Here is a 58,309-nt window from a genome sequence, read left to right on the forward strand (position 1 = left end):
AAATTAAACACTTTTTAATTAAGAAAAGTATCCCTGTAACTCCCTAAGGATATTTTATGAAAGAAAAAAAATACCCCACCCACCTCAGAAGTTCAGCACACATTAGATACTCAGTAGTTTGCATAATTTGTCATAAATTGTCACTACAGCAAACCGTTCAAGATTAGAGACTCCAGTTAGAAATGCTGTTTAAATTTTGTTTAACTTACATTTTACTGTTGCTACATAAAACCAGTATGAGCATATACTCTCAGAATTACACACCACCAGCCTTGTAAGCTCCTGTAAGTTGTATTTACCAACCCTAGTCCATAGAAATGTGTGTATATGCTCATACAAACTTATGTAGCTTATTCTAAAAGTTTTAAACAACGATTTTTTATTAATAGCAAAGCAGAGATCCTTATAGAACATCTCATGCTGTTAAGAATAAAATCACATGTTAATGTTTCCAATATGTTTTCTAGGATGATGTCTTAGCATGTGACTACTGGAGTGGTAGTTCAGTTTTTTACTACCTTTACACTTGTCTTACAAAGTATTTTCTTATATGGTCATGAATCCTCTCATGGACAAATATCTTTCAGGTACATGAAAACTTTAACAATGTAATGCTAACTTTGTTGTGGTAAACTACAAATGAAAAAAATAGAATTTACAAAAAAAGAACTTTATATGTAAAAATTGTGCTAAATGTTCTGTGCCTGCTGTTTATATGAACTTACTCTAGAGACATCTGTAATGGACAAGACAAGACAAGAAAGACACGTCTCAATGCCAAAAGTTTTTAGAAAGCCTTCACTGTACAAAGGCCATAAGAAGAAATCAGTTATACTGATCTGGGAAAGTCTGGTGGTGGATGAAGGAGATTTGGTAATGGCCACTACAACCACCATTTATTTGTAAATGTTTTTCCCCTTATTGTGTGTTAAGAAGTTATTTAAATGAGTTTTTCACATAGTAGTATGCAGCAATGTATTATATTTGAAGTAAAAATGTTCCTCCTTTAGGTTTTGGTAATTTGTGCCCAATACCTGGAGCATATAAAATGAATCGTTTTATTTGTTTACTGTGAATTACAGGGATATTACTCCATGACAAGGTTACACTGACCTATCATTTCATGCATCAGCAGTTCTTCTATTGCACTGATTTGATCAAGCCTAGTGGATAAAAGAGGAGCAATCCACCCAGTGGACCAAATTAGAATTATAATAAAAAGTGCACATTCTGAAGGGCAAAGTAGGTTAAGTATGGTACTTACTGCACTTGGCATCATTTTTGTGATGTGTCAGATTTTAAGCTTTTTTCATAAATGTTTGTTCAAACTTCTACATTCAATTTATTTATTTTGATTTTATGTAGTTATGTAGGTGATGCTGTAGCTACGGCTGAGGGAAAAAGGTAGGGTTTTTTGTAGCTGCTGGAGGCTTTTTTAGGTTAGGTGCTTGTGAAAGTGCATTAAATCTTTTTCATTTTGAATTCACAGTAATTTCTGGGTGTCTCTTTGCTGTACAGCTCTAGATACTGCTGTTGCTCCTCATGCTGAAGAACTTCTCCATTTTACAGTCATAAAATGTCAAACAACTCTTCCTGGTTACCTGTTTTGGGATCTGCTAGACAGAGAAAAAGGTACTGCATGGCCTACAGCTTTGCTGTGTTTCTAGAGCTCTCTGGTTCCCACTTGCTCTCCTTGAACGCCAACAATAGCTCAGTGAATCAGGAGGGGCTGTATCCTGCCTGTTCTCTCCCAGGTAAGTTTTAAACTCCTGTTATCCAAGGAATGGGCCAAGGTACCTGTCTTATGCAAGGTGTGAAATAACTTGTAGGCTCAAACATGATTTTAGTAAGATGTAGCAAATAAGATCTTCAAATGGCTCTAGAGTAAGGTATGTGGAAGTTATAACATAGAGGCTTGATTTTTTCTTTCTCTAATGACAGGGCGTACACATTAGACACATTTTTAAAATCTGTATGTTTGTTCTATATTGCTCTGTTGTGATGATCTGCTAGTACTACATAATCAAGTCTGTACTGATGAAGGTTTGCTAACAGTGAAAAATCAAGGCCATCGGAAATGATAATTACAAATTCTAGCACCTCATAAATGCTAAAGACTGTAATAGTAGCATTCGTGTGGTTTGCTTACTAAGGAATTCACAGAGAAATTAATTTAAGCACACATTTAAGTTTTAGTGATCTCAATAGGACATGAGAAAATACTGCGGTTGTTTACATAATCGGGTAGGGTGTAAGCCTGTATGTAAGTGCTTTGCTGGATAGATTGCTTCTAATAGAGATGGAGACCCCAGGGAAGAAGCCCACCTCAAGAGCTCGTAGAAAACACTGGGAAAGTCCTGATTGGTTTTCTTTGTTTTGTTTGTTGGTTTTTTCTTTGTTTTAGTTAGATACTAAGTTGATATGAATTAATTGCTTCAGTAACTGAAGCTAAGTAATGTTAATGATGACATGCTGTCCTGAGATTAAAAAAAAAAAAAAAAAGAAAATTGTCTATTTGTTTTGATGTTGCATGTCTATTTGGACAAATTCTGGTAGCCTACTGTGGAAAAAAAAAAAAAAGCCACACACAGTTGGCTTTGGGTTGGTTTGTTCTTCCTGCTAGGTACACTTGTTTTAAAAAGGACAGAGACCAAGAGGGTAAGTATCAGCTTATCCCAGAACTTTAGTATACACCTCCTTTGTGGCAATAGATTAGTTTCATTTCTTATTTAGATATTTTGTTGAATTATGTTTTAAACTCCATTGCTGTGAACATTCATGCAGTAGGTGAAATGATGCCAAAGTTTCAGTTTGTATCTCTGTGTGGATTTATTTTGAAATGGCTGAAAATTTTCACTGCCTCAGGGATTTAGTAAGACCATGAATTAACACTTTTTAAAGTTACTGTTTCTATTTTGGGAGCAAACAGGTAGACAAAATGAAAAATTATGAACTTTGGGGCCAAAATGTAAATTATTTAACAGTTGCTAACTTTTAAAAGGGTACTTGCTTTAAAATACTTGCTACTTAATCAGGGAAAGCTAACTAATCATGGGGTTGAGCAATTCGGTAGTGCATATTTAAAGTGGAACTTTTAAAAAGATGGCCATACAGCTTCAAGTTAAAGAAATCGCAGAGTCGAGGAATAAAATTTGCATCAGGTGAACCAAAATGTGCAACAGCTGTTTTGTATTTGCTTTTCAGAAGTGGCTATTGAATCAATTCAAGCACTGCCAGGGTAAGAAGATGTCTTTGGTTTTGCAGCTGATCTATTACATGCTTTTTTAAGCAATTAGAGCTTGATAATGCAATAATTTGTCACCCGATTAATTTTGAAAGACTGGAAATACATGGATAGACTCTTTAACCTGTGGTTCACTCAGCACCGTTGTTATTTAGATCAAATAAAAAAATATTATTAGTATTGGGTAAGCTACATTATTGACTACATTATACTCAACGTCTTCATGTTCTGTGACTTGTCATTTAATTTTTAAAATATTTTATTATTACTCTAGATAAACATGGATAAATAAATGTAACATGTTTTTGTTTTGTATAGAATATGTAAACTCATTACAATTAGAAACAATAATTGACAAAATTATTGTGAAAATATTTCTCCAGGGCTGATTCTGTGCCCCGACATCAACAGAAACTTTATCAAGGGCATTAATGTGTGCAGGCTTCTGCCCTATGTTATCTTTACAGCTTTGAAAACCTGAAGCACTGAAGCTAAAGTTCGTATAAGGCTAAGAGAAAGTTACGGGCATGCCAAAATAAACCAGATCCTATGCTTTTTTAATACTTCTAATCTTGAAGTCATAATGTCCTGTTATTTCAGTGCATCAGAATGATGCTTCATGATAAACTTCTGCTTCTCCCTGGGAGAGGCAGTGTAAAGGCAATTTCAATATGGAAAGTGTACCTAATTTCTAGAATTTCTGTGCTGAACTTGTACGCATAGCAAATGCTGACTCAGATTTTTGTATTCGTGAAAAGAGGTGTATGAATTGTGGAATAATATATGTCGTAGGAGACTTTTGGAGGTCATCTGGTCCAATGCCCTACTCAAAGCAGGGCCAACTCATATGGCTCAGGGCTTCATCCAGTGAAGAAACAAGTATCTCCAAGGACAGAGATTTCACAGCCTCACCGAGCAGCCTATTACAGAGTTTGACTACCTGCATAATGAAGCTGTGTAGGGTTTTTTCCTGATATCTAACCTAAATATCTAATCAACTGAAATACGTGTCCTCTTGCTTCAGATAATCGGAAGGCTTGGTATTTTTCACCTACTTGGTCTGTGACTCTCTTAAAAATTGTATTTTGCAATTATAAGTTGTATTTGTAAACTCATCTTGAGTTGCCAGACTGGCAACTTATTTGTGCTAATGTAAACTTGGGGTAGCGCTAAGGACTTCGGGGGTGTACATCTAGGTTTATTCTGATCCAATGATAATCAGAAATGTGATTTTATGCTATTTTCTTAAAGGGAAGCCTTTTCTTTCTGCAAAGAGAGTGAGCCACATAATTCTGTGTATGTACATGCATAATTAAAAAGTAGGAACATTAGCTCTAGAAGGGTAGAATAAAAATAAGTTATTCTTTATCATTCAGCTCTGGTACAGGAAGATTATTTGACTGTAATATGTATACTAGGTTAACATGTTCCAGTATTAAGTGGTTGTTTCATTACCTCTGTATTTTTGCTGAAGACCTCTGTATTTTTGATAAAGTTTAAAATTGTTTACTCAGTCAAGGAACTTCTGTATCCCTTAAGACTATTGACCCAGCATTGCTTATTACATTTGTATGGCTTTCCAGGTGGGTTGTCTTGAAAAGTATACTCGCTCTAGACAAGCATGTTCTGTACTAAAAAAAATAGAGGTTGCCTGTAGGTAGTGTGAAACAGTATGGCAGTTTACTAAAGTTGTGACCCATAATGACTGCTGCCTTTCTATTCATGAGCCCTGCTACCTTGCACTGCTTAAGGGTTCCCCAGCTTAAGTTTCCTCGGGTACTACATTAAACGTGTAACAAAGCAGCACCAGGAACATGTCCAGGAGAAGGCATACCTCCAGTCCTGCTGCCTTCTCCCATATGGAAGCAAAAGTAGCAGCAGCTCCCAGCTCTGCTGGGGGCTGCATGTGGCACTGAAAGAGACCGATAACTACTCGGGCAATGCATCTTCTGGACATAAATGGCGATTCACATGTTTGTATGTGCCTTTTGGAAGCAGTATACACTTCCGGAGTGGGCACTGTTATGCAGAAACTCTGAGGGTGGGTATTAAACTCGATTTAAAAGAACCCTGTTTCTGTCATGTCCCTATACTATTATAATTGGACTCTTAAAATTGTTGGTTTGGATTTGAAAGATGAAGGGAGACATTGTAGAACACTAGGTAAATACTCTCTGAATTTTGTAGCTGTAGCATGAACTTTCACATTTGAATCTTTTGTCTTTGGGTTTATTTCTTGGAGTACTATTTTCATCACCCTTGTAACTAACAACATAAATACTGTGTGATTTGATCATGCTGATGGAGATTTGGTGTTTGTGGAAGCTACTGATAATACTGATCTATTTATAAGACTTCCAATGACAACTAATTGAGGGGATTTGAAGGTTCAATAAGCAGAAATAAACTTTCCTTATGTTTTAACATAGTTACTTTATACACTCTCTGTTTGGAGCACTTTCAGTTGCTTAAATATGTTTTCAGCACCATTCGCAAAGAACCATTAAAAAGGGGAGGCAAGTATCTCTGAGTTGTAAACAAAAAAGTTCAAAGAAGTGAATGGAACTGCTGAGAGATGCAGTCAGTAAATATAATTTCCACTGTTGCCATCATTTAATGTGTGTCAAAGAACAGAATGATGCTGTCAACCCCAGATGGGTATTTACTGTGTGGGAGCTTTCTGTGTCACAAATTGCATTTAAGTGAAAAATAAACATGCAAAAGAACCTTTTTTTGGGACTCATGTTCAGATCACAACCTTTTTTTTTGCCATGGTACAGACCGGAAGCTCGGTAGCTTTGTTCAGCAAAATCTGAAAAATACTGTATTTTTATTGGAATGTTGTTAAAATTTTGGAGGAGAGTGTATTTTGTTTTCTCTGTGTGTAAAATCATTGATTTCTAGTATGAGGCAGTTCAGGATTTGGACCACAAGTGGTAAGCAGTGGTGTCTCCCCTGCAAAACAAGTATCTGTTAAAAAATAGGTGTGATTTCACCCCTCTATGTACTTTTGATTAATAAGTGCTATGTAAACATTACCAGGAAGGTTTTTTAATAGGTGTTAAATCCTCTGAACAATTTAGGTAGTATTCAGTTCTTTTAATGGTTGGTGAGTGGGAGGTCTGTCATCAGGAGGTGGCTGATGGCCATTGGGAAGAAATGCTCAACAAGGAATCTTGCCACACCCACCTCTGTGGTTCCTCCCTTCACCTGTTCATGACCACAGTCTTGACCTGCAGGTTAGCAAGATGTGCCACAAACCATATCTTTTCTGTCACAGCTTGTCTTTCTGATACATGGTAGATGTCCCAAAGAGACTGGTGGCACAGATGAGGCAGCTGCAGTCAGCATGATCTGCCATTGCCTAGGGTGAACACAAACAGAGGGGGAGAAAAACAGCATCTCAGGCAGCCAGAGAAAACAAGGTTTGAGCTGCATGGTTTTGTCTGCTGGACATGACTTAAAAAGAAACATGTTCTAAAATTTGGATCTATTGTAAAACCTTATTTTTTGTCAGTGAAGCCAACTTTGATCTGGGTTGCCTTGAAATTAATTGCAAAGAAAAAATTCATTATTCCTCATACTCCTCAAAAAGCTTGGGTAATAGAAGACTTGTTAAAATGTGAGATAAAATTCCTTTTTCTTTGTGGAAAGCAGGAAAGGAGAAAGATAGCAAACTAAATGACTGTTCTTTTCTGATACTATATAAATGAGGAATTTTCAGCTTCAAGAGTGAGTTACTAGTGCATCATATTAAATGCATAATATTATGTCTAGAACTATTTTGTCCTTCATTTTCACATGTTAGTTTTTCAACCAACCCATTTTTCTGTAGAGAATTAATATTTAGTATGTGGTTTTCATAGGGTATTTTATTTTGCTGTGGCTGTGAAACCTCATTAGAGATCAGTTTGGTGAATAATGATGCAATTTTTAGTATTTCTCATATTTACATGCTTGTTTTTCTCTTCTCCCCCCCCCCCGAAAATTTCTTGCAGTATATATATGGGATGTTTCATCCAAAAGTGTGAAAAATAAGAATTCATCCAACATTCTTCCCCACATGATATAAGAAAATACAGGTACAATTTGTATTTACTTAAAGTTACCTATGGTTTGTGTGTGTGACTGTTCAACTGAGACACTTATGATGGGTTGATTTATGGTAGATGTTATAAGCAACTTGTAGTTATGCACCCCAGTTGTGCAAAAGATTTTTTTTTTTCCCCTCAGGTCTGAGTATGCTGTCTTGGCACCTGTTTTTATCTGGCTTTATGGAGAAAGTTTCACCTGTGCGATGAGTGCTTATCTTGGTAAAGCATTTGCCTGTAAACATACTTCAGGCTGTGGGAACCATGTTTTTTAGTTCTGTTATCTCCTGAATATAGCTCTGTAGAGAATTGTCTTTTATGTAGTAACAAAAAGAAAACATTTGGCTTTTACCAGTGTGTTACAGAGTTCAATAAATACATGGTGGATGCCCTCTAGCTAGATTGACATGGAACTAACACCTGATGGCAGACATGCTACAGAATGATTGCTCCTAAATAAAGTTTGTATTTTCTGAAGCTGGAGAATCTGAAATTCTGACTGCATAATACCTTTGTGTGGCAGACAAGAAGATTTGGCCAGCGCAAGAAATTATACAGAGGAGTTCAGTGAAAATTTTATTTTATATCTCAACAGACTATAGAAATAGCTTACTTTTTTTTTTAAGTAATAGAACGATCAGTTATTAAAACATTTATATTACTTGTATCTAGAAATCAAAAATCAAGGAAGTTGGACATGAATGTTTGAAGTGAGGTATACTCCGAATTATTGTTAGTTCTCTATGCAAATACCTTTTGTAGTGTTCTCTTTTCCATTTTTTTCAAATGTATCCTTTTTGGCATTAATGATAAATAAATAGCCACTATGGGGAAGGGTTAGATGCCCAAGGAGGGCTGCCTGTAATTCAACATGCTAAGCTAAGAAGCCTCCTAAGCTGGTAAATTGGAAATAAGGAGTTTAAGTCTCCTCAGAACAGTTTCCATCCTGAGCCAAGAGTTAGGCACCCATCTTTTCTCCTAGCACAGCGGAAAAGACAGAGTGAGAATGCTGTTCCCCCTTTTCCTGAAATCTGAGTAGTTGTACATTCTGAGGCTGAAACTCACCTCAGTTCTTTTTGCCTGCAGGGATATAAATCTCAATTCCCACTCCACAGGGGATTACCAAATTGTAGGCCATTATGGATAGGGGCTGCGTTGGACATTTTTTGCTGAAATTACTCCTTTTCCCATGATATTATTAAATATTCGTCATGCCAGCAAGGGAAGAACAAGTGTGAGTATGACTCCTGTGACGGCATTTTGATATTTGTAATGAGCTGAAAACATAGGCGAGATGTGAGGTCAGAGGTAATGTCTTTTGTTGGACCAATTTGTGTAACTGAGGAAAAGTAGATAAATACTGGACACAGAAGCACTTCTTCAGGTCTAATTTGAAACAGAAGACTTCAAAGCTAAGTGTAAGTTAAGACTAAGGTGGTCCAAGTTAAAATTTATACCTATAGTTAGACTGCAAGAGAAAAGATGGTACTTTTGAAATAGAAGGGATATTAATTAAGGGAATGGGTGGGAGGAGTAAGGTGGTTATCTCTTATGGAAAAGGCATCGGATTTCTTCCTCCTATTCCATCCAATCTTGTTCTTGCATACTCCCCTCTGCAGCCGCTTCTGATTTTCTTCATTCCTGTATGCCTTCCCTTATTTGTATGGACCTCTGCACACATGTGCAGGCTTGTACAAAATCACATATTTTAATTCTTTCCTACTGCCTTCCCAGTTGGGTAGACCTAAAAGACATAATACTGACCCATTGCCTTGACTTTGCTTTGTTTTTCTTATCAAAAACACCATTTTGCTTGAAGTGTTTTTCCCCAAAATATTTGGAGAAATTTTGAGAAATTATTTAAAAATTGACAGCAGATGCTCCCTTTCACTATAGTTTCCAAGGAATGAGGGGCCAAACTTTCATGAAAACAAGCCCTTTGAGAAAGTGGCAGAATTTAACCTGTGACTTTCCATTGAAAACAAGGCTAGAGAACAGCCTATGTCAAAGAAAGGAATTTGGCTGTATGCATTCTACTAAGGACAAAACTCTTTATTGTGAAAAATAACAAGCAAATTTAATTCTTGAAGAGAAAGAAATATGAACTTTCCCACAAATTGCAGTGACTTAAAGCTATCCTAGAAGTCTGAAACAAACATACATTGTTATGTTAGGAACAAAGAAAGTCTTAACTATGTATTTAGTTTCTTGTGAACTGTTTTCAACTTAGCATTATCTTCTGAATTGGTCAGACTGGTAGAAGAATGCTGAGGAGTGAAGTCCGAGGTTGGTGTTCTCTCATTGTAGCCGGAGAGGAGTGCGAGTAGCCTTGTTACCCGTCCTGTAGAGAACAGGGCTGTCAGAAAGCAGAGCACTATCCATGGTACTCTCTCCCAGACATTTCCTTTAAACCCTTGCAAACATTAAGTATCCCTTATGATTATAAAGAGAGAGGTTATGTTTGATTTATTGTTCAGAGCAGTGCTACTCTTTATCTGATGTGCATAAGCGTTAAAAAACTTTGTTGTGGCTGAATATGAACTGTTAAAGATACCATGGTTAAGTTGCGTCTCTTGTTCTAGTGCTGAGTTGCTAACACCGCCCTGGACGACAGTGGCTCTGCTTTTTCCTGTGGTCATCTTCTTCTGGTGCAGGTATCAAAATGTCAGCAAGAGGAGTCGAGAGCATTAGGTAAATGTGGGCTTGCAGAGAAGTTTTGAAGGCCAAAGTAGAGGACAAGGATTTATTACATAAGTAGATCTGAATATGCGTCTGTAACATGACAACTCTAATCTGATTTTCTGCCTGGGAGACAATGTCTTCAATTTGAATCACCTGTCTCTTGATCTGGGAGAAGTGTCTTTTCCTTAAATTGCCCCTCTATGCTCTCATAATCTTCCATACTACTACTGAAAAGAGAGGTGTGTGTAACAGCTGACGGCTTTGCTTAAAGCTCATGCACTCCTCCATTACCTCAAAATAGGAATCTGTTTATTATGAGAGTGCTAATGAAATACGCTCAGATTAGGGAATAGGAACTCCTCAGTCAAACAGAGAGAAAGAAGTTTTTTCTTACCTGCCCATCTCTTTTCTCTGGTGGACAAACTCAGTATCTGACTTCTCAAAGTACAGTGTGCCAATTGTCCGTTTTTGTAGTTGTTCTTGTCATCCTGCTTGTGTTTCTGTGCTATGTTTGCACCTTGTTATAAAATTTACGTATTGCTTTTCTGCTTAAACCACTTTCATTTCAATCAGGTGCCTTAACCTTCCTTTTTGGAAAAGTTTTTTATTTAGATTTCTGTAATATTGTAGATCAAAGGAAACCAGAAGGGTGAAGGGTTTCAAGTGTGGTGCTGCAGAAGGCCTACTATTTCACTAGTACTGATGACTATTCAGGGTGAACTGACAAACTTGTCAAGGCAAAACCTGACTTATCCGCCACGGAGAAAAGAGGGAAATGAAAAAAGAAAATTAAAAAAAAAAGTCTAGTTAAGCTCACAACTGTAATGATCCTGAAAACTTTTGAGACTTAGGAAAGCCCATACCTGAGACTGTTATGATTTGAGAAGTGTTTTTTAAAGGAGCAGAAGACCCCTTTGTTTCTTGTTTCCTGAGGATTATTTATGAAATATGCTTAATTTACATAAATCATGTATTAAGAAATCCCAGAGTCCAGCTCTCCAAATTTATTCTGAGATTGGAGAGCCAAACTGCATTATCTGCTGCAGCAGCATTACTGAAATCATGGAATGCTCTCATTGTAAACTGATGCCCTCCTATGGGATAAAAAGATATAATTCAGTGAGACGTGTAACAATTATAACAACATATCACAAGGGGAAAATCCAGGCGTTAGCTGTCTTGGCTCTACAGGGTTATTGAGGGAGGTGGGAAATAAATTTTGTTTCAAACACAGGGTAAACAGTTGCAATTCCCTAAAACTGCTAGAGAGTGGACTTACTGGGTGTACTATCACTGTTGTTATTCTTTCATGCTACAATGGCAGTTCCCCAACTTAAGTAATTTTGTTTGATCCATCTAGATAAATAAGGTTTCCGGCTGGGTTTTATTTTGTTACGGTTTGGAAGTAAGGGGGTTCTTTGCTTGGGGGTATCGAGAGTTGGGATTTGCTGCTGCTATTGTTTCAGGATGTGGGTTGTTCTTTGGGATGTTTTTCAGATGAAGCAGACCAAAATGGACAGCAACACGTGCCAGCATGGATCAGGAAGGGGACATCCTGAAACAAGAAGCCACAAAGTATGTAAAACAATGTGCTTCAGATTAGACTTTTCTAAATGCCCTTTATCACAGCAGTGCTGAATGTTCTAGCTGGCAGCTCATCTTGAGCTGTCTTTGAAATCTGAGTGATGGACATGAACCTTAAATATGGGACAGTTGGGTACATCGGTGACTGACTGATCATAAAACCCAAAGCAAACATATCGCTCACCTTCAATACATTTTTATCAAGTGCCATAAAACAGCAGAAGTTATCTGTAGAACAGGAGTATAAATCTATAGTCTTCACCAAATTTCCATTTGTAGAATTTTTTGGACAGGGCCAAATAATTAGAGCAATAGTTTGTTATTTTTTCTTGGCATGTTCATTTTTTTGGTTACAGATATACAGTAATTTTATATCTGTATTTTTTAGCACTGCAGGTGGTAGCCAGGAAGGTTCTGAAATACTTAGTTTTGAATAGTTTTCCAATTTTTCTTTGTCAAGAGTTAAGGAAATTTATCATTTAAATTTTTCCATTCTGTCAAAGATATAGGTAAATGAGACATAACTGTGTACCAGAAATGGTGGGAAAAGAAACAGATACCTGATGTCATGAATATACTTTGTAATAATGTATGGGATTACAAATGATTATAACTGTGTGATTAAAAAAAGAATCACAGGCTGCAAAGTTAAAAATACAAAACCACAATTTCAGGAGCATCACAGGTGTACACTGTACATACTGTTGTATACATTTTTAAGGAAAGAGCGTGCCTGATCCCAACCAGCTAAAATACTCACAATCCAAACAAAATGGCAATTAAAAGGCAACAGAGAGAGAACACTCATGGGGGGGAGGGGGGGAACCACAATCATAATAATCACCAGAGGGCCAATTTACTGCCCTGCCTGCAGATAAATCCATATATAACATGACTGTAGTTCAGAATATGAGAAACATTATGGCACAGTGCCTTTCCCCTATTTGCTTTTCCATTGGCGCGCAGTTACATCGGGAACCCCTTACAGCATAGGCAGGAGGCGCTCCTCCCTTGTAAGATACTGTATGCAGCTCTGGCAGAATGACTCCTCAAGCCCACAGCCTGCAATACAAATAATAAACAGTTTTCCTCCGCTCACCAGTCATTTTTATACGCCCACAGTTACAAACACTGTATAATCATTGACTGGTCTTTGTTGCTAAAGATATTTATTGCATCACTTTCATTGCTGTGCCCACCCAGGGTACTCCAGATTCGTATTTTAGCATGTCCAGTTAGTAGATGGAGGTGAACTTAAAAGAGACCCCATGGTCTGGCTTTTTTGAGCGCATTCTAACCGATGCGCTGGTTACAAGCTTCAGCTAAGGGAATTGCACATCTGCATCCTGCTGCCTTGCCGATACTGTGGGGCAGTGGTTTCTCCTGTGTGTTTCACATCCTCAGTAAACGCCTGGGTCCAAAGCAAAAACCGAGTCTTCTGGGGCTCCGACCTGCAAAGAGATTGTCCGTAACCTGTGCCTGCGGTGCACTCGAGCAGTAGCCACAGGGAAGGGACTGGCACACGGGAAGGGGAAACAGCGGAGAGGGCTTGAGCAGAAACCCCGGGCGGCAGGGCTGGCGGGGGGGGCTCCGAACTCCCTCACTGAAACCCGTACCTCTCCGAGTGGCCCCGCCTGGGCGCGCACATCCGGCAGGGGTGTTTCCAAGGCCTCGGCTGGTGTGGCGAGAACCGGCTGAAGCCTCCGGAGCTGGAGCGGTTTGGCTTCAGATCGGATTTTTGAGGGGGGTCCGTTGCAAATGAGAGTTACCAGGCGCTGCCTTGCGTGCTGTAGCTGAGCGGGGCGGCCGCGGAGCCGCAGGGTTTGCTGCCTCCCGCTGCTCCTCTCGCCGCCGGGGCCGGGGCGAAGAGGCCGGCGTCAGCACAGGCTCCGAGCAGCCGCCGCCGCTGCGGGCGGGCTCGGTGCGGGCCGGCCCCGGTGCAGGCCTGGGCTGGGGAGCCAGCACCACCTAGAGGGGACGCGGGGCGGCGCCGGGCCCCCTGCGCTTTGGTTTCCCCGTTTTCCTGCCCGCCCGGCAGCGAGACGGGGGGGGTGCGTACGCGCCGGGGCTGTCGCCCTCGCCCCGGCCCCCTGCGCCGCGCCGAGCAGCGCCGGGCGGGGCGGGGCGGGCGCTGTCCGCGGTGCTGAGCGGAGCGGAGCGGAGCGGCGGGGCCCGGGCCTGGGCGGGGCGCGGAGGGGCGGGAGGCGCCGCCTCGCCGGGGGGCACCGAGGTGCCGGAGCGGCTGTCTTTTCCGGCGTGCCGCGGAAAGCCCGCTCGTCTTCGCCGCCTGGCCCCTTGCCCTGGCGGGCCTCAGCTTCTCCGGGGATGTAAATATTGATGTTCAAACGTGTCTGTGTGCTCCAGAGACGCGCACTGCCGGCGGGCCAGAGGGGGAGGACCGGGCGCACCCGCTGCCTGCCTGCCGGCCGCAGACCCAGCCGGGTCGCACCTCGCAGTCACTGATGGCTCGGGAGTTCTTTGAGAGATCTTTCGTTGACTCTTCGCGCTGCAATGCTGCCACGATTTCCTACGAATGTTTTACGTTTATAAAGACAATTACCTACAGTTATTATTTCTCACGCCCTGCCCTGAGCAAACACTTTGCCCGATTGGTTGAAACCACCTTTGAAAAGATAGCCGGGAATAGATGGGAAAAAGTCATGTCAGCTGGGGCCGCTAATACCTTTAAAGCTATGTTTAAAAGCTGGCTTTTGTGCTGTCGCTGGTTTTGTTACTCGTCCAATTCCTAGACAGTAGGTGTGCTCGGCAAAGCAGTCGTCTTGGCTACTTAATGCTGTCAGTCGGCCGGTCACCTTTGCAGAAAGGGCTCCTAAGTTTTCGCTCTTCCCTCGAGTCCTTCAGGAAGGACACGTCCCTCCCTGCCGCTCCTTGCGCTGCCCCGCACCCCCGGCACGGGATCAGATTCCCTGGCTCCATCGGGCTGTTTCCCCTCCTCCCGTCTCATTGCAGATTCCTCCCAGCCCCTTACGTGCCATCTTGGCGATAAGGCTTTGGTTTAGGCACCTGGGCAGCTACCGCGACGTGCTGAAACGTGGCACCGCCGCCAAGCGTCGGCGAAGCGTGTTCGGGGTGTGGGGTGCAGAAACACAGATTTGGCGTTGTCGGGGGTACGGGGGGGGGAGGGGGGGAATGTTTGCTTAACGTTTCTCGTTTTAGCAAAAGGATGTCTGGTCCGAAATCCTAACGTAGCGGCAGCGCGGAGGGCCGGGCACAGGCACGCCGGTGCTCCCGGCGGGCGCGGCGGTGCCCGTGCCTCTGCCACCCTCTGGCGGGGAGCGGGGCGGAGCGGCGGCGCCGGCAGCCGGCGGGGCACGTCGGGCCTGGGGGCGGCGGCGGGGGTGGCTCTGCTAAGCTGCCTCTAACGCGGCCCCCGCCTGGCGCACTCGTGGCCCGCACCGAGCGCAGCGGGGTGCCGGGGGTGCGGGAGTTGGGCCCCGCCGCCCCCGCCGGTGCCCCGGCGCCGCGGGTCGGGCCGGCGCTGTCCGGGGAAAGCCTCCGGCGCCGCCCGCGCAAGGGACTCGACAGGGGACTCGCAAGGCAGAACCCCCCCGCCCGGGCCGCCGCCCCCGCCGCTGCCGGGCGGCCCCGCCCGCCGCGGGAGCCAGCCCCGCCGCCCCGGGGAGAAGCGGACCGGCGGCGGCAGCCGGGGCCGGGCGGGCCGCCCCTCCCCGCCCCAGCCGGCCGCCCCGGCTGTCCCCAGCCCCCGTGCGGAGCGGCGCGGAGGGGGTGGCGGCAGCCCTGTGACTCATGCCTGCGTCGGAGCAGATCAACCGGCGATTCACGCTTTTAAAAAAGCAAATCCGAGCACTTCTGGAAAAAAAGGTCATCTCGCATTAAATTCCGCGGCGCGATTGGTATTCCGACGTCGTTTCTGGCGGAGTTTATAAGCGGCGGGTCTCTCCCAGGCTGGAGTCGCCCTGCCTGCCTGGACTCCGGCAGAAAGAGTGGTCTGCTCGCCCCCTCGGTAAGTCTCCTCTAAACGGCATCCTATTTTTTCAAACCTTTGGGAACCTCTTTCGGGATCTGGAGCTTCCCCCCCCACCCCCAAAATCGGGTTTGGTCGCTGTCGTACCTACAGAGGGATAACGGGTATTTTGAGGCAGACAGCGCCTTAGACATTGTCTTAACCTGTTACTTCACTTCCAGGCATTGTCTGGAGAATCTCTTCTGCTTTATAGTTCTTTTCTTTTTCCTCTTAAAAAAAAAGCGAAATACCTGTTTTCCGTTGAAATCATTGATCCGTTGCGTTTACACGCGGGCGTAAATCCGCCCAGCAGTGGAAATGAATCGGTAGCTACCGACTTGAAAAACAGCGGCTAACAAAGAAAGCGCTCGTTCGTTACCGCGACCTTCATTTTCTTTACAAGGGGAATAAAATAAATCGCAGGTAGCCGTGGGGACAAAGAGACGAGCGGGGCGCTGACCCGGCAATTCTCGATCGGCGACCCTGTATTGGCTATCGGAGCGCCGTGTCCGCCAGGAAAGAGCTGAACATCTGGCGAGGAGCGAGGGCTGGTCCAGCACCTTCCCTCCCCCCGGCAGCCGTGCCTTCTCCTGCCATTTGTGCCGCTAAGGCACGGACCGGTCCCCCTTTGCCGAAACATGTCTGTGCGGATACACATGTGTGTGGCGCCTGCCATTGGACCTGGGCAAAACGCACCTCTGTGGTGGCGGGGGCTTGTCTGTCAGTCTCTCCTGAATGCTTAGCCTGGCGTGTGTTTGGGGAGCGGACGATAACGCACAGGAACGAGCTCCGTTTGGGATCGTAGGTCGTTTGCGCTGGTCATTTCGAAGCCCGCTTTGCACGTTGGTTTCCATTTGACGCGAGCCACGTAATTGCCCTGCTCAGCGGCCAGCGATATAATTGCGATAGACTTCATGCTCTGCTAAATCCGTCATTCAGGCGCGGGGGGCAGCGCCTCGGCATCCAGCGAAGGGACGATTTCGCTCACCGGCCTGGCGAGGCATTTTCCCGGTGCGCCGCCTGCGCCCGGCCCCGGCCCCGGCCCCCCCTGCCGCCACCCCGGGACCGGCGCGGCCCCCGCTGGGCTGCGGACTGCCGCCCGCCGGCCTCCGGACGGGACTCCGGTGCGGCTCTCCGGGAGACCAGCCTACTAAAACCGCCTTTTCTTCCTTCCAGCAAATTCCTTGCTGCCCAGCCCTCAGAGGAATATCGGAGGAAACCCGGGCTCCGGGGACTGGGGCTTTTCTGAAGGGATGGCTTCCTCCGCTCCCTCGTCCTCCAACGACGCTCCGGACCCCACCCCAACTAATTTACGACCCACAAGTAGGTTTTAATATTTTCCTCGTTTAAACTATTTTGGAGGCTTTCTCCACCTAGGCTTGGCAAGACCAATTTCGAAACGAAACGATAAATCCGTGAAGCCCTGTTCCGCGCCGTGAGGCAAGGTGCGGAAAGTGCTCTACACAAAGAAACCATCTTCCTGGTGGGAGCGGGAGAGGTTGGTCCGTGGCGAATAAAACGCTGTGAGGAAAAGCCCATCTCAGCGACCAGCCGCTGCCTTTATCTTACAGCCACATTTGAGGGATTTAGACAATAAACTGAACCCCCAGATGGCCAAAAAATTGGGGTGTTGTAAGGGGTGTGGAGAAAATGCATCAGTTAAAGGGCGAAGTTACACCAGTGGCTTAAAGCGGGTGCCCCCCCCCCCCTTACGCTTTATAAATGCTAATGCTGCCGCTTCCTTTCAGCCTACGCTGAAGCCTGTAATCAAGCGAAATTTGGATGCTAATTGTAGCTTTTCAAAGCCTAATTGCTCTGAATTCGCCTTGAGTTAGTGAGGTGTGAGTGGGAAGCAGAGGCTGCTGCAGGTGGATAGAGAATCAGTTTATAGCCCCGCCAGGCAATTCAGACCGTCGCCTACCGAAAATAAATAAAAAAGAGGCTCGATGCTATAAAGCATCAGAGACAAAGAGAGGGCAACAGTAAGAAATGAAAGGTTGTCAGGCACAGCAGAGCGGGGAATAGCTTTTACCCTGAAAGGGCTACGAGCATCGGAGTCATTATTGTCATTATTCTGCAACTGGAAGGAACGGGGGAGGGGGTGAACGGCAGCACCGGGTGTCGTTCCAGGCGGGGGTGACAGGCTCCGCTGCCTTCGGCCGAGGTGCCACACGCAGAAATCGAATTAACTGGCAGCGCGGCTAAAACCGAGGGAACCTCTGACAGCAGCACCCCTCCCTGCCCGCCCGGGGCTGCCCGCCCGCCGAGGGGGCTCCTCCGCCCGGCCGGCAGTGCCCAGGCGCTTCCCCCGCTTCTCCCTCCCCGCCCCGGCGGGCCGCCCGCCGCCCCGGCCCCTCTGCCGCCTTCTCCCCCCACGCCGCCCCGGCCGCCCCCGGGGCCCCCGGCGGCCGAGGGGCCGGAGAGGCTCGGCTGTGCCGTGGGCCGAGCCCGGCGTCCCCTCCACCTCAGCCCCGGGGCTTCGTTCTCCGCTTCCCCCGGGCTCGGCGGGGGCCGACCGGGGCGTGGCCGGGCCGCGGCTCACAGGCGCTGGGAAGGAGCCTGTCCCCGCCGTCGGTGCGGCCGCGCCCCCGGCGCTGCCCCCGCTCGGGAGCCTCCGGCGGCGTTTCCTCGGGCGTGCAGGGCCGGCGAGCGAAGGGCTGCCGGCCCCGGGGCCGCCATGTAGTGGACCGGCCCGGCCCGGCCGAGCCGCGGGGCACGGGGCTGCTGCGGGGCAGGGGCCGGGAGCGGCCCCGGTGCGGCCGTCGGCGGCTCGTCAGTCCGGCCGAGGCTTAGTCATGCAAGTCCGATCATCTAGTCAAATACTATTTTTCAGCCAATTAATTCCTGAGCTCTTTTGTGACCCCATTTCACGCCACTTTGTTTTAAGCCGCCGCTTCCCTGGAGCCCCGCCAGTAAATTATGAGGCGTTCGGGTCCCGGGTGCCTTTCCCGCTGGCCTCGGCGGGCCAGCGTGTCACCTCCTCGCTGTCCCCCGAGCCTGGGCTGCCCCGCGCCCGGCCCGCTCCGGCGCCGCCGTGCTCGGGAAGCAGCCGGTTCTCCCGGCCCTCCCCGGGGGGGGGGGGGGGGGGGCGGCGGGGGGCTGTGCGGGGGGCCCGGGGAGAGCCGCCGCCCCAGGGAAACGTCTCTGCCTTCTCTTCCAGCTTACGACTCGTGGTGCGGCGTGGCTCACGGGTGCACCAGGAAGATCGGGCTGAAGATATGCGGTAAGTGCGCCCGTGCCTCGCCGTGCTGCGCACCGCACACCCGCGCTTCGCCACGCGCCCCGCCTCGGCCGGGCCCGGCCCGGGGCCCCCCGCCGCGCGTGGCCCCAGCCCGAGCGACCCCGGCCGCCGGCGCCCCCTGCCGGCCGCACGCCGGCTCCGCGCCCGGCCCCGGCCCCGCCGCGCTGCGCTGCGCCCCCGGGATCTGCGCCGGCCGAGCCCCCGCCCGCCGCGGGAGGGACGGCTGCGGTCCCCGCCGCTCTCCTGCCAAAAACGGGGGTGTGCAGGCGCCGGCAGCTCCGGCGGAGGGGAAGGGGGGGCGCGCAGGGCCCGCCGGGGAGGCCGGCGGCGAGGAACGGGCGGGGGGTTTGGCCGCCTCTCGCTGTCTGAAATTTTCCAACCTTATCTGACTAGAAAATACGGATCTCCTGGGGGAGAAAGATTAACGAGAGCCTTATTAAAGAGCAATTCGTCAGCTTGCTGTGCCGGTAAGATAGCGCTGGCAGCCGGTCAGCGCGCAGGCACATGAAATGCGGGAGGGGAAACAAACGCACAATCAGATCGCAACGTTATAGCAAGAGATTCATTTGCAGATAACAAGCTGTCTCCCTTCTCCAGCTTTCTCGGTAGCGCCTTCGCTTTCGCAGACAGTCAAATGTTCATTTTCTGATGGGGAGAATCGTTCAGCTTAGCCCGTGCCCCTTATGAATAGAAATGATTTCCCATTTTCCCCAGCTACCTCTTTTTTGGGGGGGGGTGGGCGATTATTTCGTGGGAGAAAGGGGCCCCTTTTCAAAGCAAAGATAAATGTAAACCTCTTGCCCTACTTGCCCGAGTCGAAGCTCGTTCGCTAAACGTTTTGTTACACGGAAATTTGGGCTGGAAAAGAATCGGGGTGCGAATGTTTAGCCCTGTGTCTATTAGAGATTTCATTGGTACCCGCAGGCGACATTAACGAGTAGTCGCTTAGTTCTATAAATAGCTCCTGATCTGGGTTTAATGGAGCGTTTCCCTACCAGTCCCTTCAGTGGCTGGAGCGATGGGCTTTTTCATCATCATTTTAATTTAGCCCGGCAAGCAGAACTGATAAAGTAACGCACCGTTAGGCTCGTTCCGTGTTGCTAGACTACTGGGGTTACAGAGGGACAGCGCAGCTTCTCTCAATGAGATCAAATACACGGCAAATGAAATTACCACCATTTTGGATTTGAGAAAGGCGAAAGAGAGTGTAGTAGGGGCTTTGTGGCGGGAGATCAAAACAGGCAGGGCTGCGGTATTTTTCGCTCGGGTTTGGTGCTCGGTTTTCCTTTTCTGGCTCTTTTCTGTTTTACACGAAAAATATACCCCGAATAGTGACGGTGAGTCGGAATAATCCGATTCGATTGCGACCACTGGCTTTGCTCGTATGAGCCCTCCCTGTTGAATCTAACACCTTCACAGAGAGGGCACGTTGCCTTTGGTAAGTGTATAGAACGAAATATTAAGGTTGCCAAGAATCCTAATTAAACATGCTAAACAAGTTGACGTTTGACTGTTACAGATGATACCGCCTCGTCCTTAGCCTTCATCCCAGACCCTAAATACTGTGCAGTCGCAAAGCAGGCGCCTCGGAATCGTTCTTTCTGTGTGTATCACACAGAAATCGATTAATTTGGAATGCAAACTTTAAATAAGGCTCAGAGAAAAGGCAGGTCTTGAACAATAAGTCGGTTCTTCCACCTGTGTTGTATATTATGCATTTGACATTTTCAGTAATTACGTATCCAAGATGTATGTCATTTCTTCTGAAACAACTGACCGATTTAAGGATTAGCTCCTCTCCTTTCTGGTTGAAAGCCACCGCCTGAAAAGATCCCTGCCGCTGCCACACCCCCACGCTCTTCGTCTCTGCGCATATCTACTTAAAAAAACCAGAGAACATGTTTTCAAGTGGTTTAATGAACTGTCACGGCGGGCAAAGTACAGGCAGATTTTCCCCTGTGTCTGGAGTTGCCTGCTACACCTTTCACTCCCACCTCGGCAATTATTATCGCTGCTGGGACCGATCCTGCTAACGTTTGCTTAGCACCAGTGGAAATACTCGACGTAGTAACATTGCTCAGGTGCGTCTCCAGCGGTTTGGCCGCCGCCAGCTGATGATTCCCAGCCCAGCGAGCAGCGCAGGAGAGTGGGATTTCAAACGCAGCCACCTGAGTTAGGAACTCTCCGGAGCCAGTGGGATTTATGCTCCCCAGTCAGGCAGGCGGTGCCGAGCCCCCCGGCGAGCCAGGATCTCCTGCAGCCGCCACCGACGTCCATCGCCCGGGAGCCGGCAGCTCTGTCCCGGCCTCGGAAGCTGAGGTCCCCGCAGGACGGGGAGGCCGAGGGGGGGGTCACACGCCTGCCTTGTGCGGGGCGCGATGTGAAATCACCCCGGATTTGTGGCCACGTTGGGGACCGAGGGACGTCCTCGCCTGCCCGGTCTCACTCGGCTTTTAAAAACTGGGTCTCTTAGGGCGCGTCGGTGAAGATGCCCGGCGGTGGAGCCCCTGCGGGAGCCCGCTGCTGGGAAAGGCTGCGCTCCCCGCCGCCGCAGGAGCAGCAGCGCGGACGCTTATTTCATGCGCTGCTACTTGCTGGATCTCTCCTAGCCCGACCTGATTTTCCACGTAGGATACAGATGAAAGGTTCGCTACAGTCACACGCTTCCCCCCGCGGGGAAGCACCGCCGCGAAGCGCTTTGGGCGAGGGGTGAGCTGCGTGCCCCTGGCGCGCTGTCACCGCCGCCTCCTGGCGCAGCGCTAGCTAGGCCGGAGCCGGCAGCGAAGCCCCGGCCTCTCTGAGCCCGATGCGAGCCGAACCGGAGGCAACTGCAGCCCTTCGCGGCTGGCTACTGGAGCGCTGCCCCCTCCTTTCCCACCGGAGCCTCCCGGGGCTGCGCGGCGGGGGGGCCGCTGCTCTGCGGGCGCCGCTTCTCGCGCAACTCTTCCATTGGGCACGGCCACCGAGAGCCTGGAAGAAGGGCAAGTGGCAAGACAAAGCCCGGTGAAGCCACAGGACCTGGGGAAAGAGGATCGCTCCGGAATTCGGTGTAGACTGCGCTTGCTTCGGTGTCAGCTGCTCCACCTAATGAGCAGGCGAACAGCACCAGCTGTCGCAGGAGCTAGTGATCCCTGCAAGGAACCTTAAAAGCAGCAACAACAAAACTTAAAAAGTCATCGATCCTGGACGGCTCCTCTTAACTTCTGCACGAAGAGAGATTCCCTTAAATAGTTTTTACTGGTATTCCTAAAAGCATCATAGAAAGAAACTAATTAGTTGAAGATCAATATTACAAGGCAAAACGCGAAGCGTTCACTAAAGGCTGGGCTAGGCAAACCCGCAACCCGCTTGGAGACTCGTTTGGGCGCCCGACTGATGCAGGAGGGGCTGCCGGCCCGGGGCTCCATCTTCGGTAGCGCTTGCGGGGCTGGCAGCAGGGGCCGAGGCGCAGAACCTTGCCGGGAGCCATTCGGCCAGCGGCTCGGGATTGCTCCCTTTTCTCCGCACGGAGATGCAGCCCCAGGCCTGCCCAAGCTGCAGGGGGCCCGGCGGGAGGAGCCCGCAGGCCCGGTTCGCCCTCGGGGCTCCGGAGAGCGGGGGCACATGGCCGGCAAGCGGCGGGCGCCGGGGAGAAGCGGCGTCGGGGGACGTGCATGAGCGAAGTCACGGCGCCGGCTTTCTTCCCTCCGAGGTCCTCCTCTCCGGTGGACACCCCAGCCGCGGCGAGCATTGGTTCCAGTTGTTACTTGTTCGAACAGAAAAGGAGGAGAAAAAAAAAAAAAAAAAGAGAAAAAGAGGCCGGCGCTGCCGTCCTGTCTCCCCAGACATACAGGCGCGCTCGCTGCAGCCTGGGAGGTCAAAATCCCTCGCCTTCGTTAATAACGAGAAGCCCAACACTATGCGTGTTTTAGCGAGCGTGGATTTAGTGGATCAAATCCTGAACATTAATTGCTCTCTCTGCCTTGTTAAAGTAGACGGGTCTCGTTACTCGCCACGGGTCTTGCGTGGCGCCCGCCGCCGTAATTTTTGGGGCGAGGGGATTTATTATGGCCCTTGGACGTAGCAGCAGCAGCTGAGATCGGGTCCTGGGCGCCAGGGTTGCGGCTCCGGTGAGAGCGGAGCTCCTGGAGACCCCGAGGATGATTAGTGTTAGTGTCAAAGCATCTTTTCAGGCGGAAAATCCGCATCTCCTGGACACGTGCTGGTGTGTACTGATAACAGGAAGGTGGGGTTGGGGAGTGCTGCCGGTGCCCTTAGAGCTCGGGCGCTCTCAGGACGGCTGCTCATTCTCGTGCCTTTTGTGCGTGAGAGCACCACGAGGAGAACTGAAAGTGGCCCTGATTTTAATCATACATCATTGCCCCTGTCTGCTAGGTCCATAAACTTCGCCTGCAGGCTGAAATAGCATTGACTCATCCTGAACTCTCTTCCAGTGGCTGATTACTGAAGTGGAATCTGTCTGATCGACTTAATAAGAATTTACCACTGCACTAAATGACAAAAATTTGTTTTTTGCATGGCTGGGTTTTTGCAGTTGATGGCATTTTGAGCTCTCCCTCCTGGAGGCAAATAATCCCCATAACTACTTTTATTCCTGACCTCGTTAGTCAGATCCAGAGCCAACACGGCTTTGAACTGTTGTCTAGAGAGCTGCTTTAGATATTTCTAAACATGTTGGGAAGTGAGAAAACTCTGACCTGTGCACCTTGCAATAACAATGTAGGGTTCCTGCAAAGGACCAACAGCCTGGAAGACAAGGGCCGGATCGTCAGCTCCCTGAAGGAGAGGCAGTCCTCCAAGAGCCTGCTGGCGTGTGAGAACAGCGAGAAGGAATCCAGGTTCCGGCGCACCGAGACAGACTTCTCCAATTTGTATGCCAGAGGTAAACGCTCTTTACAGCTTCTGCGTGCTCCAGCCCGGGCACGTCCCTGAGCAGCCTGCCCTCGCCTCCCTCGGCAGTGCAGCCACGTTCAGAGCGCGCTTTTGCTTGGTTGTTTTTGAAGGAAGGGCGGGTGGGTCTGTGTTCGCGGAGAGCCGCGCTGGCGATGCGTACAAGTTTCCTGAAATGCAATTTTACGTATTTTGGGCTGACCCTCTGCAGCTCAGCTCCAGCTGTTCCTCCGGGGTCACTCCGGATCCAGCCTCCGGGAGGAGAGCAATTTTATATTTTGTTTCCTCCTCGGTAAAATAGCAATGAAACGGTCTGTGATTGCTGGTATGGGGCCATTGACGAGGAGGGTGGGGAAGGGAAATCAGTCCCTTTGGGGGGGGGGGGGGGACGTTGCAGAAGGGCAGGTGCGGGTTTGGGGTTCTCCTGGTCCCCGGGAGGTGAGAGCCCCGCACCGCACAGCGTTAGCGTTGCAGGGCGAGCTTTTGGCCGGGGTGCCTCGGAGGTGCCCCCGCTGTTGCCGTGGGTGACCTGGGCTCGCACCGCCCCACGGGGCGGGAGGAGCCGGGGGCAGCGGCGGGTTTCAGCCTCCGGGGAGCGAGCGGAGCGGCCCGGGGCCGGGCGCCCGCCCCGCTGCAGCCGGGCTGCGCCGGGGCCGCGGCTTCCAGCTCCTGGGAGCGCGGCGGGCGGGCGGGCGGCCGGGGGTGGTTCATCCCCACCTCCCGCTCCCAAAGCAGGCGCTGACAGCTGGTTTGCCCCGCAGATTTGCTGCCCGCCAAGAATGGCGAGGAGCAGACCATGCAGTTCCTGCTGGAGGTGGTGGACATCCTCCTCAACTACGTGAGGAAGACGTTTGACAGATCCACCAAAGTGCTGGACTTCCACCACCCGCACCAGCTCCTGGAGGGCATGGAGGGCTTCAACCTGGAGCTCTCGGACAACCCCGAGTCCCTGGAGCAGATCCTGGTGGACTGCCGGGACACGCTGAAATACGGAGTGAGGACAGGTAGGTTCTCGCACACTACTCTGGAGAGCCTCTCCCGGGGCTTTCCTCTGACCCACGGCGGTGAGCCCACACCCTCCCCACGCCCTCGACTCTGCCTCCCCGCAGGCTCAGCTCCAGGGCTGCCTGCGGGCACTGGAAATGTCTCTGCTCAGAAACTTCAGTTACTGATGCCCCATCCGTCCCCGGCGGGCAGGGCTCGGTGCTGTTTGCAGAGCCCAGAAACAAGTTTTTAAGACGTAATCTCTTTCACTTGATGAAATGCGAGCTGTCTGTATCTCCGGGGAGCAATATCATTAGGTAAATGAGGGCATAAATGACATTGAATTTGCAGTTTTTCTTCTTTATGTTCACCAGACGTTTAATGAAAAAGAGACTGAAATCCTAGGAATCATCAATAAAGGAACCCTGTGGATTTCAGCCCATTGCCCAGAAGCCCCGCCTGGCCAGGTCCTTCTGAATCGGATAGAAATGCCCGTTTGTAATCACTTCTTTTACTGGGTGAGCTGTAGCCAGGCTCTAGAGCAAAGTCCGTGCTCTTTCAGGCTGTTTGGCCTGAAATGCTTTACATCCGTATCAGCAGAAAGCTGGGCTGGCAGCAAGCCCTGACTGCCGCAGGTACCCAAGCAGGTCAGGAATTGGAGCGATAACGGCGCGGGGGGCCGTGTCTGCCCTCCCTGGTCCTGCTCCAGCGTTCCAGGGCTGCCGAGCTCTGCCCGGCGAGCTGCTCGGCTCGGCTCGGCGAGCTCTGCGGCCACGGCAGAGCTGAAGTGGCGGGGGGGTGAGGGTTTTGTCTGCCGGCCTCTGGCTGGGCGGCGGCGAGCAGGGGCTGCGGGCGGACGGGGCGCTGCTTCCTCCGCTGTTCAGTCACGCAGCCGTGAAAAAACGCGGTGCATTCAAGGAAGAAAGTCTTGACAACAAATGTTGGCTTCCTGACCTTTCCCATTTTACATGGCGTTTGATTTATTCAAGAGTGTCAGGGGCATTATTTTGATTTTGTGCCCTTAATCGAAAGGGAGCGTATTTCTCTCCCAGCCCGGTGGGTAGAACAGGTGGCCAGCAGCAAAGCCGGAGGCGCTGCGGTCTCCGTGCCTTGCACCCTTACTCCGCTACCTATCGCACCGCGATGTCGAGCAAGCCCTTCCCCTCAGCCCGACCTCCCCTGGAGCTTTTGCGGGACCGTAGGACCTGTCCCCGGGCGCTGAGATGCAGGCATCCGATCAGACACGGGCTCTGTTCGAAGCAGTACCTGGTGCAGCTTTACAGAAGAGCTGCTCGGACACACGCCCGGGCTTCCCGGGCCCCAAGGGCTCACGTTCTCTCTCCAAGCGAAGCTCCCTTTAGAGCCAGAGGGGCTGAAAGTGCAGCCCAGCCTCAGGAGACCGCAGGCTCGCTGGGACGGTCAGCGAAACGTCTCTTAAAATAACTTCTCAAACTGCGTGTCATGGCAAGGGAGACAAGTGCTGATGTGCAAAGCAAAGAGCTAAGCCACGGCGGTGGTTCTGGGCCGCAGCCCCGAGCCGCTTGGCTCCCCGGGCGGGAGCAGCCCGGCCGCTTTGCCTCCCTGTCCCCCCAATTTCCGCGGCGGCCTCCTCAGGTCGTGGCAGTGCCGGCAGGCTCACGCCTCCGAAAGGTTCCCGCTGACATCGCTGGCAGCAGAATCGCATTTATTTCTTTATGTCAAAAGATGTTGATGTTGCCAGTGTTGAGCCAAATGTGACGTGACGGGGTCCCCCCGGGCGCCGAGCCCCCCTCTGGGGCTGGGCTGTCCCCAGCGCGTCCTTTCCCAAGAGAGCAGAGGTGGGGGCTGCACCATGACACCTCCCCCCTCCCCTCAAAGCCTGTCATCATTCGTTAGGAATTTCAGCTCTCCGTGCTAGAAAAGTAGACCCCCAACAGTCAGGCTTATTGCTTATAAAGCATTGTTAAAGCAACCTTGGCTGAAATGCAGGAATATGGCTTCGGTTTGGTAGCAAAGCCTTTGTTTATGAGGTGAATCCTAGCTTTTAAACGGTGGGGGGGAACCGCCCGTGCCGAGGGGCTCTTGGGGGGCCCTCAGCGCCCCGCTGCAGCAGGCCCCGCCGCTCGGGGACATTTCCCGCCCAGACCCCACACAAGGCCGCTCCCGTGGCCGCGCCGCGAGCGAGGGCCACCTCCGCACCCCTCCTCATCCTCGCTGCGAGCGGATGAGCCTTCCTCTCCTTCGCCATCCCAATGGGAAGGGCCCCAGCACCTGCAGGTTGTTACTGCCAAGTACCCGCCCGCTCGCCCCGAGTCCGCAGGGTGGCGGAGGTCGGGGGGGGCCTCTGGAGATGGGCGAGCCCGAGCCCTTGCACAGGTTCCGCAGGTGTTTCACCGGCTCGGTCGGCTCTGAGCGCCTGTCTTTTAATTCAGACGCGAACGATTCCATACTAGGAGCTCCCTCCAAAGCGGTTTTCCAAGTTTGTAACAAGACAAAGAAGACCCGTGAACGTTGGTGAACGGTCTCCCCGTAAGCGGGACTTGCTTCGATAACTGCACTGCAAGCGCAGAGCTATCGCTTGGGGCGGGAGAGTTGGCCGCTTTGAAATTGAGACCTGAGAGAGACCGGTGGAGCTGTCCTAAGTTGCTCTCAATTCTCTTTCCAGGTCACCCTCGCTTTTTCAATCAGCTGTCCACAGGACTGGATATCATTGGCTTGGCTGGGGAGTGGCTGACATCAACTGCTAATACAAACATGTAAGCAGCGTCTTGTCATCACCGTCTGTGACTGGTGCTTACAGGGGCTGCCATCTATCATGGTGGGCACGCATTGTCACAGACGCGTGTCGTTTTCTTCTTTAAATGACCATTGCTGTGTCTTCAATAAAACTGTCTCCTTTTTTTTCTTAATGTGGCAGTAGTACAGTCAAAATAATTCTATACAGCTGAACAGTTCTACATTTCTGATAAATAGAAATGCAAATATCCCAGAGCACGTGGTAAGTAAAACATGATGATTCAAATATAGTAACATGAAATTATTTTTCTTCTCTTGGACCCATCTTCTTTATCTTTTCCCTATTTTTTTTTTTAAGCTTTGTCTCTAGACTGAGTAATTCTGCAGCTGTGTATTAACACTAGAATACAAAATACGTAAAACTTTATTGTCTTTTCTCCTGTTGACTTCAGAGGTAGCAGGCTTGGGGCACCACCTTCTGTTCGTATGCTGGTAAAGAAGTGGCTTCAAAATGATTAAAAATGTAACACTGAAAATTAATTTGATAATAATGAAGGAATTAGTCTAAGATTTATTAAAGTTGTGTGTAAATAAATAAATGGAAGTATAAAAAAAGTAAAATTTTACATCTGGAACATATCAATTAGGAAACTTTTCCTAATTTTTCTTGACCTCAAAATTAATGAAAGCTAGATGTAAATGTGAGGTGTTACGTTGAATTTTTGCAGCAAAGAGTGTAACTAATGAAAAAAAACCCACCAAACCAAAAAACCTTCTAGCCAGTTTTTATTCATATATTGATCTGCATATGCTAAAAAATGTGATGGGAGTCCAAATACTTGGCAGGTAACAGACTGTTCTGTTTTAGTCCTGTATTGGATGTGTTTTAACTCTAAAGCTACCTCTGTTTTGGGTAGTTTGTTGCTAATTGGCAGAACACAGGAAATGTATCTGCAGATTGGAAAAATGAACAATGTTTTCACTGGCCTATCCATGAGTATATGGATCATTAAGTATAGCTGATTACTACCAGCTCTATGTAGAGCTGTGCCTGTTTTGTGACATTAGCAATAAAGAAAAATACATAAGTGCTCCAGCCAAAACCAGCATGCTTTTTGTAATAAAAATCTTCTCAATTAGTTATCTGTTTGCTAAAAATTGGTATGACACATTCAGATTTAAAAGCTGATTGGGAAGAAAACCCAGCCACATATATTTTAATCGTAAAACAAGTATTGCAAAGTGCTTTAAAATGCCTTTTTTTTTTTTTTTTACACCATGATTAAAAGTGAAAACAAATCTGATTACATTTCTAAAAGAAAACTTTGCTTAAATATTGTTCTTCTGTGACAAAAACATACTTCAGAGAGTGTCACTTTTTGCAAGCCCCTTTTCCTTTGACTTAGTTATCCTAGCTTAGTTATCCTTTTGTAATCAGTGAAATTGCACAAATGTGATAGGACCTAATAGAATTCAGCTCTGTGGCACACTGTGACAGTATTATGAAATATTGCCATCATTATTAAGAACATTGCACTCACTTCTGAAAGAGTAACTTTTTTTTTTAAATGAGGTTGCTTTTTCCTTTGTTTGGCTTTAAAAGTAAATTGTTAAATAGCTGGTTCTGTCAAACTAGTTTCTGATCAATTTATACTTTAAACAAGAATATATCTTGAAAATACTTCTCTGTGAGCATGAAAATTTAGTATCTATTTGCTTACATGAGGTTTAGCAAATGCAAAATAATACATTGCTCTCTTTTTTTCTCAGCAAACCAAGGTCAGCATGATATGCTTTCAAGTAACGCAGTAATTGCAAGTAAGGCTAAAGCAAGATGTTTGTAAAATATGATTCAAAGAACTGACAGAGAAGGCTATTAAAAATAGCCAAATCATCTCTGTGAGCTCTGGGGAACATATTAGTTGTTTTGAGCAGTGTTCCAGCACAGAAGAGCAGGTTTTGACCTTTACCTAGAAACTGTTCTAACCTATTTCAGCTATACAAGCATGTAACACACAAGCGACAGTAACACTGGATTATGGCAAGGAATGTTTTCTGTTTGCTCTTTTTTTTCTTTTCCACCTATAAACAATACTTAAAATATTTGTAACAATTAAAAAATATGTGTTTTCTTTTGCAAATGAGTTCTGAGTAATCAAAACATCTCTACTCTCTTAAAATTTTAAATTGTCATTAGGAAATGTTATTTAAATGTCACTGCGAAGGTAATATATTAAATTAAACATAATAAACTTCCCACATTGACTTGGAAATAATGTATCAATGTGCTATTCATAGCTCAATCACTAATCATGAGACCCTCAGGGTGGAAATTTCAGAAGTTGCCCTTATTCATCCAGCTCTAGGGATCTGTAGTGCAGGTCACTTGCTCACCACACAGCAGCCAGCTGAGGTTAGAAAGCAATATAATATTACCTGGAAGTTCTCTTTATGCCCACTGTTAGCCAAGATGAGAGAATTCTAATGGTGTTTTCAGTATTATGCATTTACGCTTATGAAAATGTAACATAGAAAAATGATGTAAAATGCTTTACGTTTCTTCTCAGAATGCTTTTTGCATACTGGCAAACAGGAGAACAGGTAGCTAGAATGATTGGCCTGATAAAATGATTTGGCCTTTAGGTAAGAGCAGAATTAAGCCAGCACTGTCCACTACCAAAAACCCCATTCATTTATGCTGTTAGTAAAGAGCTGAGACTCACGACTGTTTTATTTAATTCATAGAAATACCTGTAAAGGTTGTAACTGTATGAAAAATCTAATCAGCATTTTTTGTCAGGAGATTGGTTCTAAAGTCAGACAGTTCCTTCCAAGCCAAACACATTTTCTGCGTTTAACTGAATTTTTGAAAACCATTTAGGTTTAAAACAAATAAGTCGGAGTGAACTTTAGCAAGATGTGATTTTAAAAATCATAGCCATCATCTAATATAGCTGTATTGGCCTTATCATTTATAATCATCTGCAGTCATCTTTTATTTCTTTGTCAGTCTTTGGAGAATCAGAAAATAATTATATAATCAAATAACTAAGCACTATTTTATTTGGGTTTAAGTATCTTCAGAATTCCCCTTGTGAACACTTGATATTTAATATACAAAAAACTTGCTTTATTATATATTCTTTGTACAAGCCTTTAAGTCTTCTGGGAAGTATGTAGGGATCAGTGTGCAAGGTGTCAGGACAAAAATCAAAATGTGTTTAAACTGGTAGAAAAAAATCACATTGACTTAAACATATCTTGTATATACAGTGATCTGTACACCACCGAGTTCCTGTTGACGTCAGTTCGTCATTCTGCCTAAATAAAGATTGGAATACATCCTGGAGTTGCAGTGCTTAAAAACAAAACAAAAAAAGCCCCACTGTTAGCAGACACCAACCAGTTTATTAATTTTGTCTCTCTGCAAATGTTGGCAGCACCCAAACTTCAGATGAGTGTTCAACTGTCTGTCTTTGACAGTTCTAGTGATAGTAAAAGCAAAATAAGCAGTATTTTGGCTTCTGAAAATAGCAATTACAACAATTAAGTAAATTAGAAATGCTGTTTAATCTTAAAGGAATGTTTTAAAAATAGTGGTGGTGTTTCTCTGATGGACTAAGGACACATAAGGATTGAAGAAAAAATTAATATTTTAACTACCCAGTGTAGCTGTAAACAAAAGACAAGCTTGTCAGGCACATGTTCCCTTCTTCATATCACGTGTCTCCTTAAAGTTTGCCGTATCTATTCTCAAAATGTCATTTTGGTATTAGAGAGACAACACATACGTTTTGGCAAAATTATTCAAGTGGAAGACATCAGTCAGATCCAAAGTGTCAGGGTATCATGTCTGTCTAGATTCCTTTGGAAATCACAGGTTGATTGTTTAGTTTCTCTCAGCTTCCTTTTTTTCCCCCCTCCTTTTTTACTACTCTTTTGGGGGTTTTTGGGGGGTTGTGTTTTGGGTGTGGTTTTTATTTTTTTTTTTTAATACACAGCAAGCGGAGTTTGTTGACAGCAGTAGCAATTTATCTATGTACCTTGATCACCAAAAATGGTTGTAGGGCTGTCACTTTCCATCCACATATCTGTCTGTGACACCAGGGCATACCAGAGTATGCAGTGGTTTTTGCCCTCATTAAGTGGATACGATAGTTGACTGCTGACTTGTTTTTGGTAATTGGTAATTAGAAAATCATCATTTATAATTACTCTTGACAATTATTGATCGCATGGTATTGTAGAAATAAGTTGTCCTTGGAGATCATCAACAGAATAAATCCACATAATTAATTGTATTTAGACTTCGAAGCCCTAGCTCAATATTTCTAATTATGGTTGTGTTTAGCTTAGTGAAGTTCACTGTTTTCATAAGGATTTGGCAATATGTTATTCCACAAGCGTGGAATTGGCATGTTGGAAAACAAGTGTTTTCCAGTACAATCTCACAAGCAGTCAGCAGCGCTATGATGATGAGCATCAGGTCTTATGTTGGTTATATAGAAAGTTGCAAAAAGGCTAATACTGCCATTTTATTGACCAGTATTTCCAGTATTGTCTTCCTGAGGATTTTTGCTTGGGTAAAGGCCTCAATATCAGAATCTCAGTCTATAGGAAAACTTTTAGGAATCTTAAGCATTTTCACAAAGAATCATAGACTGGGAGTTTATTGTGTGTGTTTAGAATCTGTAATGAATTTTGTTTGTTTGGGGTTTTTTTTGTTTTATCCATGCAGGTTTACCTATGAAATTGCCCCTGTTTTTGTCCTCATGGAACAAATAACACTTCAAAAGATGAGAGAGATTATTGGATGGTCAAATAAAGATGGCGATGGAATATTCTCACCTGGTGAGGTTTTTTTCTCTCTGTTTTGGTGGTTTGACTAAAACTTCAAAAGTTGAAATAAGCATAAGCTGTGTCTGAATGCCCACAGTATGTGCAACATAAAACAATGCGTCAGATATTTAGAAGTAGGAATTCTTTGTTTAAAGATCCCACAAAAAAGTTTGGGGAAAAAGAAATAACTTATCCTTGAGTATGGCTATGTGTCGTGGCTGGTCAGTATTTTAAAATTTTACTACAAGCTCTGGTATAGTTAGGCATTTAAACACCCTTATTTTGCAGTTCATTTCTAGAGGTGCTGAGCAACCACAATTCTTGCTGACCAATAGCTCTTGAGAATCATGTACTGACTTCTTTGATGGTCAGTGACGATTTGGGCTCACAGTCAGAAAAAGACTGTGACTGCTTGTCACTTCCTGGGACATATTATCTGGGACATCATCTGACTGGATTCGCAAGTATGATTCCAGTAGGAAGACCAAGACAAAGTGTCTTCCCATGAAGGTGATATAAAGGCAGTCAGCAGTGACAGAAAAGACTGGTAAACCACATGGAGGTTCTGGGCACTTGTGTGGACAACGTGGGTGTCCAGCAGAACTCCAGATTTCTGGGTTTGGTGTGGGGCGACACCATCCTGTTTCAGAGGATGAAGGACAATTCCACCTCCTTTTGGAACAGCCCACATAAAATCTGGGAATGCACACTTGCTTGGTCTCCAGTCCCATCTGCTAGAAAAAGATGGATCTTTCTCAGTGTTCTTGTTGATGAAGAAATATTAGAGGAGTAAGTTATCCTGGACTTTATGGATGAGATTCAAATTACTAAATCTTGAGGTTTGCATCGCAGAACTGAGCTGATTGTCCTGGGCTGTTTCTAGCAGTAAACCAAGAGAAATAGGTGTTTGCCCTCAATTTATGTTCTTCAAAAGTAGGTGTCAAAATGAATTAGTGGAATCATAACCTGCAAAGTGCCTCTTTCCCTTAACTGACTACAAGGAAGCTTAGAATAACTAGCTCAGCTGTAGAAATCTACCTTTTAGGCATCTAGTCGGTATCTGCAGTGAGATGGGATAAATCCATCCAGTATGTGACATTTCTTCAGTCTCAGACCATTTGATAAGTTCCTGTTATTCTTGCTAACAAGAAGCTGTCATGCAAAAGCAGCATGATGAAAGCTGAACTTTTTAGGAATGTGTTACAAAATGTTAGCAATTGAAAAGAGATGATGGATAGGAAAATCTAACTATCAGTATGACTTTCTAGAGTGTCTGTTCCTATGCTGTTTAGACAGATGACCATGCTTTTCAGAGATTTATTTTTTCATAGTTCACTGCCACTTTCACTGCATAATGCAAATGAGACTTGTATGTCTTTAGTCTAGTAGGCATTTTTTCTCATTATCACTATTTTATTATTCATTCATTTATTCATTCACAGGAGGAGCCATCTCCAACATGTACAGCATAATGGCTGCACGCTACAAGTATTTCCCTGAAGTCAAAACCAAAGGCATGGCTGCAGTCCCTAAACTGGTTCTCTTTACCTCAGAACATGTGAGCTTTACACGCTGCTAATTCTTAATGTATTGATGTATGTTGTGAGGATCCTTCATCATTAAACAACCACTCCATTAAATGTGCATATGTTTTGCTGCAGAGTCACTACTCAATAAAGAAAGCTGGAGCTGCACTTGGATTTGGAACAGACAATGTGATTTTGATAAAATGCAATGAAAGGTAGGATGAATGCTAAGGTTTTGATATATTAAATGTGTTCATCTGTTAAATTTGTTGTATTGTGCTTAAGGACTGGTTCAGTACAGTGTGTCAAGTTGCTAATGGCCTGTTGAGAAAATCCTATTAAATTATTTCAACTGTAGCTAGTATTTCCACATGCACTCTTTGATTTTCTTTGTTTTTCTGTTTCTATAATAATTACAGAGGCAAAATAATACCAGCTGATTTGGAAGCAAAAATTTTGGAAGCTAAACAAAAGGTTTGTGTTTTTAAAAATTAGCACATAAATGCTTGGCTTAGTAAAATTACCTCTTCCTTTGGAAAGATGAGAGTTAACATTAAAAGAGAACATTATCATGATAAATGTTATAATAATATTTTCAGCTGCTTAATTATACATTCATTTATTGTTTAGGGAGTTATCTGTATGTCTTGCTAAGGTTTCCATTTACTGTTTAAAAACAAAGTATTTTTAACTCTTGAACCACATCTGTATTTTATGACTTAAAAATAACTCTCTGTTTGGAAATACATGGAAAAAAGTATGAAAACATGAAACTAAACTTCCTTTTATCCAAACTTTTAAAGTTTAGCCAGAACCATCAAAAATTCTATTGAAGTCCTAAAAATTCCCATAGATTTCAAGTGTGAGGCTGCAGGGTTAGTAAATACAGCCAGTAAGTTTAATTTTTTGAGGCATTCATTGTTATTTCTTGAATCAATGTAATGAAAAATCCATTAATTTTGTATAAAGCCACCAAAGCTAGAGCAATCAAGATTATTTATTTATTTATTTATTTATTAACTTCTTTACATTTGGGCACTCTATGAAATTGCAGTTCACATTTATTTCATCTAATTCAAAACGGTCTCACTTTGATCTGATAGTTCCACATTTATTGCTTTTGTTTTGGATTTCTTTGTTCTGCTTTGTTCTGTTTATTAGTAGATAAAGACTAAAGGAAAAACTTCAAGCCTTCAAATCACAGCTTACAAATCACATTTAATTAATTTTCCTTTATACTGCTGTAAAAGTCTCAACTTTACTTGACTATTGCTAGTCTTCTACTAGAACATTTGAATCTCCTCACTGAAAGAGATTAGACAAAATTAGACAAAATAATATTCTTTACCTTCTGACTAGTTAATTTTGTGAAGTTGTGGTACGATAAAAACAGAGTTTGTTCCTACCTTGTATACAATTTGTTAGTTTCTACCGTTGCTACCTTTCACATGGGAAGAAAAACATTTTTAGGATGGAAAATGGGATAGCAACATTTCTGAAATTATTTTCATGTGTTTTTTTTTTTTTTTTTCTGAAAGAGGTTGGATTTTGTATTTAATATTTTTATTTTTATTGTAGGGTTACATTCCTCTTTTTGTAAATGCAACTGCAGGCACAACAGTGTATGGAGCCTTTGATCCAATACAGGAGATTGCAGATATATGTGAAAAATATAACCTCTGGCTCCATGTAGATGTAAGTAACTAAATGAAGTGCTGTTACTCAGACGAAAGAGTATTTTTGTTTACACATGTTTTGTCTTGAATTAAAATATTTATTACTAGATCCTGAGTAAATTCAAATATGTTAGGCTTTTCCAAAACAATGAGTCTTCTCTTTTTTCTGTCTCTTCCAGGCTGCCTGGGGAGGTGGACTCTTAATGTCCCGAAAGCATCGTCATAAACTTAATGGAATAGAAAGGTACGACATGGTGCTTATTTGTATTACTGTTATTTAAGTAGTTTCATAAGATAAGTGACACTTCACAAATTCATGAAAAGATGAATTTGCTGCAATAAAGAGTTTAAACACTAAATTAAACGAAAGGAAGACACTGAAAGGTTCACACTAGGAAGACTGAAACCATAGTACAGAAGAAAATGGGGATGTACAGCTGAGTGAAAGGTAAGTTTTCAGCACATTTGAAGGAGGACAAGGATATTGCTTGGCAAAAAGGAATGGAGATTCTTCTATGCATAGGTTTGAAGGGATCATAAGTCTGGGAATGGGTGAAGGAGGATTTGAGGAAAAAATGAGGTGTGAGGGCTAGGCAATCTCTGAAATGTAGGGTTTTGAGAATAGCAGTGAGAAATGAGGAATCCAGAGAAGGTGTTTGAGCATGAATACCTATGATGGGAAGCCATGACATGGTGAAAATTTGTAGAGATTCTCTCCTGAAAGATGTTTGCAGTTATTTTCAGAAAATAAAGAGCATATGTTCTGCTTCAAAACGAGTGTTCTGTAAATTAAAGTTTATAATATATATATATGCTTGCTTTTGTCTTGCTTTTATGTATATTATGTGAACACAATTTAAAAAGGCAAAGCATTTGTGTTGGAAGCGATAGCAGAGTGAGAGTGTGATGCTCCCCCCAGCCCTTACAATTCAGACTCAGGAGGAGTCCCACATGTAGTCTTTGGCACAGTCGTTCCCATATCGAACGATGACAAGGCTGTAGTCTGTAGAAGATGCTATGTTTATAACCCCATGGGTGTGTTTGTCTCTAGATTTCCTTTGAAACTGCTCTATCATAAAAGGCTGCCCGTCTGAACAAAAGTCAGAAAAGCAATGAAAAATCAGAAACGTAAGATCTTTGCCATCATTGCAGATACCAGCTTCCAGGGAAGCAAAAAAGATTTGAAACAAGTTCTACCCGTGAACTCTCAAATTAGCACCAAATTGCTACCTTGAGTCAACTGTGCTGAATGTGGGTGCTGGGTAAAGGCGTAAAATGAGAACAGTGAGCAATGCTCTTCCTTAGGGGAAAAAAAACTTCCCTAGTGGCGGGCATCTCATACAGTAAGTGAAGAACAAGTACAAGATAAAGAATAATGTACAGAAGGACTGGTAGGAAAACCATGTGGACCCTTCTGTTGCAGGTGGTGTGGCGTGGCAGGAGTAGTCTGAAGTAGCAGAATCTTATCAACCTCTGTCCAATCTAGTTTGCTAGTCACTCATGTTATGGCAACACGTCTAGTATGAGGTCAGCATTGTAAAATACTTTCCTTAAGCTACCCATGTTTGGTCACAGTAGTTTGGCACACCTCTCTTGACCTGAGGTCAACCCAGAGGTGCTAATTAAGACCGTGATCTTAAGCAAATACAGAAGCAAGCAGGCCACGAAGCGTGATATTATTTCTTTTCTAGTCAGCTGTATGGATCGTCAGACATGGGCCGGGGCCCATGTGTACTGTGTAATTGCCTATCATGGGCCCCAGGTGGGTTCTGTTGCTAACACTGGGGCCAGATTTGGCCTGCCTGGAGACACGGGCATGCAAGGGCTGGCATGCTGCCATGGTGCAGAGCTGGGACTGCCTGTGGTAGGATAGCCTCCGGCTGGCTGGCTGTGCAGGGTAGAGAGTGACTTCTTCACATTAAAATAAACCTAATGCTTCTTGTGAAACCGATTTGACATTATCTTTGTTTGGAACGCTGAAAGTTAAATAAATGTGCTAAACTGAAACCTTAGCGCTATCAAAGGAAATGAGCTGTTACATAAATTCCTGTTTCTTGACTACTCCATCTGAACTATTAGTGAATTTTTTAAAAAGATAATTGCCTCCTCAGTCTGAGCTATATACCTGCTGGTTTGCACTGCCTAAGCAGGAGATTTTAGAGGGATGGTGAGCTCCCCAGGTACAGCACAGGCTGCGCTGTTCTTTTGGCTGAGGGATGCTATGGTCTAACCTAGCGCAGTCAGAGGTTGCAATTGTATCTGGAATCTTTATGGAATTAGTGGTCCTCAGAGTGGTGTGAAGGAGTCATTGTGTTGCTCAAAACAGAGGAACTGTGGTTGTGTCTGTGTCCTCTGAGAGCAGGGTGCAGAAGACGAGGAAATACCTTTGAATTTTCTTTCAACCACATTGTAAGAACACATGCATGGTCTGTGAAATATGATTATACGCTTTCCTTCTCTGGAACACACCGTGAGTCAAGGGGACATTTGGTAATTAATTGCTTAGGGTGAAGAGGTCAGTGGATGTGTAATGTTGGCACATTTATTTTAGCATCATCGTTAAACTGTCTAGGATAGTATGTTAAAAATACAGAACATATCATCTGTTTGGCTAGTAGATTAGGTGATCTTGTGCATCCACCTGTGTTTACATGTAAAAAGTTTTAAGATTTAGCTACAGAATAGTAGGATTGTGGTGTGAAGTTTTATAGCGTTTTAACAGTCCATGGGCTTGACAACCTAGTACAGAATAGGTCTCTTGTGGCTCTAACTGGAAAAGCAGATAAGCATGAGGAGTGTCTTTTCCTCTGCTTTCTACTTTTCCAGCAGCTGTTCAGTAAAGAACTGTATTCTCCCAGAATTCGTATTATTCCCTTAATTCTCTGACACACCCCTCCCCCAGTCAGTACCTTGAATTGATACAACCTGTCAAACTATTTTTGTTAGTGCTGTTTCTAGAAGTGGAGTCTTCTGGGGATGAAGTTACTGTATCAGCTAATCAGCATAGTCTGACACTAATTAGCTGGTATTAGTAATAATATAAACTAATGAAGTCTGACATTGCAATATTAACACATGAAAAATTCCTTTCCTGGACAGTATAGCTCAGAAAGAAGACACTTGAGGGAGTAATAATCTCCATAGTGAAATCATCATGGTCAAAACTCCATACATTTCCAGCTGAAAGCAGAAAACAAAGGTGACTGCTTCAGGTTGAGTTTCTGTTTTCCAGACCTATCTGAATGTGTAATTTTTTTGCAGAGCCAACTCAGTCACTTGGAATCCACACAAGATGATGGGAGTGTTGTTACAATGTTCTGCCATTCTTGTCCGGGAGAAGGTCTGCCTTATATTTAATAATTAAGCAGTTTTTTAAAAAAATAAATATCAAGCCCTACTTCTTAAGAGGGTAGTGCAAAATCCATTTAATTTCAAAACTTCTTTTGGAAGGAGTAGTTGTGTGGATTTACACTGTGTTTAGGAAGTTGTTTTATCTGCTCTGGTTTTGGTTTTTTGTGGTTTTGTTTTGTTTTGTTTTGTTAAAGCTCTAGACAATATGGGTCAGATCTTCAGCTGTTGAATCTTTGCATGTTCTAATAACAACACTAGAGCCATGCTAATATACTTAATCTAAGCATCTGCCCTGTTGTTTCAATGATATACTGAACATACACCCTTGGTCTTAGTAATAGATCACAGTCTAAACTGCTTAAATAAAAAGGGACTTCTTTACACAGTGGTTTAAAAGTTTCTCAATTTTATTGAAAAGAAACCATGCTGCTTTCATTATGACTACATATATATATTTAGGGCTTTCTTCTAGATTCTTCGTTGTCATCAATGAAAGCAAGACCAGTGTCATAATTCTTTTAAGCAGTATGTATTTTCCTTAGATGGTTAAAAAAAAAAAAAAAAAACAACCTCATGTCATCTGTGGCTAGGACTAATTCTGTTATCTACTAATTTCTGGCATGTCAGTTGCTATTAGAAGAGGTTAGTTGAAGAAGTGGTCCCTGTGCATAGAACTGTGATGAAGGAGTTGTGGCCCTAGGTCGCCATTGCTCTTCCAGGTGACCCATCTCTAAACTGAAGACTGCAGCTTTTATTTCCCTTTAGAAAACACTTTGACATCTGTTGGAGGGAAGCACTAGCCATTATTTAGTGGCATGCATGCTTATTATGCTAACTACTGCAGGATTTTGGCAAAATTTTTTATTCTCTATATGAGAACTTTGATAGGTGTTTTTGTATTTATCAGATACACCAGTGTCTTTGACCATCTTCAAAGAACCACTAATAAGGAGATGCAAACCATTTTAGAAATGTCATATATGTAAGACTTCTGTGTAACATACAGGAATTTGCTCCTCTGTGTTTCCCTCAGAGATGTTTCCCAGTAATCTGTAGATTTCTGTTGGTCTGTGGACCATATTTATTTGTAAGCAAAAAATGTCTGGTTTAGGTAATTTGTACTTACATTTATCACTGATGTTAGGTGTCATAAAGCTGGACAATATATAAAGTTGAAGCCTTCAATTACTTTTTTTTTTTCCCCTCTTCATTTTCTGTAGCTATCTGCTGAACTGAGAGACCTCAGCTTTATTCTAGTGTGTAATTTAACACATCAAAAATTTAAGTCTTAAGAACATAGCCTTACGAAGTGACATGGACAAAGTTAGTACCAAAAACTAAGAATTCAAATTAATCTGCGAATGTTTTTTCAGGTGTGGGTGTGTAAAACTATATGACTACTCAGGGACTTCTAAGGGAACCACCTTAGGTTATGAAATTATTTTTGTGGCTTAGGTTTACAAAACAAGGTCAGTATTTTATAATTTGGCCCATTAAAGAACAATTCTTCTGTATATATTTGAAATATATTTTAATATATTATTAATGCATGCAGTTTCATATGCACATATGCCATATAAGTCATATAAGTACATGTTTTTCATTACAGGGTATACTTCAAGGCTGCAATCAAATGTGTGCAGGCTATCTCTTCCAGCAAGACAAACAGTATGATGTATCCTATGACACTGGAGATAAGGCAATACAGTGTGGTCGACATGTGGACATTTTCAAATTCTGGTTGATGTGGAAGGCAAAGGTAAATTATGAAAGTTCAGGTCAAAAATCAGAAATGTATTTATTTAATTTATAAGTCTCATGTAATGGAACAATTTTTAACATAAATGTTTGTGTAATTACAATCTCTAAACACACAGGCACCTGAGTATTAAGTCAGAAAAGAGCCATTTAAATTGTAGAACAATGTTAGCCATCAATAAATTCAGCTGGAAATTAGAAGAAAAGTTTAAGTCACTAGATGAGTCCTGCAGTAAAACCAGTGAGGGCAGGACACCAAAATGGTCTTTTGTTGTGATTCTATAAACTTACATATGTATCTTATTAGAGATTACTTGTAGTAGCAGCAGAGTAGACTTGATGTCTTACAAGGGTCCTTTGAACATCACGTTTCTATGCATGGATTTTATAAGCAACTTCGAAAACACAGCCTTTTTCTTAAGAAGCTTTGCCCAACTAATGATTTAACAGGAGATTCCCTGGGACTACTGTAGTATGCCTGGATGGCTGAATTTAAGCATGGGCTTACATACAGGCTTACCTGTTTACAAGATGAGGGTCCATGTAGTCAAAAAAACACATTTCATTTTTATTTCTTTATCTGCAGGCATCTTATTACTATTCTTCTTGCTCTTCTGCTGACAAAATGGGAATTCAGTTGGGTAACCTGTCCACAGTCTGATCTTTTTTTATAGAACTGAGATTAAATCTGACGGCAAAATGTACGACCATAAAACAGTTTTCACTTTTGGTGAGAATCAGACAGCAATAGTAAATAACCTATGATGGTAAAAGAGGTTTTCATGCAGATTTCCTCAATTTTGAAGACTGAGGGAAGAAAGTAGCAGAACTTTAGACATACAGTTACTTTTAAACAGACTGTAGAGTTGTCATTTACTTCAGAAACAGACACACAATGCTTCAACACAAAATACTTATAACAATTATTTTAGTAATCAGCATAGGTTTGATTACTAGGCTAAGCACATTTCAGTTCCGACTCAGTTCTTCCTCCAAAATAAATCATTTTGGTACTGTAATCCAGTAACATGAAACTGCTTATGACACATTAGAATCGGACTGTGACTAGCAACTTTGAGGTGTGTTGTTTATCATAGAATCAAAGAATGGTTTGGGTTGGAAAGAACATTTAGAGGCCATCTAGCCCAACCCCCTGCAATGAGCAGGGACAGCTTTAGACCAGGTTGCTCAGAGCCCTGTCCAACCTGACCTTGAATGTTGCCAGGGGTGGGGCCTCCACTACCTCTCTGGGCAACCTGTTCCAGTGCTTGACCACCCTCATTGTAAAAAAATTTCTTCCTTATATCCAGTCTAAATCTATCCTCCTTTAGTTTAAAACCATTACTCCTTGTCCTGTCACAACAGGCTAAAAAGATTGCCCCCATCCTTCCTATAGGCCCCCTTTAAGTACTGGAAGGCCGCAATAAGGTCTCCTTGCAGCCTTCTCTTCTCCAGGCTGAACAACCCCAACTCTCTCAGCCTGGCCTCATAGGAGAGATGCTCCAGCCCTCCGATCATTTTGGTGGCCCTCCTCTGGACCCGCTCCAACAGGTCCATGTCCTTCTTGTGCTGAGGGCCCCAGAGCTGGACATAAACTGACATAAACCGTCTGTTTATGGTTCTGAGTTCCAAGTGCTGACTACAGACACCATCAAAGCACGAACTGCACATTTTTCTAAATACCAGCCAGACACATTTTGTTAAAACTAGCATGCCGATTCTCTCTCTGCTGTTATATTCACCTGTTAAACTGGCTTCACTAAAGAAGTAGAGCACTTCACAATAAAGAAAAACATTACATTGGAAACCATAGTGGATGTCGGTCATATGTAAAATTCAGAAGTAGGATATCTGTGGATGTGATTCTTTAAAAATAGTATAGATGAAAATTGCTAAGTTGATCTGTATATCTGGATTTTAAATTTCTCCAGAAATTAATTACTTTGGATTTCTGTTTGGTCTTGAGACAGATTCAGATTTCTTGGACCTGAGTTCTCTGAGGTATTGGATAGAATTGTTTCTAGCAGATTCCATGATTATATTACTCAAATGTTAAGAAAACAAAATGCTATGGAAGCTATTGAAATTTTTCCTTCAGATTTAGCCACTATGAGTGATCATACTCTTGTCCTTATAGTAGAAATATACAGCCTAGGTCCAGAAGTAGTCTTGTGACTTTACCTTCAGTCATTTTATTCAGTACAAAGATCTTACCCCAAATATGCAATAATTTAAGAGTGTACTTGTCTGTCTTACTTCTTCATTCATGTACAGAAGTGTACTTTAAAAAAAACCCACAACTTTTTTTCTTATTTTACTTATTTTCAACATTCATCTACTTATTCTGGGATTATGATCTTTCGAAACAAATCAGATATGACAAAAGATCACTAGGTGGGCAAATAACTTTTAGCAAACATATTGCAGGCTTTTGTTTGCTGACTTTTTAAAATGCAAATTTCTAGCGAACTGTTCAGAGGAAATAAATTACTTCCCAACTCTTACCCTTTCAACTGAGTTCCCATTCCATGTTCCCAGTCTTTCAGCAAGAGCTGGGAGGCCAAGACTTAATAATATTTTTGGAAAGTGAAAAAAAAAAAAAAAAGAGTTGAAAATATCAAAACCCCTTGTTATTATGATAATAAATTCTCTTAAAACGAGACCAAAACCAAAGAGTGATTACACTTAGGCCACATTTAGCCACTTTTATAGTGTTGATTAACTTTACTTTTAAATTACAAGAAACAGTACTGCTAAATGTTTTCTGACTGAAAACATCTAAGAGCGAAGCCTATCTGAAAAGGTGATTGCATTGGAAGGGGAAAAATGACCATATAATTAATACTTACTTTCTTTTTAAAACAGGGTACAGTAGGATTTGAAAATCAGATCAACAAATGCCTGGAGCTGGCAGAATATCTCTACACTAAAATCAAAAACAGAGAAGAATTTGAGATGGTTTTTGAAGGGGAGGTAAGTTTACTTTCATTTAACCTGTGTGTAGGAACCAAATCTGTATGGAATTCTGAAAGCAGTCTTCACACTTCTCACAGTTCTTCAAGCCAGCTGTGCAAAAGTGCTCTTATTTTCTAAAGAACTACATGACTATTGGCATCTGGGCAGCTTTTTGACCAAATGCATGGGTTTTTTTTGTATCATAAATGTCAGATTTATCTCCTCCTCTTCTCTTCCACAGAAGACTTCCCAGTTTAGGGAATGAAGACTACCTTAATACAATCTGCTCATGCTGAGATTCTACATCAACACACATAACCGAGCATCTGCTATTTTGTCTGTATTTTCTGTTGCTAGTGCCATTGCGTAAGCTCTTGGTTGATAGAATAACAAATACGCTTTGTCTCTCCATTTACTAGGAAAAGGAAAATCGTGTTGCCCTTGCTGCAATCCTGAAAAACAGTTCCTCATAAAACTGCATGAAGGTGCAAAGCATTTGCACTTCATTAGAACCTGAAAACATTGTAAATGGGACAATGTATAGGGAATCTAACACAGCAGATGCAACCAGCAGTACTATAATCCATTTATTTTGTTTTAACATGCAGAACTAGGATACTGTATTTTGTTTTCCATGTCTGTGCTACAATATGCTACCGACTAGCCTTTAGTGTGTGACTGATCTGTATTATTTTGTTTATTGATGTATGTGTTCCGTTGTTTTTGCAGCCAGAGCATACAAATGTATGTTTTTGGTATATTCCGCCAAGTCTCAGGGGCATGCCAGACTGTGATGAGAGAAGAGAAAAGTTACACAGGGTATGTGGGGTTTGTTAAATGCAAAAATATAGTCTACTCTTTCAACCCAAAATATTCTGTTCATTAAAAATAATATATCTGTATGTTCACACATGTTCCAAATTCTGGGGTGTCAGTTCCCCAATTGCTTGTTAATGACCTTGATATTTGTTCACCTTTGTCTCCTATTTATACTGAAGCTGAAGTCATGTTTCCCCTATAGAACCAGATACAGAACATAGTCAGTTATTCTTTGTTTTGTGTCACTTGTGTGCTCCCAAGAGTGTTAGAAATCTTTAGAAAGCAGCTAGGTACAAAGACCTCCCAGTCCTGTTTGAATAGGGCAGCATATCAGCAAGAGAAATGGAAGGGTAATTATTTGAAAAAGCTGGGATTGGGTAAAGGACATGGAAACCTGTAAGTCCTTCTCAGGTCTTTATTTTGATTTTAAATGTGCTTGGTTAGTCATGCATTAATGCATTTCAGTTAAAAAGGAATACCCTTTGGAGGACTTTGGGATAAATTTATTTGAAGAAATGATAGAGGGAAGTGAAGGCATCGTAGAGGCACCACCAGGAAAAGTATCGTGTTACTTAGGACTTGAGGGAAGTGAAATGCATTCATTTTGCAGGAGTATTTTAGACAGACAGAAGTGGAATGAAATACATGCAGGAGACAAAAGAATGATTTTATAGTTGTCAAAATTAATTGCTTTTTTTTTTTTTTTTATGTTTGGGAAGGGAGAAGAATGGGCAAACTTGGGAGGTTTTGTAGAGGACTTTATGTCTGCATCACACTAGGGAAAGAGAACAGAAGAGAACAGAAATTCCTGGGTCAAGCCAGTGACATGTTTGGTAAAGAAATTGCAAAAAAAGAGAGAAATGAGGAAGATAAGACTGGGAAGAAGGATGAAATGTTTGACTTGACCCTGTTAAATGTTAGAGGACATTATAAAGCATCCTACAAAACAGTAAAAGAGCCAGACATCTGACCGTGGCTGGCAGAAAGTAGAGTGGGAGAAAGAAATGGCAAAACTGGGCTCAGTCAATACCAGATATTAAGACTGTCAGAACATTATTCCTTGTAAATTAAAGTGAGGAAGTGAGATTGTGTTAAATACACAGCATTGTAAAACTGCTGGGAGGTTTCCATGGCTTACGCTAACAGAAAATATTCTTTATGACATAGATCTTGTTGAAAAATTTCCATCATTGCCTCCGAAATGACTTTGAGAATACGTAATATTCTCATGGAAAACATCTGTTACCCTCAAAAAGGTGGTTCTGGAGTAGGTTTTCTTAAAAAGACTGAAAATACTTCTTCATGTCAAAATCTTCAGCACAGAGAAATGACACATACATTTAATATATAAAATTATTATATAGTGAGTACTCTAGAATGCTATCAGTCTATTAATCAAGAAGATGGATATTACTGTTATCAATTTTCCTTTAAATACCCAATCCTACATATTTAGTTTTTCAAGCTTTTTCTCTTACAGATCTTTTTATAAAAGCTAGTGCCGTTCTGATCTGTCCATTTATTTTTTCCAAATTAAGAAATGTTGTGACATACAAAGAAAGGATAAAAATTTTTCATTACTCTTCTCTCTCTCTCTCTCCTCTCTCTCTCTCTCTTTTTTTTTTTAAACACAATAAAGGTGGCACCGAAAATCAAAGCACTGATGATGGAGTCAGGTACTACCATGGTTGGATATCAGCCTCAGGGCGATAAAGTCAACTTCTTCCGAATGGTCATCTCAAACCCAGCAGCAACTAAGTCTGACATTGACTTCCTCATTGAGGAAATAGAGAGATTGGGGCAGGAGCTGTAGTACAGTGATTGAATTATTTATTTCTCTAATTCACTGTTTTCCAGCACTGGCTGTTTTTTTAACCCAGTTCTGCAGAACATGTTTTAAGGAAATTCTCTTTCTGTAAGTTCCACTCTCCTAAGACATAACAACTATAGGCTACTGAAACATATATGTATTGGTAGATCATATTACTGAGGGAAAACGTATTATCTTGAAGTTGAAGTACTATTGACTCTTACATTGGTCTTGTTTATTGTAGTCAGCAGGAAATTAATAAGTACTAAAATAGCAAATTAAGAACTCTGCACAGTATATATGTACAGTATAAATAAATATATAATTATATATACATACATATATATATATATACACACACATATATATATATAAAAAAGGTGGTTATAAACTTAGATCTAAGCCACAGCATGTTTTCCACTTTAAGAGAATTAACTTTTCCTTCAACAACTAATTATGTGGATAATGTGCTACAGATTTTTCTGCCAGGTAAAAATAGACATGTAGAAACATTTCTAAAATGTTAGATTCTTAGGAGCTAAAGAAAATGTATAACAGTATTAAATCTTATTGTTGGTGCTTCTCTCATGTACAAAACAGCAATCTCTAACAGCACCTTTGAGTAAAATAGTTGTATTTCCCCTTTAGTGTCACATCAGGGGATAATAGTAGCAGAGTCATTGTAACAGGTATATTATTGCTGTATTTTTAGAGGTTAATTTGTGTAGATTGTGTATATTATTGTTAAATGACTTTGTGTAAAAGGATTTAAATGTAATAGTTTTACAGCAAGATAACTGTTGAATTGTAGGTATATGAAATATTTGCTTATTTATATGCAGAGATTTACCATGCTGAAGAGTTGTCTTGTATTTTCTTCCATTTGTAATGTATCCTATTTATATATTATTGAAGTTCTAAATAATGTTTATGGTATTTCAGTGTCTTTGTGAGCCAAAGAAAAAAATACAAAAATATTAGTTGACACTTTCATTTAAATCCTAGTGCCCTTAAAATAATAACTTACAGATAATTTTACTGAATATAAGGAATTCTAACAGTGTATAGACTGTGAAATGATGAGATCCCTTTAATCTATTAGAATTTTCACTTTTATTTATTGTAATGTCAGACTGTCTGTTCAGTGTTCTGAATGCTTTTCTAGTGAATGTTGGTTGCTAACCAAGGCCCCTGTTTTTGAGTTGTATTTCAGGACTAATCTCTATGACCATTTTAACTAAATTCTGTGGGAAGATTCCTGAAAGTCTGTAGCATTTCCGTGGGAGTTTTAACCAGCATAATTCTTTTAGTGAAATGGAATTCACTATGTGTTTGGAGCTTATAAAATAAATAAAACCAAAAGTAATCTCAGAATCTTTAAATACAGCTGGCTTGTCACAACAGTTTAAACTGGCTAGACTGAAAGTATAGATACCAGAGTCATCCGTAGCTTGTTCAGTTTTAATCTTTAGATAATCAATACTACTGAGTGGAAAACTCCATACTCGAAGCAGAGTAGTGGAACAAAATGAAGATTCAATAATCCTCTGTCTACTGAGTTACTGTCATGGTCATAAATGGAATATGCTATTTTCAAATTTTTTCATACATGCTTCTATGGCTATCTTCTATGCAGTCAGTAATTAATTTGTTTTTCTTTTCTTCCCCGCCACCCACCCCCACCCCCAATCAGTAATAAAACTAAACTATTTTAGAAACATTCAGTGAAATGCAGTCACGCTATGCAGTCTCTGCAGCCCCTCTGGCCCCCTTCAGTCCTGTGGAAGGACAGCTACAGCCAGGAGAGATTTGCATCCTGCAGGTCCCACTGGTTGTCTTCTGAGGATGCTGTCTCACATCTTTGGCTGGGTCAGAGCAGGGAGAGGGAAGAAGCTGTCATGGTAAATGCCATATCATACAGCACAGCCTTTCCAGCTTTTCATAGGACTATTGCTTATCCCTCTTCTGTAAAATCTTTTCTGAAATTATTTGAGTTGAATCTAAAAATTATTATAAATTTGTCACTATCTTTTAGGGTTATGAGTATGCCTTTCAGCAGATTATCTACATCATTACTTTTATGCCCTGAACCCCCCCAATAATCTCACCAGTACAGTATTTCTTTCATTAGGTTATTTTCCTCAAGACAGTGTAGTTGGTTTCTTGCATTCTTGATCTTAAGCCGCAATCTTCTTTAATTATAACCCTGGTATCTTACCATGTCTTAACACTTCTTGATGTAAACATCCATGCTGTATGACCTGAGGCCTGCAGTACAGTAGTCAGCGTGAACATTGACTTCAGTACCAACTTCCATAATGCTGTTCTTTGTAGATACTAGCTATTCATCAAAACTAGAGGGCCTCTCGTTGAGAGCTCTTTTTAGAGTACAGAAAGAAGTTTGTTCTGAAGAGGAAGTACATGTCACATTTCGATTTACCAGCTTCTGATTGAAATCTGGTCTCTGTCACAGTTTTACTTTATTCAAAGGGCAGCTCTACAGAAGACTGAAAGATTTCTCTCAGTGCTTGTTTATGAGAAACAATATGAACTAGTATAATCAATGCAAAGATGTATACCTGCTGACCTAGCTTCACTAGGGGATCTTACATCTTCAACACAAGCAGCACCATGGTCCTTGTGATTTCTTCAACCAGTTCTCAGGTGGGAGTTTCTGACTTCTTCCACCTCCCTAGTCAAGATATTTCCACAACAGTATTACTAAAGATCCCAACTTACCCTTAATCCTCTAACCTTAATATTTTAACCTCATGGACCTTGTATGCAGATCATAATCTCAAAATTCGATTAATAATTTATTGTATTTGAAATGTTGTATCTCCTAGAAGCATATAAACTAGGTAAAGAGAACCATCCTGACGTAACTGATCATGAAACTGTAGGAAAGACCATAGTATGGCTTACTGGCATTTGCAAACCTTGCAAAAACCAGCAAACCTTGGACAGTCCTGTGATGCAGTCAGAAACAGCTCTGTACCTCTTCAGCACAGATACAATGTTTTGCTCACTAAAATTTCCGCTTCTTTATTTAATAGAGTATCTTGTGTTTCGGAGGCAAAAAGCATCAGAGGTTCTACCTATTGCCATTGATGGTTTGCAGCTAGGTGGGAATAATGGCGCTCCTCCTGCCTGTTTGAGAAGCGAGACAATTATCACAGAGGTGTTTTCTCTAAAGATGGGGGGTTTAAATTTATCTTCCTACCCTCTGCATTTTATCTTGCCTTTCTGTGGTGGTGTGTCTTGACACAGATGATACTCACAATTAGATTTGTGCAAAGCTTTTAATTCTAGTATCAGACTCTGGAGTGTTTCCCTAGTACATGTACCTGCTTCCACAGGCACAGGGCTCATATTAATTTCTGACTTGGTTAGTTGACTTTGACAGAGCAGTTACGGTCATCAGTGAGAAAACTCATCTGTGTTTTCTTCTCAGTAGGTAATTTTTATCTGAGTAATATGTTACAGCTTCTCAGACAAAAGGTTACCTGGAATTTTCCTGCTTTTTAATCCATACACTATTGACTGTGAGAGATCAGGAAGTATGGATATACAGAAGTGCTGACTAATTCAAAGCATTGCAATTCCAGGTGAGTAACTTTGTTTTTCTGAGGTTTAAAATACACTCTAAGGTAGCAATTTTGCCTTTAAAATCACACAGACAATCACTGTAATTTTGTGTGGCTGAATTCGGATCAAACAAACAACAGGCAAGATCTTAGCTGAACATGTAGCTGCAGTGCTTATTAACTGAGGCAATTTATTTGGAAAGGACTGACCATTGGATAAAAATCAACAGTAGCTGCTGATTTTGAATGAGAAAAATTCTGATTGTATTATTAAAGGTACTTTTAGAGATTATACCATTCACAACAGACAGATGGAACCAGGGGCCTTGGGAATAACCCAGGATTTTAAAATCATTATTGACTTAGTTCATAATCTGGTTTTTGAATGGTGACAAATATGAAGAGATTTTTTAAACAGAATCTCTGTTTTGTGGTTTAAGAAATGTCGAAGTTATAAAGAAGATATGCAATGCAGTTTTAATTTTTCAATAAAAGTTGATCTTAAAACTGTCTAATTTGTCTCATATAATTTTTGTGAGCTTTTTCGTTTCCTTAAGAATATGAGACAAAGCCATACAACATTATCCCTCATATTAAAAACAGCAAGGCAAATGCTAAGGCTACTGTTTAGTTTTAATTGTGAATGGAATGTGAGCTTATGCCAGCACAGGCTGAGGAAGAACCCCAAGCTCTGAACCTTGATCAGTTTGAATAGTTGGTTGTCAAGACATTAGCACTGTGTAGAAATGCTAAAAAATAGAGAATCTAAAAATCTTCCTGTGTGGTGTTTTGTGTGGTTTCTGAAATCCTCATCCAACTTATACAAAGGACCCAAGAAATTAAACAGGAACTTTGGAATGGGTAAAAAGAATAAGACCAAGCCCTTGTGGTAAAAGCCCTGCTATTTAATCTGTGTATATATTTATAAAAATTATTTCTTGTAATGCAGGAACACTTGAGTACATGCTCAACTTTGCACATTTTGCAATGCCACTGGTTGATCTCAGTGTTTGTTTATTAAGCACATTTAAATCTGCACACAATCAGAATGAGGATATTTTTATGCAATCAAAAATCCACTTGACTGAAAAAGTACTTTTCTGTATGTAAAAAAATGCAGGACGGGACCAGGCCTAAAGGTGTTTTGAATAGTGTTATGTTTCAGCACTCCTGTGCTTGGCTGGCAAGAAATGATACAGAGGTGGCAAGAGGAGCCCTCACGGTCATACGACAATACACTGCGGAATCAGTACTACAGGATACTGGGTGCCTGACTGCAAAACCATTTAAAGTTTACACAGCAGACAATCTGTGAGTATTCTTAACACAGTCAGTTACAACTGGGTTTCTTTGTTCAGCCACTTTGTATTAAGCATTATAATGCACAGTCTTTTACAGTAAAAACACAAATAAATGAGATATTGGCAGCTTTATTTAGTAAAGTATACCTGTTTTGTAAGAATAATTTTGTAAAGATGTACAAAGAAAGCCTAATCTTGCCACTGCAGAAGTCAATGGGAGAACTGTTGCTGATGGCATGAATCAATCTTTCCCATTCTCGGAAACAAAAGACCGTTTCCTAATAAAACAACAGAATGAGACCCAAAGTCTGAGGTAGGAAGAAAATACTGGAATTCTTATATTCTCTTAAAAAAGGCTATGCATAATGCAATAACATCAAACAAATTCAATGTATTTCATATAGAATCATAGATGTTTTAAAATACACCAGAAACTGAGTTTGAGCGTAAAATAGTCGAGATGTAAAATTTATAAGAATGCCATAACTTCAGGGAAACACTTTTTTTTCCTAATTGGACCTGAGCGAAGCATAATAATCACAAAATACAAGTCTTTCCAGGTGTAAATATAGCATGAATTAAGGCTTTTGTGGCAAAGCTTTTGGCACCTGATATGTTTATCTATGCATGATATATACTTGATATACATCATGTATAACATGAAAAAGGTGATTAAAAATTTTGGACTCTAGACCATATTTTGGGCCATCCTGCCATTCTGTTATGGGAGTTAAAATATTTTTAATTTTTTTTTGTATACCAAACATGTTGAAAAGTAAGAGTACATTTTGAATTCGTAAAAGTATACAATGATTTTTTTCATGATCTAGACAAATTCTGATTAATTACTGCTTTATGCATTATCCATAGAACTGTCATTGATTTTAACAGTATGTAACAAATTTGATTTTCATTGCTTTAGGGTAGGATGAGTATCCTTCAAGTAGGATGAGTTTTCTTAAGAACAGTTTTCTTTCCAAGTTAAAGAATTTTATGCAGCAAACTGGGCACGAAGAAAATACATGCTGCCAGGAAGCTTAAGTCCATCAGTGTAGCATGCAAATACCATAATGCAAAGCACTAAAAATTATGGAAGATGATTGTATCATGTGTGAGTACTAAGGAATGTTCAGCTTATAAACAGACTGTTCAATAAAATGTTAGGACCACAATGAGATTGTTTGTAGTTAGGCACAGCTTGCTGCGGTCAACAGAATTACATCTGCCTGAGCGTTTTATAATTTGCAAGTTGTGACAGTTATGGTTAGGGTGATGATACATGAATCGGGAGTACTACTCACTCAAGAACAGCAACTACGCTAATGAAGAGGAAATGAGAAGATGCAAGCATTGACTGAAAGCAAAGGTTAAAAGGAAGGATGGCTGCACAACATGGAAGGTTTCATTAGAGCATTTGGAAGAATCAGACTTCTGGACAAAGCAGAATTAAAATTATGGTTAGAAGAAAAGATAAGATGCAAGCAGAAGTTTTTAAGTGGACCTGGTAAAGAAAGAAAAAAAAAAAATCTGGTTCTCTGTTTAAAGATTTATCTACTGAGTAAAAGTGGAACATTGTTTAGGGATGATGATAACAGAAAAATTTGAAGATAAAATATTACACACCTTGATTTATTTCTGCCATTTATTAGGTAATCTGTTCAGCATCTGAATGTCATTATTTCAGACTGGATGAGTATACTTTATATGTGTATTTATGAGTGTATTTATATTTCTTGATATAAAACACAAGGACGTGTGCATGTACATACTCTGTGTGTATCAGAAAAAATGAAGTCTTGCATGATGTTGACCATTTTGTGTAGGACTTTTCAGGACATCTGCAAAGATTCTTGAAATATAACATTAAACAAGTACGTAATGAAGGAAATAGTAAATTATTTTCTTTTACCTTTGAAAGTATGTGTGTGTTGTGTATGTATATTAACGATTAAATCTCTATCAAGGGAAATTCTTAAATTATATACCTTTGAACAGGATACCAGTCTAGTTCATCTGAGAGCAGTTGGTTTGAGGCAAGAATTACTGTGTGAAAATTTTGACCTTGTTTTATGTGGAAAGGGGTTGTTCCGCAACAGTGAGCAAAAATATGTAAGATCACTGCAGGTGATAGGAAATGGAGAAAAACTAAGTTTAACATTTCAAAAAAGCCTAGAAAAATGTCAATACAAGCAAAATCAACAAATGTAAATGCAATTTCTTTAACTTACATTTACAGAAGCCTATCATATGTGACCACAATGTAAGTTGATTTGAAGCCGTATCCACTTGGTGTGACAAGAAGAAGAGTTTGGATAATGCCAGTGTATAAAGCAAGCATATTGGCCTTCAGAAAAAAAAAAAAAACCACCAACTTAAATGCTAACTTTAAACTGGACAGCTAAAAGTGTCTCTAAAAAGCAAAGTGAGAAAGGGATAAGACGTTTCTCATTCAGTGTCATGTTGGTTAGTGGTTTTTATGTCTTCTAAAGATTGCACGTATTATAAATTATGTTCACTGTTCAACATATTGCCTTATTAATTAGGACTTTCCCTGGACCCCGGCAAAAAAGGCCATTAATCTCAATTAAGCTTCTTCCTTTACTTTCGGGAAGGCTGCCTGCAGGGTGAGACTGACATTTGTGCTTGTGGGCACAGGGCCAGACTGACCACTAGATTGTACGTGATGAGCTCTTTATTTCCATTACTTTGAGTTTTTTATGGTTCCTTGTTGCATTGTCTGGCTGTGAGCATCCTTTGAAGAAAAGGCCCTTACGGACCGTCTCCTTCAGCTAATTCACTCTTCTGCCACACGCGAGGCGCTGGCAATCACTAAACGCTCTAGCACGGCTCTTGATTATCCCAAGGGGTACAGCTTCACTGGGCAAGGAGGTGAAATCTCTGCATGCTGGGTTTGACAGTGCTGAACCAAAGCACCATAGCTGTTTTGATTACAGCAGGATTTCCTATTTGTGGAAAATAGGACTTTTACTAATCCATTGTAACTTTGACTTTTAATAACCCGTCGTTTTAATTTGTCGGTAGGTATGCTGCTGCAATAATTTGGTGCATTCACTTGGTCACGCTTTTTAAAAGTATATTACTTGTACCTGATTATGTTATGTTTCAGGGCTATTATATTTCTTTACACTGTTTTGCATCATCATGGCTGTTCAATCATTCCACGTATTTTTCAAGAAGAGGGTTTTTTTTTCCCCCACTACAAAAGAACCAGCTTTAGTTTCCCTGCTGTGAATACCCCATATCAGTGAGTAGTTTTTGTTGGTTTTACTCAGTCCTAGTGAAATGTAATTATTCTGTAGGTATAAATTAATTACCAGCTCTATCTTACAGTATAATGCAATGCATATTCTCCTGTCTTCCCAAGGATATGAGGCCTGTCTTTTTGCAAGATACGATGAGTAGTCACAGATTGCTAATTTGTGACCTGGCTCCCTAGCAGTGAGAATTGTAATTGCCATCAGACAGCTCCCTCTGCTTTCTTAAGTGAGTACACACAGACTCTGCAGCATCAGACCTAGCGTTGCAGTTGAAAGAAAACCCAACAGAATTTCTTCCTTTTGAATACATCAACATTACTTTAAAAAGAGCTACTAGGCCAGTAATTGCTACAATTTTTCTTCCCCAAAAGCCTAATTTTAGGTTGTGGGGTTTTTTTTTTTCCTTTCCTCCCAGAAATTCTGAGACTGTAATGTAAATAATTATGCTTAGCTATTGTTGAACGACTTTAGAACTCATGTTGATTTTCTATGTATAATGCTGCTATAATTGTACAGTTACTGGTGTTCTGGAAGCAGTCCAGAGGTGGAATAGAGGGTCTCCGGGGAATCTGGAGACTCTTTCATTTACTCTGTAGCTCAGTCCAGAGCTGTTTCCATTAAGCTGGCAAAGTGGTCAAAAGAAGGAACTGAAATCACCGGATTACACCATAGAGACTTGGTTGGGATACTCAGAAAAATGTACATGACTTGAATTTACAACAGGAATGCCTGTTCCCTTCCCCTTTCATTTTTTAGCAAAAACAATTAATTAAAAGAGCTTCAACAAACAAATGACACTTACTTGGGACTGTGTCCTCAGTTTGGAGTTTATGTAGTGAACTACTAATTCATCTGTCTACCTACCTAGATAATTTCTAAATGAGCATAATTCATATACAAGTGTACATCTCTAGGTTTGCAACAACAAATTCTTCTTCACTCACAGGACATCCACAAAATTTTAGAAGTGAATAATGCTTTGTGTATCCATCTTCCCAGCATTGCATATTGCTCACCCTTCCAATGAATGGATCAACAGATCCTTTCAAATATGTGTGTGTAAGAGAGAGACAGAGTGCAAGAAAAGCTACTCTGCTAGGCTACCCTACCCATCTTTTACGCCTGTCTTCGAATGGAAGAGTAGATTGGGAGGTTCTCCTAAGACAAGAAAACAAAACCAATTCAGACACTCTGACTTTGGCGGGATTCTCAGGTGAAAGGGGGAGAAGAGATAAAATGATCGGTGGTGGTACACCAAAGAAGAGTCACACAGGGCCAATTTCAAAATTGTAAAATTGCCCAGCAGGCAAAACACAAATATACAACACACTTCAAGCTGAGTAATTTACAAAGTGGTAAAAAGAAGCCAAGAAATAATTTGATAACAGAATTGACACTAAGTGACACTCACTGCATATAGTTTGAAATTAATGCCAGCTTATAGTATGTTGTTTTGTAGGAATACATTTGACATCGAAACGTATGTGAATATCTACCTGTCCCTAACTGCTTATTTATATAATTTTAAATGCACAGGATTTTTCTAGCAGTAATATATTTTCATTACATCCATAGGCACTGGAAGCACTTGTTACCATGTACATCACTCAGCAAAGGGTGCAAAGAGGAATTGTGTAGAGAGATAAATCTTTCTTCTACCCACTTCATTTACTTATGTTTAGCTATCTTAAATCAGGTTAATTTTCTAATAGTGTGGATGTCTATGAAATCCTGTGTTCGTTTCCTAGGCTAAATAACACAAGTTCCATTACTAAAATAACTTGAAAAGGCAAGGGGCAAAGCAGAACAGTGGAAAATATACTGTATAGAAAACTGTTGCAATGACTTACAGAAGCAAGTAATGTGAGCTAACAGATTATTCTATCTCTACTTGCTTTGAGTCTGATGTGCTCTCTGAAATGCAGATTCAACAATCTGGGAACCTGTTCAGCAGTTACAACAAGGCATACCAAGGATTTAGAAAAATGGAGGCCTGTCTCCCTGTTACACTATAAAATCAAGCTTTTATGCCTGGTTGTGAATGGGAAATGAGATCTGGTAGGTTCTTGTCCACCAAAACCAAGTCACACTCACACTTTTGCTTTTTTTTTAAATAAATCAATTACTGTTTGAAAAGCTTTTATATAGCAAGTTATGCAGAACCTTCTCATGGAGGACTCTGTGTGTATACATACATGTCTCTACGTCAGACCCCATATCTTGATCAGTTATTCTATAAGAAGCGAAGAAAACAATATGAAATAATAGATCTAAACCATATACATATAAAAATATATAAAATGTTAGAAAGATTTTAGCCATCATTAGGGTTTGCTTTCTTTTGTTATACACTACACACTTGTCGTGGTTTAGCCCCAGCCAGCAACTCAGTACCACGCAGCCGCTCGCTCACTCCCCCTACCCCAATGGGATGGGGGAGAGAATTGGAGGAGTAAGAGTGAGAAACACTCCTGGGTTGAGATAAGAACAGTTTAATAATTGAAATAAAGTAAAATAATAATAATAACAATATAATAATAATAGTAATAATAATATACAAAGCAAGTGATGCACAATGCAATTGCTCACCACCCGACGACCGATACCCAGACAGCTCCCGAGCAGCAGTTGCAGCTCCCCGGCCAACCCCCCCCAGTTTATATACTGAGCATGACGTCATATGGTATGGAGTAGCCCTTTGGTCAGTTTGGATCAACTATTCTGGCTGTGCCCCCTCCCAGTTTCTTGTGCGCCTGGCAGAGCATGGGAAGCTGAAAAAGTCCTTGACTAGCATAAGCAGTACTCAGCAACAACTAAAAACATCAGTGTGTTATCAACATTCTTCTCCTACTAAATCCAAAACACAGCACTATGCCTGCTGCTAGGAAGAAAATTAACTCTATCCCAGCTGAAACCAGGACAACACTACAAATAACTTTTAAACTACCTTATAAATTGAAGATCTTTATCATGTATTTCATAGTTATCCATGCTATATAAGCCACATTGTATTTGTAGCTAGTATTATGTGTCTGTATTATTTGCAGGTCTCTAGACTGAGTAACATTTAGAAGATGCAGCTGTTGAATTGCTTTTAGCTGGTTCAGTAATGTTTGCAATTGTTTTGCAGTGGACTGTAATTCCTGGGATTTAGTGGGATTGCTATTTAGAAAAACCACAACAGCCAGGAAACCATCAACAAATTACATTCCTAATTTATGCAGTTAGGTTGTAATCTGTTGATGGCTCTCTAACAGATTAAGACCTAACATCATAAATAAAGAGGTAGTTTAGAACTTAATATTTTAAAAAAAAAAAAAAAAAGTTACTTCACCCTGGTTTAATTCTATTGAATTTTAGTGAAATTACACAAAGGAAAATTAGGGCCAAACTTAATGTACTAGAAGGAGGTGTACTGCTTTTGTTCTACAAGGAATGTGGCTACAATAGAAGAAATAGACTGGTTTGGGGGAGAATGAGGCCCGGGTGACCAGAGGAGATACTCTGCATCCCTTTTGTCAGCCTACACCTGGGTTTCCAGCTACAACTTCAGGTTCATATTTCATGGCTGAGTATCCAACAACTTTAACCTGCCAAACTTTGCTGCTGTGGTACGGCTGCATGTAATGGTGTAAGAATGGTAGGCGCTGTACTTCCTCTGTGAATGAACTGGTTATCTTGTCCAAGCCCCCTACTCAAACGGGGCCAGAGCAGGTTGCCCAGGACCAAGTCCAGACTGGTTTTGAATATCTCCAAGGATGAAGAATGAGAATGAACCTGGTCTCTGGCGTCTCCTATTTTCCTTTTGTATGTGATGGAGAAATCTTAACACATACCTGGAAGTGGGAGTAGATTATTCCACTCAGGGCTGGGAGGGAGACCTGGTTAGTCAAGTCTTAAATAGAAATCTACCAAAACCCAAAACAACAACAACAACAAACCCCAAACAAACAAGAAGAGACACAATAGAAAGGGAGGAGCCAGAATGAAATA

At 42.6% G+C, this 58,309-nt stretch overlaps 1 protein-coding gene across 1 annotated transcript; it reads left to right on the forward strand.

Moving 5' to 3' along the window:
- The first annotated feature begins 11,514 nt into the window (after positions 1-11,514).
- On the forward strand, positions 11,515-46,153 carry GAD1 (glutamate decarboxylase 1). The gene is made up of 17 exons (XM_075710606.1): positions 11,515-11,591; positions 16,763-16,909; positions 18,747-18,809; positions 23,551-23,709; positions 24,479-24,721; positions 27,346-27,436; positions 32,155-32,267; positions 33,698-33,813; positions 33,917-33,996; positions 34,201-34,255; positions 35,360-35,476; positions 35,637-35,701; positions 38,719-38,797; positions 40,418-40,567; positions 43,432-43,539; positions 44,251-44,340; positions 45,980-46,153. Exons 1-17 carry the CDS (start codon positions 11,552-11,554, stop codon positions 46,151-46,153), a joined length of 1,890 nt encoding a protein of 629 aa, XP_075566721.1. The 5' UTR covers positions 11,515-11,551.
- The last annotated feature ends 12,156 nt before the right edge of the window (positions 46,154-58,309 follow it).

The sequence above is a fragment of the Pelecanus crispus genome, chromosome 5 (assembly GCF_030463565.1).
Source record: "Pelecanus crispus isolate bPelCri1 chromosome 5, bPelCri1.pri, whole genome shotgun sequence".
NCBI lineage: Eukaryota > Metazoa > Chordata > Aves > Pelecaniformes > Pelecanidae > Pelecanus > Pelecanus crispus.

Bases quoted from the DNA above. Each gene is read 5' to 3' on its own strand.
- GAD1 (XM_075710606.1), top strand. From the start codon at position 11,552: ATGGATCAGGAAGGGGACATCCTGAAACAAGAAGCCACAA. The intron at 23,710-24,478 runs GTAAACGCTCTT...TTTGCCCCGCAG, and splicing joins CTCCAATTTGTATGCCAGAG to ATTTGCTGCCCGCCAAGAAT. The intron at 34,256-35,359 runs GTTTGTGTTTTT...TTTTTATTGTAG, and splicing joins TTTTGGAAGCTAAACAAAAG to GGTTACATTCCTCTTTTTGT.